At 35.8% G+C, this 72089-nt stretch overlaps 4 protein-coding genes across 12 annotated transcripts; 2 read left to right on the top strand and 2 right to left on the bottom strand.

Moving 5' to 3' along the window:
• The first annotated feature begins 6170 nt into the window (after window positions 1-6170).
• LOC114396280 (pyruvate dehydrogenase E1 component subunit alpha, mitochondrial-like) lies at window positions 6171-26308 on the top strand. The gene is made up of 8 exons (XM_028358177.1): window positions 6171-6984; window positions 7350-7429; window positions 9730-9807; window positions 9930-10025; window positions 10125-10196; window positions 24931-24984; window positions 25104-25169; window positions 25811-26308. Exons 1-8 carry the CDS (start codon window positions 6288-6290, stop codon window positions 25853-25855), a joined length of 1188 nt encoding a protein of 395 aa, XP_028213978.1. The 5' UTR covers window positions 6171-6287; the 3' UTR covers window positions 25856-26308.
• Window positions 26309-30698: 4390 nt separating this feature from the next.
• On the bottom strand, window positions 30699-31400 carry LOC114397040. The gene has a single exon (XM_028359174.1). The coding sequence runs from the start codon at window positions 31398-31400 to the stop codon at window positions 30699-30701; it is 702 nt and encodes a 233-aa protein (XP_028214975.1).
• A 19001-nt stretch (window positions 31401-50401) lies between these two features.
• LOC114396297 (protein WVD2-like 7) lies at window positions 50402-56065 on the top strand. Of its 9 annotated transcripts, none has more exons than XM_028358199.1 (10): window positions 50403-50886; window positions 50983-51083; window positions 51262-51345; window positions 51570-52235; window positions 52357-52782; window positions 52877-52941; window positions 54169-54265; window positions 54397-54468; window positions 54653-54739; window positions 55724-56065. In XM_028358199.1, exons 4-10 carry the CDS (start codon window positions 51570-51572, stop codon window positions 55751-55753), a joined length of 1443 nt encoding a protein of 480 aa, XP_028214000.1. In that variant the 5' UTR covers window positions 50403-50886; window positions 50983-51083; window positions 51262-51345; the 3' UTR covers window positions 55754-56065. The 9 variants fall into 9 exon arrangements, with proteins under 9 accessions (XP_028214007.1, XP_028214000.1, XP_028214004.1 ...); XM_028358203.1 differs by having other exon boundaries at window positions 50983-51042; XM_028358198.1 differs by having other exon boundaries at window positions 50403-50881.
• Window positions 56066-56596: 531 nt separating this feature from the next.
• On the bottom strand, window positions 56597-59367 carry LOC114396296 (formin-like protein 8). Its single transcript, XM_028358197.1, has 2 exons — window positions 58030-59367; window positions 56597-57927 (listed from the first exon to the last, which is right to left on the bottom strand). The coding sequence occupies exons 1-2, from the start codon at window positions 59154-59156 to the stop codon at window positions 56715-56717; spliced, it is 2340 nt and encodes a 779-aa protein (XP_028213998.1). The 5' UTR covers window positions 59157-59367; the 3' UTR covers window positions 56597-56714.
• Between the last annotated feature and the right edge of the window lie 12722 nt (window positions 59368-72089).

A 72089-nucleotide genomic window follows, 5' to 3' on the forward strand; every position in this document is an offset into this window, starting at 1 on the left:
TCAAAGGTTGGTAGAGTTATGGGTGGTTGTGTCTTACTTTGAAGTCATGAGCTTGGTACCATATGCCTTTTATTGCACCAAGAGTCCCACAGCTCGAAAAAACTTAGCCGCTTGCTAAAAGGTTATTACAAATAATGAAATCACAATTTTTAATTTCAATGACACACATTACAACATTAGAATGGATAATGGTTTTGTTTCATTTACATTTCAGATGGAGTGGAGGTAAATTAGAACATAAGGTGATGTAGCTCCATTGGAGCTTGTAAGCCTGGGATCTTCTTCATTAATGGTGTCATTTGCTTCTTGAATTTTAATGGCAGCGAAATGGAGAAGAAGAGTTAAGAGGAGACGCCACTTCAAGGAGAAGATGAGTCAAGAAGAAGCTCACCACCATAGGAAGCCATGGATAAGAGCTTGAAGGTAGGAGAAGATGAGTGGAGGGAGAAGGAGAGAAGGAGCACGAAATTTTGTGCCTCAAAAAAGGTCTGAACTTTGAAGTGTAATTCTCAAATGATCAAAGTTGAAAAAATGCACACACATGACCTCTTTTTATAGCCTAAGTGTCACACAAAATTGGAGGAAAATTTGAATTTCTATTCAAATTTCACTTGAATTTGAAATTGAATTTGTGGAGACAAATTTTGGAGCCTAAATTTCACTAATTATGATTAGTTAATTTTAGCTATGGTTCAGCCCACTAATCCAAGATCAAGTTCAAGATTCTCCACTAAGTGTGCTTAGGTGTCAGAGACTTGTAAAGCATGAAAGACATGCACAAAGTGTGACTATATGATGTGGCAATGGGGTGTAGCAAGCAAATGCTCACATCCCCCTCTAAAATTTAATTGGATTGAGCTTTTCCCAATTCAATTAAATTTATTTCCAACCACAAACATCAAATATTCACTTAATGCATGTGAAATTATAAAACTACCCCTAATACAAAAACTAGTCCAGGTGCCCTAAAATACAAGGGCTGAAAAATCCTACATTTTTAGGGTACCTTACCTATAGTATGGAGCCCTAAATACAAGGCCCAAAAATAATGAAACCTTAATCTAATATGTACAAGGATAAGCGGGCTCATACTTAGCCCATGGGTCCGAAATTTACCCTATGGCTCATGAGAACCTTAAGGCCTTCTCTTGCATCTCTGGTCCAATCTTTTTGGAGTCTTCTATCCAATGCCCTTACGGGGTAGGATTGTATCATAAGGGAACACCTCATGGTGTCTTGGTCGGGTATAGGTCTCGTATAAATAATATGGAGAGTCATAAGGTATATTACTGTCATCAACTGCACCATCTATATGTACATATTAACATTTACTAATGTTGCATTGTTAACATATATTTCAATTTTCTTGGGTCCCATATAGAGGGTTTGAATAGCACCTACCTAGACATGCATTTAGAGACACGAACATTTGCTCTACATGTACTGCAATTATTTGTTTTTCCATTATGGAATAACATCAAACAAACCGGGTCAAGCTACAATTTGGACTACATCAAGACATCCTTGTTGATCCCATGAATCTTAATCGACTTCACTAGATTGACATGCGAGGAAATCATTACAATAATTGGATGGAATATCATGTAGGGTGGATTAATATCTGGAAAAACAAACACAATGATATTTTAACTGGACAATGGGTTGAAGGGTCAGTGACACATACACCGAAGTATATGAAATGGTATATGCAAAACACTATTATGTTCTTGTCTGTTGCAGAACAACTAAATGATCCACGCACAACAAATATCCATAATGTTGCAAGGACAATCGTTGAAGAAACACATTTCCCAATTCCCCATCCTCAGTCAACATCATGTACTCCATCACTTGTTCATCAAACTTTTGGCTATACTCGTGAGTCATTCAATGTAACTAACTTGAATGGATGACCAATTTATTTGGTATTGATTTAAATACATCAAATTCCGTGGCATTATATTTAGTTTCTTTATAATAGTTCAATGCACCATATCCATTTGGAGAGTAAAGACAAAATTCTTCAGTTGTTGCAACCCACGGTAAAAACCCTAAGACAAAACAACAACATCATCATCATGAGGGAGAACTAATGATACAAGAGAGAAAAAATTTGCGATGTAATTGACGTCCACTACCTTGTGGGACTGGTCATCATCTTGGTCATTAAAGTATAAAATGTTGTAATAATGGGATCAACTATGTTTAAGTATCCTTTTGATGTAGTTTTCAAAATTATGTTAAAGTGGTCATGCCATGTTATGTTATGTTTAAGTCACCATGTTATATAATTTATTTCCAATATATTAAAAATATTTGTGACAGATTTATTTCATAATTTTTACGTCAAAGAATAAAAAAAATATCGTGTAACAATTTCATCAAGAAGGACCTCAAATTAATAGTAAAAAAAACTGTTTTCGACCCTTAAAACTATGTTTAAGTGGTTATGTTATGCAATTTATAAAATTTATTTTCAATACATTAAAAATATTAGTGCCAAATTTATTTTATAGTTTTCACGTCAAAGAATCCAAAAAAAAAATATTGTGTTACAATTTGATCAAGAAGGACCTCAAATTATTACTCAAACATCCAAAAAAACTATGTTTTTGACCTTTAAAATCTCATATTTATAATTTATGAACAATTCCAATAATTTTGAATTTAAAAATCATTTATTACCGGACTAACCCTTCTTGCATCTCGAGGTCATGTGTTGGTCAGGCTTGCATGCAAATTACCAACGCATGTGACTGCATAGTGAATGCCTGCTCACAACATACAAAAGCTTGTACGAACAATTCAAGTTGTTTTTTTTATTATTACTCACCACACTGACCCTTATTGCATCTCGAGGCCATGTGCTGGTCAGACTCACATGCCATTTACCAGTGCATGTGACTGCACAATGAAGATCTGCATGCAACCAACAAATTCTATAAATACCACTACAAGTTGAAGACATTCGTATAACTTTCAAATATTTATCTAAACCCCTACCACTATGTCTCACCCAACTGCATATGTTTGTGTTTACTATAGCGGCCAAATATGCAACACTAATGAGGGCACCACCTTCATTAGTAACAACTTAAAAACTTTCATGGTCAACAAGGCCCCTTTCACAATTGGTTGAACTTGTTCAACAAAAGATAAACATTGAACCACACCAACATCTCCATTTTTGATGCCCTATATTTGAGCCAGGACAACCACATATGTACACATGTTTTATTTTGGGACATGATCATGATGTTGGACATATGTTCAACATTTTTTACAATAACCTAACACTACTATTTGTGGAGTTATTTGCCACAATTTGTAACAACAATAGCCCACTAAACAACCAACATGACTGAACCTCCAATCTTGAGGACCTATTAGATGAATACGAGCGCAGTGTAGATTGTTGGGTCAAATACCATGATAGTGATAATGACTTCTCTTTCGGGTTGGAAAGGTGTAACATGTCTCCTTCCCACAAACCAATAATCAAATGAGGTTGGTAATTTGGGGATGATCTATGTGTTAGTTGTTACTGCTTTGAGGTTTTCCCGTAGTGTGTTATGTTGGTGTTCAATGCTTTAACATTATGCCATTGTGAGTTTGCATTGCCTACTTCATTCCATTGTTGTTGTTTGTAGCACTTATTTACGTAATGAAAAAAATTATTTGTTTTTATTTTATGTTAACAATGAAAATAACAAAAAATGATATCTCCCTAAAACACAGACACTTGAAATTGATAAATTTATGCGAATTAATCAAGTCTCTATTATTTATAGAAAACCAACATTGAATTGATAACTCACAATTAAATTTAAAGTCTGAAAGTAATAATGGACGTCTGGTACACCCTGTAGCAGACTAAAATGACATTCGAAATTGACAACACTTTGCAATTTACCCAAGTCTCTAAAAAAATAATAGATGTTTCACTGACAAAACTAACATTGAATTGACAACTCACAATTTAAATTTAAAGTATGAAAATAATAATGGACTGGTACACTAGTTAGTAGGGTAAAATCATAGTTGAAATTGACAATACTATGCACAATATTGATAAAAGCGAAATTAGGATAATGACATATCTCAATCAACATTGGATTCCAGACAAGCCTCTATCAAAAAGAGAATTCTAACCTTATGAGAATCCAATACACATCAACGGAGCAAATATTCAAACAACTATAAATAACACCAAACACTTCCACACAATATATCTTCACAAACAAAATTTAATCTTAATATTATGACATTCTTGGGAGAAACAAGCACTCAAACCATTGCTAACTCGAAATTAGCATTCATTTTTCCCAATGGATCAATCAAACACAACTAAACTAGTGTTTATTTTCAATGTCCTACTCCAATACCAATGTAAGTTCCTAATAAGTGTTCTTGCGAGACACTAAAGAATAGAATGTACAACACCCTTGGACTAACTAATGACCAATTTGTGCATGAAATCTACTATCGATAATCTTCCATAGATGCATGTCAACAACCTTTTTTTCATTTTCTGCAATTGAAAAATGATGATGATGTTTGCACAATATTAATGTGCAATGAGTAATACCCGTTTGTTGGTCCTATAGAATTATTATATACTATCAATAGAACACCCGATGGTATACTCAACTTACTTTGATCCACCATCACTCATACTTATGGTGCAATGTTGTATTACATCAACAAGTGGAAGATACCATGGTTTTTTTGGGTTAGTCTTTCACTGGAACAAACCCAATAAGATTTAAAATTCCTTTGGGATGCAGCATTAAAACACTTAAGGATGTCATCAAGCAAGTTGCACTTCTAAGGATTTCCCCTTATGGAATTCACGAATCATAAGTGGTTTCAACTGCGAGGTCATACAAAATATCCAAAAAAATTAATCAAATATGAAATAACAGAGTTAAAAAATGATGAAGACGTATTAAAGGTGTTGGCAGAATCCAACTACTAGAAATGTTGTTGTTCAATATAAATTTTAGCCATTTTTAGCAAACTAGTAGCCTAACTAGGGGTGGGTAAACGGGCCCAGGCCCATGGACTGGCCCGCGGGGCCTGCGGTCCGTGCGGGTAACAGATCAATTTTTTTAAACGGTCTATGGTTATGTCATATTTTTGGACCCGCCCTACTTAACCTGCGGACTATGCGGGTTTGGCTCGCGGGGTCCGTGGGTTGCTTGCATTAGGATTTTATTGCTTCAAATATGGAATCATTTGTTGTTGGAGATGTTTAAGTTTCATATTTTAGATTTATTGCTTGGATTTTCGTTTGTTAAGACATTATTTATTTTATTGATGTAATTGACTAATTGTTAAGATTTTATTTACATTTGAATTGAACTTAATTTGATTGTGTTGTATTTTTATTGAAATTGAAATTCTTTTAAAACTAGGCCTGCAAACTGGCCCGTTTGACCCGCAGAGTCCACGGGGTAGGGGCATACCAATTTATTTGGTCAGTGTAAGAATGCGGGGCAGGTTGGCCCGGTCCGCTGCCAATGCAGGCTTATGTAGGCGGACCTTACGCGGGGCGGGCTGACCCACTTACCCACCCCTAAGCCCAACCAGTCCCAATAACTGATCAACATGTTGCAATAACCAATGCAAATGTTGCGCATGATGAACAACTCGCTAGAATGATTCAAATGGAAGAAGACATGTTCGCTGTAGAACACCTTTCATACTATGATTAGTTTCATCATTTTTGTGTTTCAATTGTTACTGTTAGTATGTTTCGCTTTTATTTTCGTTTTATCATATTCTGTTTTTTATGTTTGTCTCTCTAATTATTAGTATTTTTTTGTTATTTGAGTATTTTAATTTTTTCATATAATATAGTTGAGATATGATAATTATATATTCATTGTGTTTTTAATCAATTTATTTTTTTAATCACTTTGCCTTTTTTAATTTATCTTAAGACTATTAATTAATTATTATCATTTTATTTAATTATACCATTTTTAAATTTAATAAAATAATATTGAAAAAAAACAAAGGTAGAAAGTCCAACCTGAAAAAAAAAGACTTTTCACATGACAGTACAATTTAGACATTAAGCTGTGTACATTGAGAATTTGGAAAGAAATATTGTACATAAGGAAAAAAAAAACCACACCTAACCCTCCAACCTCAAACAAAACACCTTTTTTTTTTTTTTTTCCTCTTCTTTGTTTCATTCCCATTCCTTCTCTCTAAATTAAACAAATTCGATTTTTTTTTTTCCTTTCATTTCTAACCTAATTTTCGTTTCGATCCAAAAAATGGCTCTATCGCGCGTGGCTCAATCGTCGCCATCACAGTCGAATCTTTTGAAACCCCTCTCGTCGTACTTATCCCTACGACGCCGTTCGGTGTCGACCTCGTCGGAGCCCCTCACCGTGGAGACCTCGGTGCCCTTCACCTCCCACAACTGCGACGCGCCTCCACGCGCCGTGGAGACGTCCTCGGCGGAGCTCTTCTCGTTCTTCCGTGACATGGCGCTGATGCGGCGGATGGAGATCGCGGCGGACTCGCTCTACAAGGCCAAGCTCATACGCGGCTTCTGCCACCTCTACGATGGCCAGGAGGCCGTCGCCGTCGGCATGGAGGCCGCCATCACGCGCAAGGATTGTATCATCACCGCCTACCGCGACCACTGCACCTTCCTCGCCCGCGGTGGAACCCTAATCGAGGTCTTCGCTGAGCTCATGGGCCGCCGCGACGGCTGCTCCAAGGGGAAAGGAGGATCCATGCACTTTTACCGCAAAGAAGGTGGCTTCTACGGTGGCCATGGAATTGTTGGGGCGCAGGTTCCGCTGGGGTGTGGCTTGGCTTTTGCTCAGAAGTATTGTAAGGATGAGAATGTTACGTTTTCTATGTACGGCGATGGTGCTGCCAATCAGGGGCAGTTGTTCGAGGCGCTTAACATTTCTGCGCTTTGGGATCTCCCCTCCATTTTGGTCTGCGAGAATAATCACTGTGAGTGTCAAATGTGAGGTGGTTTTAGACTTTGTTTGGATAAACTTTTCCACTAAGGCAAATGCTAATTAGTACCCTTAGCATTGAGTTAAGGAATTAAAAGGAGAATTTTTTTTATTGGGATGGATGCGTAAAATTGCCTTGTCTGGTTTACACTTACAATAAATACTTTCTCTTTTTAGTTCATTAACCGATGATGACACTGGTTAGCAAGATCCCTTATGCATGAGTTAATTTTAACTTGAGTGAAGCTTAATTTATTTTTGTTATTTTTTTCTCTCTTCCAAGTGCTTATTGGAAAAATGATCCAAACAAGGCTTTTGTTGATTTGGGTTTCGATTAATTTGGTTTGGTTTGTGGGACAGATGGAATGGGGACAGCTGAGTGGAGAGCTGCTAAGAGTCCTAGTTATTACAAGCGTGGGGATTATGTTCCTGGATTGAAGGTTAGAGAGATTGATGGCTGTTGTGTTATAAATATTCAATTCCACACTGTTCACACATCATAGTGCAGCTTGATTGGTGTTGATTTACCCTGTTTGGTCTATGATCTGTTCGTGTCATGTTTGGAGAGGGCTCTGCTGTTTATTTATTTATTTTTTCCTGTGTTGTGTTCTTTCTTCAACCTTCACTATTCATTTATTTTCCTTTTTTTTTTCTTCTGTACTTTTCAATTCCTAACTTTGTCTTTGTTCACATAGTTGAGTGTCTGTTTAGGCAACAACTCTTGTTATTGAGTTGTTGATTGCGAGTTAGATTGATGGTGATTGTTTTAGGATAGAAGGGTAAGATGTGGTGGGAAGAATAAAGGGGAGCCAAAGTAGTTAGAAACAATTAGGGCAGGGCAGTTAACTAGTTAGAGGAGGTTCAGTTAGAAAAATAAGAGGACATAAGGGTAGAAATGAGATGTTCTAAACATTGTATTTCACTTATTTTCTCTTCTTGTTTAATTTCAATTAAACAATCTTTTTCTCTCCATTGGATTCCTAACATTTTGGTCCAACTTGCTGGATGCACTCATTGGGGAGATGGAGACCTGTGCTGAGGCATTGGACAATTATGTGGAACTTTTGAAGAAAACCAACAATCACCAGAAATCATGGGTCCAGCTGTGTTCATTGTATTTCTGTGTATTTGAGATAGTATGTTGACGGAATTGATGAAAATAAGTGTATGTTGGGTTGAAGAATGAAGAAGTAGGGCATCAATCTTGAAGAAAATGCAGAAATACAACAGTTAGCTCTTGTCTTCTCTATTAAACAAGCAAGATGGAGGTATATGAATGCTGGAGAATTAGAATCTGCTAGAGATGGGATCTGCCCTTGGCTGATGATGGTGAAATTGCCAATTTTGATGGATGTGATTGTTTGGGATGTATTGCTATTTTTGAGATTTGTTTTAGTTGTATCAGACGAAACTGGCAGCAGAGAAGTAAAGTTATACCTAGCCTTCATCAGTATCTATACTACTGTCTATTGGTTTTGCTTCTTGAGGAAGACATTAGATTTGTCTTGGGAGTGGTGGATTGGAAGAAGAATTTTTTGGTATTATGTTCAAGGATTAGATAGTGGTTGGCCTTATTTTGGGCTTTTCTTCTCCTTAAAGGAGAAGCTTTGGCCAAACATATTTGGAGAAAAACTATTGAAAAATTAAGCAGCTTAATTTTGATAAAAAAAAGAAGTGAGAATAAGTAGTTTTTAGAAAAAAAAAGCTAACTGAAGTAGCTTATAAAAGTAAGCTGCATACCTCCATTGTTGTCTCTCTCATGCTGTTCTCATCGATCCAAGACGAAGAAATGGAACTTTTAATTTAGGCTAAAACTGCCAAACAACTTCTACATTATTTTTAAAGCTCTTATTTTTAGCTAAGCTGTAAGTCTAACTATAGTTAGTAGTTAGACTGTTGTTAGTTAGCTTAATAGTTAGGACAGCTGTGTGACAACTGTCACTAACTAACTCAGGTTAGTTGACAGTTACATAACTGTTGCTGCTATACAAACTGAAGTTTAATAAGCTTTTAGTTGGGTTGAATTTCCTCAATAACAAACTCTTACAATTTCTCTTTTCTCTCTAAATCTGTTAGTGCCTTTTAAGTACCACCGAGCGCATAAATCAACTGGCATGGGGTAGTTCTAGCTTAACGAGAGGTCTCAAATTCGAGTTTTGGGTATGCAGCTGCATTAAATACCCAAAGGGAGAGCTTTGCTGCCCATAGTGGTCCTCTCAGCTCGTACAAGATTGCTTCCAGTGGAAATTACATGTGGTCTATACACAAAAAAGCACCTTCTAAGTCAACAGAAAGCTGGGCTAAACAACTGTAGGCTACTCTGAAATATTAAACAGGTTCTGTAGAGGAATATCTCCAAGAACTTGAGTCTTTGGTGGCTCAAGTTTTAGGGTTCCTTGAGGCACGATTTCTGCACTTATTGTGAGGTTTAGGAATGGAAGTAGAATGCTGAGCTTGGATGCACGATCCCATTGATATCTTGAAGTCCATCATTGCCAATTGGAATTTTACAAACACTCTCAATACCTTCTCAGATATAGGAAGATATATTGATTGGCTTTATTTTGGTCTCCCTAGATGTAAAGGGTGTGTTGCTGTTTTGGTAGTTGTGGATAGGTTGTCAATGACCTCTTTGCATTGCTGAAACACCTATATACAGCTAAGAAAGCTTAAATTTTTTCTTTCCTGCATTGCTGTTTTGATTGTTGTTTTTGGAAGTAAATATTTATACTTTGTGCAGGTAGATGGCATGGATGCTCTTGCTGTGAAACAAGCTTGTAAATTTGCAAAGGAGTTTGCTTTAAAGAATGGTCCCATTGTAAGTAAATTTACTTCTTTTTTGTACTTATATTTCTTAAATTTGTGTTTAGATTTTAGGAATGATTCTTTTATTCTCTGTTATATTACAATTGATTTCTCTATCTTAATTATTTTGTCCAGATTCTCGAGATGGACACATACAGATACCATGGCCACTCCATGTCTGATCCTGGCAGCACATACCGTACACGTGATGAGATTTCTGGTGTAAGACAGGTATATTACTATAATCATAATTAAATGTCCTATTTGTTTAATTAATATTGAGGAGTTTACTCTATCTCTTTTATTTTCTCCTGTCCAATCTGATTATAGGAGCGTGATCCAATTGAGAGAGTAAGAAAGCTACTATTGACTCACGAGATTGCTACTGAAAAGGAGCTAAAGGTGATTGAATGAAGTTTGAATTCATGCTCTGTACTTCAATTGCAAAATGTGATATATCTGTTTGTTTTGTATTAAATACTCTTGCTGTCATTTTTATATCTGTGATCAAATTTTTTCCTGGCATCTTAGTATTTCAAGTTCATCTAGTAATGAGTAAATTTTATGTTTAAATAAATTCCAATTGTTATTTTCATGAAACTACAGATATTTTTTCATAATATTTTTGGCTATATTAAAATAGTTGTCATGGAATTCGAGTCCCCACATAGGTTACCTACCATGTGAGTTGGTAGACTATAATTATGATAGTTACTGTCTACTTGAGCTTTATACTGACTGTAATTACTTATGCTATGTGCTGGATGATATGATCTGTTTGTCTATCATGAATGATGTGTCATGATTTTCTTTAAATTTTTGCCAAGTGTCACAAATTTTCTGCCTATTTGGAAAAGCTAGTTTATCACGCAAGTGTCTTGATATATATTAATGTTAGACAAGGAGTAGTATTATTACTATTAGGAATGCTGGGGAGTAAGACCCATAAGGTAGTCTGGATGCTGAATGGAATATTCACTATGTGCATAAATGCATAACATAATTCTATTAATGAAAATCATGGAAAGCAGGGAAAGGGAAAGAGGGAAGGCATTCAGTGATTGAGTGTTAGAGCCAAGTAGTTTAAATTCCCAATTAAAGCAATGGGACGTAGAGTGGTAGAACTGTCATGGCCCTAAGATTTGGCATTTTGGCAATTATCTACTAGAAGGGGTAGGAAGGGAAATGCTCAAAACAAGGAGGGTGAGGTGTCACAGTTTGTTAGCTTTGTGAAAGGGGTCTGTCGTGTGTAAGATCCGTAATACAGCATAGAGGCAGGTATTTGAGTTAGTCTTTCATTTTGTTATTTTCTTTTGGCTGTAAGCTGGGTAAAGTTGCTTTGCATTCTTCGATGGAGCCAGGCCCTGTGATTGGGGGCAGGTGGGGGAATACTCCTTGTCCTTGCAATATCTTCCGTTTTAGTAAATAATACACCTATCATTACCTTTTCAATCCTCTCTCCTTGACATTGAGCAGGGGTTTGGGACCTTTAGGCAATGGAGAATAAAACCCCTCAATCAGACTGGAATATAATGAGATATTTTTGGAAGAAATGCTTGAGTGTTTTCTCAACATTCAGCTTCTTATATATATATATATATATATATATATATATATATATATCAAACTTAGCTTACAAAGGAATGTTTTACAGAAAACTCAGAACAGAGCAGACACAAAGTCAAAAAGAAGAATAGTAGCCTAGTTCAATAGGGATATAATAACCTATTTTCTAACATTCCCCCTCAAGCTGGAGCATATAAATCATATGCACCAAGCTTGGAGCATAAAAACTGAATCTTATGTCCCCTCAATGACTTAGTCAAAATATCTGCAATTTGATCATTAGAGCTATTTTTTTCAGTACTATTTTCCTTAGTCAACAACTTCTCTCGAACAAAGTGGCAGTCAATTTCTATGTGTTTGGTTCTTTCATGGAATACCGGATTAGAAACAATATGAAGTGCTACCTGATTATCACAATATAGTTGCATTTGCTAAACTTCACAAAATTTAAGTTCTTGGAGTTGTTTGACCCACATCAGTTCACAAGTGGCTGAAGCCATAGCCCTATATTCAGCTTCTGCACTACACCAAGCAAAAACATTTTGTTTCTTGCTCTTCCAAGGAATCAGATTTCCTCCTATGAATACACAATATCCAGTTGTAGAGTGCCTGTCTATAGGAGAGCCTGCCCAGTCAACATCACAATACCTAGTAACATGGGTATTTCTCTTGTCTTCATACAACAATCGCTGTCCTGGAGCCCTTTCAATGTACCTAAGAATGTGAATTACAACATTCCAATGATGAGTGTGAGGAGCCTGCATAAATTGACTAACTACCCCAATTGCAAAAGAGATGTCAGGTCTAGTGATTGTAAGATAAATGAGTTTCCCAACTTGTCTCCTATACCCGCTCAGGATCAATGAAGGGTTCACCCTGTTCTGCAATCAACTTTTGATTTGGGTCCATGGGGCTGTCAACAAGCCTACACTCAATCATGCCTGTTTCTTTCAAGATATCCAAAAAATACTTTCTTTGAGAAATAACAATGTCTTCGTTTGATTGTGCCACCTCAATACCAAGAAAGTATTTTAGACACCCAAGGTCTTTGGTCTGAAAGTGTCTGAATAGGTGCTTTTTCAGTTGACAAATTGTAGCAACATCATTCCCTGTAATAACTATGTCATCAACATAGACAATTAGATAAATACACTTTCCTGGAGAAGTGTGACAATAGAAAATTGAACGATCTGCTTCACTGGGCTTCAATCCAAAAGCCTGTGCAATTTGACTAAAATTCCCAAACCAAGCTCGTGGAGATTGTTTGAGGCCATTGAGAGATTGACGCAATTTACAAACTAACCCACATTCCCCTGGGCAACAAACTCAGGGGGTTGCTCCATGTATATCTCTTCTTCTTGGTCACCATGCAAGAAAACATTTTTAATATCCAATTGATTTATGGAGGGGCCAATGGTGACTGACAGCCATAACAAGGAATAGGCGGACCGTGGTGAGTTTGGCCATAGGAGAAAAGGTATCACCATAATCAAGACCATATATCCGTGTGTACCCTTTTGCCACCAATCGAGCCTTAAGGTAATCAATTTCACCATTAAGCCCTACCTTAATAGCATACACCCATCTGCAATGAACTGTCTTCTTCCCATGTGGTAGGGTAACTTGTTCCCATGTGCCACTGCTTTCAAGAGCTGACATTTCAAGAATCATGGCTTATCGCCATCTAGGGTGATCAAGTGCTTCATGGATATTTTTAGGAATGGTGAGATGCGATATGGATGAAACAAAGGAGAAGTAAGAAGATAACCGGTGATTACTCAAACAATTATGAATAGGATGGGAATTTTTGGTAGATCGAATACCTTTAGTCGGAGTTATTGGCCACCCAAAGTTGTTATTAGTTAGAACTGTTGTATGGATAGCTGAAGGTGATGAACATGAAGCAGAGGACTCTCCATGTGGCATAGGACTAGATCTCTTTGTGTCTCATATTGATGAGTAGTGTGGGGTGATGAAGAAGGGCTGGTTGGAGAGGTGGCTTCACTTGTGTCCATAATAGGGATTTCTTGAATTGGAGACAATAGTGGATCAAGTGATGGGACAGGTAAAACTTGTTGGACAAAATTGAAATCTTGCATTGAAGAGAAAAAGGGAATTTCTTCAAAGGTGACATCTACAGACATGTAGTACCGTCTAGTGTCGTCTAGTGTCTGGTGAGTAGCAATGGTACCCCTTTTGTAGATGGGAGTAGCCAAGAAAACACATTTAATTGCCCTTGCAGATAGATTGTCTTGATCTGGAGAAACATCATGAACAAAATAAGTACAACCAAAAATACGAGGAGAGACGTGAAATAAGGGTTCATTTGGAAAGAGAATTGAGTAAGGAATTTATTCTCAAGAGATAAAGATGACATTCTATTAATTAAAAAACAGGCAGTAAGGATGGCATCACCCCAATGATGAACAGGAACATTTGCACCAAGCAATAAGGTACATGCAGTTTCAACTAACTGTCTATTTTTTCTATCTGCTATACCATTTTGCTGTGGTGTGTGAGGACATGTGGACTGATGTAAAATGCCTTGTGTGGTTAAAAACAAAGAGAGATTAGAGGAGAAATATTCTTTTGCATTATCATTCCTAAGAATCTTATTTACTTTTCAAACTGGGTCTTGATTTCATTAAAGAAAGACATGAATATAGGTAAAAGTTCATATTGGTCTTTCATAAAATAAACCAAAGTACATCTAGAGTATTCATTAATAAAGGTGACAAAATATCTGAAACCAAAAGATGTGACATGGCTTGGACCCCAAATATTAGAGTGAATAGTGGAAAAAACTGAGTTACATCTTGTTTCAGTTCTCTTTGGAAAAAAGGACCTAACATGTTTTCCTAATTGACATGATTGGCACTCTAAGACCTGAAGCTTGTTGAGATTAGGAACCATTTTCTTCAACTTTGACAAATGTGGATGACCCAAGCGATTATGCAAAAGTTTAGGAGACGGAGATGCAAAACAAGACACATATAGGCTGGTTTCAAGATAGTAGAGACCTCTAGATTCATGTCCTACGCCAATCAACCGACTCGTACCACGTTTCTGTATAACAAAGGAATCAGCATCAAATGTTACGAAACAATTTAATGATTTTGTCAGTTGACTAAGAGAAACTAAGTTGAAAGGACAATTAGGAACAAAAAGAACTGGAGACTTTGCCAACTCTTTTAGAAGCGACTTTGGTGCCATTTGCTAGGGTGATCAGATAAGGAAATTTTGGAGGAGACATAGAGCTGAATAGAGTCATTACCGAAAATATGATCAGAAGCACCTGAATCAATTACCCATGGACCTTGACTATCCACAAACTGAGAAATGCAAGTTGTTGAAGTACTCAAGCTTGAAAGATGATTGAGCTTGACTATTGGACTTCTATCGAAGGCATTCTTTATACTCCTCTTCATAAAACTTAGGATCAAGTGTTTCTGATTTGGTGACATTTGCTGTTTTATCAGGCCAGCCAATTATGTAGTAGCATTTGTCTTGGGTGTGGCCCCACTTCTTACAATGTGAGCATCGAAGGTCTGAGTTTGTGTTTCTACCACCACCACCACGACGTCCTCCACAATTCCCACGATCCCCTCTTCCTCTAGTAGACACCATTGCTAAAGATTCAAAATGCTTAAGTGAGTTTCCAATCTTCCTTGGGGTGGGAACACGAAGAAGACGTGTCATGAGACTATCCATTGAAGGAACTTCTTGACCAGTCAGAATTTGATCACGAATATGATCAAAATTTGAATTCATGTCACGTAAGGCCAGCACAATGTACAGATTGTCATGCTTCCTTTTCATTTCCTCCATTGAGTCAACATCTAAGAGCATATTTAGTTCTTCAACTGTAGATTGAATTTGAGCAACAAATGAGGTCATATCATGATTTGTTTGCTTATAAGATGCCAACTTGGCAGCTGCATCATACAATCTCTGAATGCCATTGGCATAGATCTTTTGGGCTTTTTCCAAAAGGAGCAACAGGTTTTGAAGGACCTCGAGGTTCCTAAGATATTTGGCTCCACAGACTGCCACAACAAGGCACAAAGCTGGAAGTCAAGCCTTTTCCATTGTTCCTGATTTTCTGCTGGTACTTCAGTGAACTCTTTCTCCAAGTGGTATTGATGCCCTTGGCCAAGGAATCGGAGTTCCACAGATGCAGACCAGAACAAATAATTTTTACTACCACTCAGCTTCTCTGAGGTTGTGACAGGTGTCCCAGAGAAAGAAACTGTGGGACCAACAGAAGAAGTTGTAGAGGCCATCTTATAACAAGGAGGTATGCAAACCAAGATGTTGAACTCACTTCAGTGAACTCTTTCTCCAAGTGGTCGTGATGCCCTTGGCCAAGGAATCGGAGTTCCACAAATGCAGACCAAGACAAATAATTTTTACTACCACTCAGCTTTTTGAGGTTATGACAGGTGTCCTAGAGAAAGAAGCTGTGGGACCAACAGAAGTTGTAGAAGGGGTTGTAGAGGCCATCTTATAACAAGGAGGAGCAGTGCAAACCAAGACATCAAACTCGCACAAACAGAACCTTCACAAAAGGTTCCAACTTGAGAACCCAACACTACTGATGAGAGATAATGAAGATCCAGGACCAAATCTAGGTCTAGGGAGGTCCGCAAGTTGTTCTATACTGTTGCGGCAAGTTTTCGACCTGCAGAGGGCGGTGCGTGGACTTCATGTGCCAAACAAAGGGCTCTGGACAAGCGGTGCGTGGAGGGCTTTTTGACTACGCGACTTCCAGGGTTAGGTCATGCTCACTGAGGTGCACCAAACCCCTGGGTTTGTTGGATATTTTGCCAGGGGGTGGTGGCGGTGTATGGTGGCAGCGGACGGTGGCGTCAGTGATAATCAAGTAGAGTGGGATCGTTGCTGCTCTAATACCAATTTGAATATAATGAGATATTTTTGGATGAAATGCTTGAGTGTTTTCTCAACACTCAGCTTCTCTTATATATATCAAACTTAGCTTACAAAGGAAGCTTTTACAGAAAACTCAGAACAGAACAAGTACAAAATGTCAAAAAGAAGAACAGTAGCCTAGTACAATAGGGATATAATAACCTATTTTCTAACATTGTGCTTCTGTTTTAGAGGAATTAAAGAGGTCTGCCTCTGCTGTAAGATGTTAATCTGAGTTTTCTTAAAGAAATCAAAGTTCTTATCACATTAATTTTGATGGAACTTTAGAATTTAGTGCTGTTAGATTATGTTATATTTTTCTTGTTAGATTATATTATATTTTCTGATGTATTAGTGAATAGTGATAGTAATAAAGCTGTTTTAGTTTATCTACTCTTACATAGTACACATAGGCTTCTCCCCTATGCAATCTTGCTTTTCTCTGTGTAATTAGACCTATTACTTCTCTCTTACTCAAAGATCTTTGATCTATATATATGACAATCTTTTGATTGAGTGGGGTAACCAACACACTCAGACATTTTCACTCAACCAAGTTCTTAAAAAATGCAGACCATTAACTTTTACATGGTATCCGAGTGGATCGATCCAGCTCTCTGGTTCTGGTCACCTTCATGGTTGTCCTTCAAGTTCGTCTTAGTTGTCAACGTCCAGTTTTTCAGGCGAGTTCAGGATTAGGTTGTGCTTTGTCACACGCAACCCAAGCAAAGCAGTTTTGAGCCCAAATCGGAAACCAGGTGCTCTGACATGCTGTCTTGTTTGGTGCGTGCAGTCCACACACCTGCCGCCACAGAAAGGGTTGCCGGAGTCTCCTGGAGCCATTCCTAGCCTTAGGGTTTGGGCTGTCCTCTTTGCCCACTGGTGAGGAGTGGGTTCTCCTTTTTCTTTTCTGGTCATCTCCTTCCTTTTTTTTTGTCAGATCTACTTCTTTCTGGTGAGATTCAGCAACACCCACTACCACCACTGCACTCGTCGCACTCCAGCGTGTCTGACCCACTAGTCAGCCACCATTGTCGAAGCCATCGCTGGGGTGGTTGTTTTTTGACTTTTCTAGCTGTTTTTCACATGCCCAACTCATTTCCGCTGTTCATTTATGCTAGTTCCATCTTGAAATCATTGTTGGCACTGTTTTGAGCCCTTCATTTATAAAAAAATGGTTGGTTCATCCAAGTCAAGCTTGCTGCTTCTGTTTGATCAAGATATCTGCTTCAGCCCCTATTCTGTCTATTTCTAGGACATCTATTGGACTTTTGAAGATAGATTGGCAGAGGATGCTACTGTTCAAGTTTTCTTTTACTTTGTTTAGTCAATGAAGTGCTCTCAAGTTTTTAAGTTTTCTTTTACTTTGCAGACAGATTTGAGTTTGTTCAGTTTGGGTTTGAAGTTTCCTCCAAGCTTGCTAGCTGTTTGAGATTATTTCTCCTCATCTATCTCTAGTAACCCTTTGTTGTGCAGCGCCATTGTCAATCACTCTTGTCCATCTGTTCATCTGCTCTGCATATTTCCACTGCTTTCTATTGATATCTCCTCCATTCATTAGGAGGGTTTTAGGTGTTTATATATATTTTTTTTAAATTTCACCAGGATACTGTTCATCCATTGTATTTCTCTCTTGGGTCTCAAGTTTTAATATATAAAAAAAAGTCATCTGTTGATCCTGTTCATGTTCTGCTTTTGTCCGCGGTGGTTAAGCATTGATGTCAAGCTTCTGCCATGGATGGTTAAACATTGGTGTGTTGCTTCTGCCTTTATGGTGGTTAAGCATTCAAATATTTTGTTTTGCTTTTGTCTTGAGTGGTTATGTACCATGTTTAGCTTCTAGTCTTGATGTTTAAGCTTTGTTGCTTCTGCAATTCTGCCTAAATGGTGGTTAAACACTTGTTATTGGTTTGCTTCTGTCATGAGTGGTTAAGCATCATGTGTAGCTTCTGCTATTGATGGTTAGGCTTTGTTGCTTTTGCCTATATGGTGGTTAAGCATTGTCATTGGTCAACTTTTGCCTTTTAGGTGGTTAAGCATGTTTGCTTCTGTCCATGGATGGTTAAGCATTGTGTTAAGCTTCTGCCATGGATGGTTAAGCATTTGTCATTGTTTTGCTTCTGCCTTTTTGGTGGTTAAACGTGTTTGCTTATGTTAAGTGGTTAAGCCTTGTGTTATGGCTTTTGCTCAATAGTCAAGCATATTCCAATTGTCTTTGAATGTTTTTAGTCATTGTATTTCACTCTCCGACATATTTTGTTGTCTCTCTGTCTACATGTATTGTTCATCCCAAGTTGGAAGTGCTGAGTCTACCTTCCAAATTGCGGGGGATGTTAGAGATATGTCCTAGTTGCTTTGACCTTGTTTTTGTCACTTTTTTATTTTTTTTATTTTATTGTAACAACCTAAAAGCATAGTAGGCTTTAGCTTGAGGGGGAGTGTGTTGGTTGTGTCTCCCAATCAGTACCAGTCTTTTTGAAGTCCAACCCCGTTGTGTTGTTATCTGAGTTTGAGGATCCCTTCTTGTTTTGGTCTAGGGGGCTCCATTGTCCAATTCAAAGAGCCTCACCATACGAAGATCCCTAGGAACATCGTCTTTTCGGATCCTCCACATGCCAACCTACTAACAATCATGGTTTTTTCCCCCACCCTGATCTCCAATCAAAATTGGGTTATTCTTCATGGTTCACAATTAAATCTCCATGACCCTTCGAACTTTAGAGTCTCTTCCAACAACAATGTTAATACATGCTTGTTCCACAAGGTCTTTTCTCGCATACTTGTCTGAATCTAGGATATTATAGTTAGGGCTCGTGAATCAGCACATGAGGGGATGCACGCGAGAGTCACCCATCATCACCTTGCACATTCTCTACTTGCAAATGAGACTGACATTTTCTTCAAAGCACTCTCCCAAGCCATGAGCATAACAGTCACACGTGACGTGGTGGATGAGTTCCAAAAGCTGTGTGTGAAATGCCGTTGTCAGGTTATTGATGAGGTTTCCATTAGTGATGAGCTCAAAGAGGTTCATGATAGAGTGCAGGAGCAAAATCGCCCACATAGCAGCACTTACGATCTATTAGAGAAACTGAGATAAAGAGAATGGAGTTCTGTATTTTATGAACTCAAATGCAGAAAGAGTACAGTTTAGGTATTTATAGAAGCTGTTAACAGAAGTTAACAGCTGTCACTAACTGTAAAGAGTTAGCTGTAATCTAACTACCTATAGCAGAATGTGAATTCTCACAGTATACAATATTATACTCTAATACCACCCCCCTCAAACTCAAGGGGAAGGTTTTTCAGAAGAAAAACTCTTCACATTGAGTTTGCCTCTAAGAAACTCAAATCTGGCAGGAGAGAGAGGCTTGGTCAGCACCTCCGCCCATTGATCCAGATCTGGAATGTGGTATATCAGAAGCTGCTTAGACAGAAGTTTCTCCTGCACAAAAAAGACATCAATCTCCATGTGTTTGGTGCGACTATGGAAGACTGGATTGTGAGCAATGGCTACAGCACTCTGATTATCACAGAGCAGGACAGGTGTAGAGAAGGAAAGCTAAAGTTCTTGTAACTAAGCCTGAACCCAAGTCAACTCTGCTGAAGTCTGAGCTACGCTGCGATACTCAGCTTCAGTACTGGATCTAGCTGTAACTTACTGTTTCCTTGACCACCAAGAGCCTGATGTGGACCTTCTATCATTGATATCAGAAGCCCAATCAGCATCACACATAGCTGTTAGTGTCAAAGATTGTCCAGCAGTAGCAGGTCTCATATGAAGACAATGAAATAGAGTGCCTTTAAGGTACCTTAGGATCCTTTTTACAGTCACCCAGTGAGAGTCCAAAGGCTTAGCCACGAACTGGCAAACCTTGTTCACAACAAAACTTATTTCAGGTCTAGTTAATGTAGCATATTGTAAAGCTCCAACTACAGACCTATACAAAGTAGGATCCTGAAATAGATCATTACCACTCTTTGAAAGTTTGCAGGTAGTACTCTGAGTCATGATGAGAGAATTGTCAGGTAGATATTTGATCTCAATGCCCAAGAAATAGTCTAGAAGACCTAGTTGTTTGAGGGAAAAGCTTGAGTTGAGCTGATTAGTTAGCTGCTGAATGAGAGGGAGAGCTGCCAGTAATTATTGTATCATCCGCATACACTAGAAGAAAAACAGTATGCATTTGGTGCTTGTAAGTAAAGAGAGAGGGATCACATTTGCTGGCAGTAAAACCAAATTGAAGGAGAGTGGATTTAAGTCTGTCAAACCACTGCCTTGGTGCTTGCTTTAAGCCATAGAGGGCTTTGTTCAGCTTGCAAACAAGAGATTTGTCTGAATTTTCAAAACCTGGTGGTTGGCTCATGTACATTCCAACAATCCATTTAGGAAAGCATTATTCACATATAGTTGAAACATGTCCCAGTTGTTAGTAAGTGCAAGAGCAATTTTTTTTTTTGCACTGCAAAAATATGATTGTATTAATAAAACTTCAGTACTAGATGTACTGAAGAGGTAAGTAATTACAAAGGCAGAATCTGCCAAACCCAGCTACAAAAAGAATCACATAAGATAACAACCCTATCCTCACACACCCCTAGGACATTTCTGCCTTCAGCCTAATAATAAGCCTTATAGTTATGGGTAAGGTTGCGTACAACATCCCTCCCCCATACCTTCGCATAGCGAAGAGCCTCTGGGCAATGGGGTACGAAGTTTTTTTATAGTTATGGGCTTAACCACAGGGGAAAAGGTTTCATGAAAATCAAACCCATGAACTTGATGAAAACCTTTGGCAACCAGTTGTGCCTTGCACTTATTTATAGATCTGCATTCTCCTTGACTCGAAAAACCCATTTACACCCCACTGCTTTTCTGTCAGGAGGTAAAGACACTAAGTCCCAGGTATGATTATTCGTTAGTGCAGTGTATTCTTGTTGCCTTGCAGAGTACCAATTAGGATCAGCTAAGGCTTGTTTAACACATTTACACATTTAGGTTCACCAGTGAGCCAGAAATAAACAAGGGTGAAGTCTAGGATTGTGAATTCCAGACTTGGATCTGGTTTGCATGGGGTGATTATTAACAGTTCTAGGAGGAGACTCTGTACTTTTGGAGGACTCAGATGTAGACTCAGAATTGGAGTTAGAATTCTCACTAGAAACAGAATTTTCAGGACCAAAGTTATAGGGCTGACTAGGAGCAGAATTCTGAGTGTTTGAATACCCCATAAAGAGACACTCTTGAGATCTAAAATCCAATTTGTGAGTGGTATAAGGCCTCAAGAAAGGGAAACAAGCACAACCAAATGTTCTCAAGAAGCTGTAATCTGGGGATTTATTGAACAAAACAGTGTAAGGAACAACAAAATTTAAAGTAGTAGGTAACCTATTAATTAGGTAAACTGCAGTTGTGAAAACAAAGTCCCAAAAGGATAGGGGTAGAGAAGCATGGTGAAGGAAAGTAAGACCAATTTCAACAATGTGTCTATGCTTCCTCTCCACCACACCATTTTGATGGTGTGTGGGGGGACAAATGAGTCTGAGTTATGCCATGAGTGGCCAAAAAGGAAGTGAAGGATCTATACTCCCCACCCCAATCCAATTGAATGCTTTTGATTTTAGCACTTAATTGAAGTTCAACCACTGATTTGAAATGTTGAAAAACAGAAAGAGTTTCAGATTTATACTTTAAAGGATAAATCCATGTGAACCTAGGATAAGCATCAATAAAAGAAACATAGTAAACATAACCAGAATGAGAGGTAATGAGATGCACCCCACAGATCAGTGTAAATTAGTTCTAAGGGGCAGTGTAAACAGATTCTGAAATAGAGGAGGGTAAACGATGTGATTTTCCCACACAACAAGAAGAACAGAAATCAGAAACACCTTTATTGAATGGAACAATTTTACAATGATCAAGTTAAGTACATGAGAATTGGGATGGCCTAGCCTAGTATGCCACATAGTGCTAGCACTAGGGGCTAAGGGTACATCTGAAACTGTATGTACATCAGGAATGGGTTTAGATGCTGAACTAGTAGAATTAGAATTGAACATGGGACTTGAACTAGAGGAATGAACAGCAGAATCTGAAGTTGATTCAGCTGAGGAAGACACCAACACTGAAGGATCTTGAAGCTTTAAATTTGGGAATGAATAGAGACCATCAGCACCAACAACACCTTGAAGAAGAATCTCATTGGTCCCCTGAGATTTAACAAGACAAGAATGGGGATGAAACTCAAAGAATATAGAGTTATCCTTTGCAAACTGACTCACACTTAACAAGTTTTTGGTAATGGAAGGAACATGAAGTAAATTGTTAAGCTTAAATGAAATATTAGAGTTAATAGGAGACAAGAATAGGAAAGAACCAGAACCCTTAAATGTGCAAACCTTGGCCGTTACCAATGTAATCTGATCCTGACCATCAAAATGACTTAGTTGATGAATATTCTGAGGTTCACCAGTGCCATGATAAGATGCACCAGAATCTAGAATCCATGTGGAATTAGCAGCACGTTGAAAAGAAGTATTAGCTAGCATAGCACCAGGAATAGCTGAACTAGCATTAGCACTTTGCTTAGAGGACTTTAAGTTAGGATTAACCCAGGTGTTAGTGGTTCTGTTGTTAGATTGAGGCGAATTGAATTGCACTGGTTGCTGTGTGGTAGGATCATACAGAACCAGTGACTCATGAGGTTGATAATTGTCAGATCTGTAATAGCAAATGTTAGCAGTGTGACCATACTTCAAGCAGATCTAACACTGAAAATTGGCGAAGTGACCTCCACGATCTTTGTCGGATCCGCCTCCACGACGACCACCGCTGACGCCACCAGGATCGGCGTAACCACCGCGACTGCCACTGCCGCGAGCATAACCAGCATTTGAACCACTGTGATAACCAGAAGAATTGGTGGTAGTGTAATTAACAGAGGGAAGTGATTGTTTACAAAAATGATTGTTGTGAGACTCATGCGCAAGAAGAGCCTTGACTTCAGAGATCGGAGGAGTCTGAAATTTACCTTCAATCACAGCAATCACCTGCGCATAATCTTGAGGTAGACTAGCCAGAATTGCATCAACATACTCTTCATGCTGCACTGGATTACCAACACCAGCAAGTTCGTTGGCAATGTTCTTAAGCTGAGACGAGAACTCACGCATCGTCTTGCCATTGAGAGAGGTAGATCAAAGATCAGTGCGCAATTGTCGAGCACGTACCTTCGTCTGCAGCTGAAAGTACTCATGAACATTGTTCCACACTTGATACGAATGAGTCGAACCAAGAACATGAGAAAGAACAGATTTTGACAGAGTTGACTGAAGCCAAGTTAACAGCATTTGATCCTGAACCTTTCAGGCTTCATACGCTGGATTAACATTTTCAGCACTTCGATCTTCATCGTTGCGAAACCGAGGAGGAATCATTGGATTTACCACAATCTGCTGCTTTCAGTGAAGAAAATTGGGATCATCAAGCTTCTCGGTAATGGAGTTAGGAAAGGATTGAGGCGCAGAAGTGATGGATGGGATTGGAACTTGCCATGGGAGAAGAAAGCTAGGGTTCAAAAAACAATTAGGATTCTCCACAAGAATACGTGGCTCTGGATACCATATTAGAGAAACTGAGATAGAGAGAATTTCAGAGAGTGGAGTTCTGTATTTTATTAACTCAAATGCACAGAGAGTACTGTTTAGGTATTTATAGAAGCTGTTAACAGAAGTTAACAGCTGTCATTAACTATAAACAGTTAGCTGTAATCAAACTACCTATAATAGAATGTGAATTCTCACATTATACAATATTATGATCTAATCCTCAGCCTTCTATGAGTGGATGAGATAGTGAAAGTGCTTGAGAAATCCGAGGAGGTAAAATTGGAATTTGTGAACCTTTGCATAGCAACCTTTCAGCATCTGAAGACCTACAGAAGAGACCTTGGGTCATAGAGATTTTATTGCGAACCATGAAGAAGAACCCAATTTTGATTGGAGAACAGGGTGGGAAAAAACCGCTATTGTTAGAAGGTTGGTGCGAAGGATCCAGGAAGCCAATGTTCCTAGGGATCTTTGTCTGGTGAGGCTCTTTGACTAAGTTTGTTGGTTGTAGTTTCCAATCAGTACTAGTCTTTTTGAAGCCCAGCCCCTTTGTGTTGTTATCTGAGTTTGATGACCCCTCCTAGTTTTGGTTTGAGGAAGTTCATCATGGCTCAGCATCTGTGTCAGTCATTAAGTCCTCTACGTTGAAGTTGTTTTCATTTTATGATGCTTCAATTCATATGTTCCAAGCTTGGAGCATACAATCTATGTGCTCCCAGCTTGAGGGGAAGTTTCAGATTATGTTATATTTTCTTGTTAGATTATATTATATTTTCTGATGTATTAGTGACAGCAATAAAGCTGTTTTAGTTTATCTACTCTGACATATATGTAATCTTGCTTTTCTCTCGTATAATCAGACCTCTTACTTCTCTTGTACTCAAAGACCTTTGGTCTATATATATGAAATTTTTTTGGCCGAGTGGGGTAACCAACACACTCAGACATATTTTCACTCAATTAAGTTCTTCAAAAATGTAGACCGTTAACTTTTACAAGTGCTAAAATATTATGCTCTTTCTTCTTTCAGGACATTGAAAAGGAAATAAGAAAAGAAGTAGATGAAGCCATTGCCAAAGCTAAGGTGAAAATCTTGATTTTTTATTCTTCTCATACTAATTTTGGTATCCCACATATTTCCATCTCCTGCAGTTGTCCTATGTGATTTACAATCTCAGTTTTGTGTTCTTTTCTGATTTCCAGGAAAGTCAAATGCCAGAGCCATCTGATTTATTTACCAATGTATATGTAAAAGGCTTCGGTGTCGAGGTAGTGATATTTTCATCTTTACTCATTATTTTATATATCTTTCTTCAATTGTTTATTATCAAATGTTACATGAATTTCGGTATAAGCAAATCAACCGATACATGAAAGATTCTGTAGTATTTTACTTAAATTGGGGAGAATATTACTCCTTTCATTTGGAAATAATTGTCATTTAAGGCTTTGCACAAGGATTCAGAAAGTCATGAAATATTCTGAATTTCAAGGAACAGAAGCTCACCTGATTGTGTTACCATTCATTTTCTCTTTCCACTTAATGGAGATACCAAAAGATGAGGATAAAGTTGAAAAGAAAAATAATTGATACTTCGTTTGTTTCTTAAAGTCACAAATAATTTGAAACCAATTAAAACCTCAAATGAAAATTATTTTGAAACTGAGAGTACTTTAGACAAGAGTTTAGATATTTGAAATCATGAAGGGAAGACTTTAATTTAGAATGATGGTTGAATTAATTTCTACGCTGTTTTAGTGTCAAAGTGAACAACCCAAACATACCCAGTTTTTAAAATTACATGAAAATTAAATGCAGATCCTGTTACATTCACGTAAATAACAATTATTAGTGTTACTTGGTGGATGATGTGTTTTATTCATCTGATTGGTGATCTTCTGAATTTCAGGCTTGTGGCGCGGATAGGAAAGAACTTAGGGCTACTTTGCCCTGATGGAAAACTTTTCCTTTTCCTTAGTTCCTTAGTTTTGGACAAATCAAAATAATGAAGAATAAAAGGTTCAGAAGATCATCTCTGCATATTTGTTGAGCTTTCCCCTAATTGTATATGAAATTGATTCTTCAATAGCAATGAGGCAGAAATTAATGGTTTGCCATTAATTTTGGAGGATCTAACACTCATATTACCTCAATTGATTTTGCAAGCAACTAGTCTCCTGCAAATTTGGAGGATTTCGTTATGCAAAACCTCCATGGTTGGCAAAATTTTGCCATTATTTTAATTTTAGGTATTCACCAGATTGTGTTCAAATGAAATCTTTTTTTTTTTGGCTATTAACAATTCATGTTTCTTTGGACAGTTAAAAATATGATGCCTGTACATTGCACAGATTGAATTGTTGATACAGGTTGGATTATGTTATTTTATTTTTCTGCTCTTTACTTACGTTTATGTCTCGCTATATATAGGGAAATAAATTCTGTTGATTTTATTTTAATGCTTTTTATGTATTTTTATTCAACCTCCTGAAATGTTTTTAACTTACAGATTTCACGATTATAGTGAAATTTTAATGTGAATTGTATATGGTGAATCAGTTGTAATATTACAATAATCAAGTCATATTCCATTAGATGATGTGGGTTATATGGATCATATGATGTCATTTAACATGGTTAAAAATTAAAGTTTAAGAAATATTATTAAGTCTAAGATCCTCCTTGATAACTCCTCCAATATTCTTTTTGGTTTCCCTTTCCTCCTTTTTTATGGGTTAAAAATCATGCCGTCTACTGATTTTTTGTCATCTTTCCCTCAATGGATGCTATATCAATTTTTTCTTGTATGGCATCATTTGTATTCTGTCATTTCTTGTATGATCACACATCTATTTTAACATTATAATTTTTGTTAATCCCACTTTTCTTTTATGTTGTCTCTTTAAAGTTTAACATTCATTACCGTATAGTCGGACCTATAGTGATAAAAATTGTTTATCTAATGTCTTTCTTCATTTAAGTTATCTTGTTTGTATCCTATGTGTGATATCCTCATTAATTTCTCTATCATGTGTGATTGATCTCAAATATATAAACTTAGAAATATGTGGTATGATATATTCTCCCAATTTTACTTTCAGGCCAAAATCATTTGTCTATTGTTAAAATTGTAATTCATATACTTCATCTTCCTCCTACTTGAGCAAAAACCCTTTGTTTTCAAAGTTTGCTTCTAGAGTTCAAGCTTACTATGAATTACTTACCTTGATTCCTCAATTAAGATTATTTCATTTGCAAAAAGTATGTAATTTCGGATAATCTTTTGTATATCCTTGATAAGCATGCCTAAGAATAGATTTAAAATGGACTTAAAGTTCAGTCTTGATGTAATCCTATCTTGCTAGGAAAATCTTGAGTTTTGCCTCTTGGAGTAATCCCTTCATACATATCTTGTATAGCTCGGATATAAGCCATGCACACATCTTTTTTCTCCAAAGTCTTCCATAACACTTCTCTTGGAACAAAGTCATAAGCTTTTTTTTTTCATGTCAATAAAAACATATGCAAGTCTCTTTTCTTTTGTACTTTTCCATTAACTTTCATAAAATATAAATGGGTTATGTTGTAGACCTCTTTAGCATAAAACCAAATTGATTCTCGATAATCCCTGTTTTTACTCTTATCAATGCTCAATCATCTTTTCTCATAACTTCATAGGGTGACTCATAAGGTTTATGCCTTTGTAGTTAGCATAATTTTGTATATTTCCTTTGTTCTTAAAAAAGAGAGAAGAGTGGATGTGGAAGATGGATAAAGATGCAAGCCATGATTAAAAGTACCTTGCATGTAGTGCACAATGCGCTTGAGAGCGTGCATGTGTTCTTTCCTCGGGTCATGCATGAATAAACACCCATGTTGTACAACATAAGCAATATCGGGTCTCATGAAGGTGAGACATTGAAGAGCCCCTGCAAGACTTTGATAATGAGATGTGTTGACATATGGTGTGCTGGAATTAGCACTGAGCTTTGGTTTCGTGTCAATCAGAGTAGGAGATGGCTTACAAGATGACATGTCGGCCCGTTCAATGATCTTAGTTGCATACTTTCGATGAGATAAGAATAGACCACCTGCATGACAAGTTATAACTATACCCAAGAAATAACTCAACGACCCTAGGTCCTTCATAGCAAATTCCGAGCTAAGAAGGGATATGATAGACTTTCGAGTAGCATCAAAGGAAGCTATCAAGATAATATCATCCACATACAAAAGAATGTAAGTCATAATTGTACCTTGTCGGTAAATGAAGAGGGAATGATCAAAAGTACTATGAGAAAACCTAAGAGTAGAAACATAATCAGCAAATTTCTTGTACCAAGCCCGAGGGGCCTGTTTGAGGCCTTATAGAGATTTTTTCAACAAGCATACATGATTAGGATGATTTGAATCCCTAAAACCCATGGGTTGATACATGTACACAGTCTCTTTGAGTTCTCTATGCAAGAAAGCATTCTTAACGTCAAGTTGGTGAACATACCATGTTTTAAAGATAACTAAACTGAGAACATTGCGAATAGTTGTCGGTTTGGTTATCGGGCTAAAAGTCTCACCGCAATCCACGCCAACCTGTTGTGTTTTGTCGTCCCCTACAAGACGGGTCTTATGCCTTTCAAAAACACCATAAGGTTTTACTTTTTGAGTAAAAATCCACATAGATCGAATCACATTAACATCAGGTGGACGGGGCACCAACTCCTATGTCTTATTTTTAGTAAGAGCATTAAGTTCATAATCCATAGCCATTTTCCAATTTGGGTCACAAAGGACAGACACGAGATTATGTGGTAGGGGGGATTTAGTGACACTATTGTTAAGATTTAAATGTCGTTTGGGTTTGAAAATCCCATGCTGACTACGTGTCACGGGTTTGAAAGCCAAAAAAAGAGTGGGCTAATATGGAGGTGAAGGTGCAAGCGTTGGGTTGGGTGAGGGTTGCTATTGTGGCGATTGTGGGCTAGGTGTGGGTGGGCTGGATAGAGGTGTAGGCTGGGCAGCAAGTTGCGAGTTGGGCAAGACCTACTGAGCCGGTTGGTTTGGGCCTGATGAAGAGGTCAAATGGTGGACTACATACGGGGAGGGTCCGTCGTCCATAAAATCATAAGTGTGAGGTTGTGGAGTGTGCAACTTAGCAAAGGGGAATTAGGTTTCATAAAAAAATGACATGGCGACTTAGTATGCTTTTACGAGAGGACAAATCATAGCACTTGTACCAACGATGATTAGATGGGTACCCCAAAAAGACACGAGCTGGAACGGGCTTGAAGTTTGTTTATGGTAGTAGAGGGAAAAAGTGGATAGCATAAACACCCAAACACCTGAAGATGAGAGTAGGATGGGTTCTTTTGATAAAGAACCTTGAGAGGTGATTGATAGGCTAATTTTTTATTTGAAAGAATGTTGAGAAAATATGTTGTCATTTGCAAAGCATGATGCCAAAAGAAAGGTGGTAAAGACACATGAGCTAGTAGAGTACGAATAATGTTGTTAATGGTATGGATTTTTCTCTTGGCTTTCCCATTTTGTGATGATGTATGTGGACAAGAGAGGCGAAAAGCTATCCCATTTACTTTACAAAATTCCCAAAAAGGTCCATTATCAAACTCCTTACCATTATCACATTAAATGTTTTTTACTTCCTGTTCAAATTGAGGGTGGATGAAAGCTCGAAAAGATAGAAATATGGAAAAAAACTTGAGACTTCTTAAACAATGGAAAGGTCCATAAAAAATTAGAGTAATCATCCAACAACAAAACATAATAGTGGTGGCCCGAAGAGCTTAAAATGAGGGATGCCCAAATACCACTATGGATAATATCAAAAGGCATAATAGTGCAAGAATGAGAAGAAACAAATGGTAACTTAACATGTTTTTCAAGAGAACAAGAGTGACAAAAATGAGAACTACGAGTTTGATTACAGTAAATTTATTTAGCCTAAGGGAGTCAAAAATAGGTGCTCTAGGATGACCCAAACGAGCATGCCATAACGATGGTGCTAAACTGGAAAAAGTAGATGGTGAAGTGGCTTGATTGGCGGTGATAGGATAAAGGTCTCCCCGACTCTCACATCTCATGAGACGTATCCCCATTTGGAAATTCTTCGTAGAAAAACCAAAAGGGTCAAATTCAACATAAATTGAGTTATTAGATGTAAACTTTTGAACCGACACTAAGTTTTTAATAAGTTAAGGGGCATAAAGGATATTTTTCAAGGCGAAGGGTGGATTCGGGGAGACAAATTGGTGTGACCATAACCATGAATTGGAATTGAATGACCATTACTGACAATTATACCACGATTATTGTTCAAATTAAAATAGGATGATAGATTACCTTGCTCGGATGTCATGTGGGAGACAAAATTAGTTTCCATGTATCAATTAGCATTCAAAGGATTAAGCCTGAGAGTGTGCACCACTGCTTCGATGTTTGTCAGAGTGGGTGGAGCTGTTACCACCGTGTAGTCCTATGGTGGTTTTGTCCTAAGGATGTTTGTTTGGCGCTATTGGGCTTGCTGAAAATTGGGTCTGAGCCAATGTGAGGAAAGGGATGGGCCATTGGAGGAGGGGTATGAGCAATGTGGAAGAGCCTAAGGCATCTATGGCCACTGCTATTGCCCGGTAGGCCACTACTGGTGCTCCGGTTGTTGCTGGCCAAACTACTACTGACAGCCATTATTGCGGTCGCCACTGCAGCCACCATTACTGCTGCTCTTGACGCCACCACGATTGCCACCATTGTTTTTGCCACTGTTGTTGCAGTTTTGAGCCTTTTTACTGATGAGAATTTTTGGAGAGAGAGTGATTGACCCTTTTTACCACCATGGTGACACCCCTGTTGGTTGCAACCTTCTTCGCAAGACCAACTTCTTCTAAGGTGAGCATAGAGCAGGCTTGATAGAATAGTGGAAAAGGATCTCTTTGGCGAATGAGTATGGCAACCCCATTGTAAGCCTCAGTAAGGCCGACCACCATTTGAAGAACACAACAATTGTTTGACATTGATTCATCTACGCTCTTTAGTTGATCGGACAATTGCTTGAGTCGTTGACAATACGCAGAGGCATTTAGGAAATCCTTTATGTTGGTACGATAGAATTCTTGCTCAAGAGTTACAGCCCAAGAATTCTTATTGTCTTTGAATATATCAGACAATCTATTCCAAGCCTCCATTGTCGTCGCATCAGGTTCAAGAATAGTATGTAGCAGGTCATGTGAGATTTTTGCATAGATCCATTGAAGGATCGCAACATCAAGGGTCGACCATAGTTCCTTTTCTTCATTGGTTTTAGGCACCTTCTCCTTGTCTTTTTTCGATGGGACGATGTGGTGGAGGACCTTGTAAGAATGTGCGTGAACCTTGAACAATTTCACCCACGTCGCATATTGGACGTTTTCTATCTTCATGGTGATGGAGATATGGTTCTTAATGTTGGCGATAGCAAGAGTTGGGTGGAATTTGTTGGAGTCGGTCATGGTGGCTAACGTGAGAAGAGAGATGACGACTAGAAGGAGAAGAAGAGAAGTTAGGGCACGACAAAAGTAAGAGAGGATCACACCCTAGACTGCTGATACCGTGAAAGGATATAATTTTGTGTTCATTCCATTAGCAAAATTATGGTTATATACCACAGTTACAAGAGAGATCCTAGTCTATAATAAGGAAACTAGATACAAAAATATATTGGTATATATTCTAATAATAGGGAAATTGAAAAAAGACAATAATAGTGTTGTAGAACAAAGGTGGAGCGGTGAAAAGGTGTTGCAGATCATCAATAAGACAAATGTGAAGGGACATTAAAAAAGTGGGAGGGTTAACATGAAACCAAAAACAAGAATAAAAAAACTATTTTTGTTATTTTTAAAATAAGGTGAAAACAATTTTAAATTAAGTAAAAAAATAAACTCAATCCCATTTTACATGAACACGTCTTGTTTTCAAAATTGTATTCAAACCCAAAAATAGGAAACTCATAATCACCCCTTGAACAGGGCCATAATGTGCCAAATAAATATTGTTCTCGCATAAACTTCCAAACTTCATTAGGGATACCATCTAGGCCAACAACTTTATCATTTTTCATCCAAACGACTTCTTTAACCTTTCCAATATGAATTCTATGGTAATAAACCAAATTCTTTCCTCCACTTGTGTTTCTGGCCCCTCAATATTAGTACCCAACCTTGTTCGTCATTGAAAAACTTGTGAAAATAATTCTCCCATCTTTTGAAAAACCTTTTACGGTTATACAAGGATTAAAATTGTTGACATTTTATGTTTCTTAAAAGAGAAAAAAAGTGGAAATTTTGCAATTTATTTAATTTACCAAACTTGCTATTTTCTTAGCCTATTTATCTTTCATGCAAGAGTAAAATGTTGTAGGAAGTGGTTTATCCAACCTTTTACATAGAAAATAAGTTTAACAAAGTGATAATGTTCATCCTATACCACCCTTCATGTTATTATAGGTGGTAAATTGTGCTAGAAGATGCCTATTAAACCCTTAAACAACCATTCTAATATCTTATTCCAAGAATAACACTATATATTAAAGACTAAATGACTTATTTATCTTTTTTGTTGGTTCAATTTAGTTCTTTCTCTTTTAAAATGTTTAATTTGATTTTTTATCTTTTTTTTCGTTTAGTCCTTTATCTTTTAAAAAAATTGATCCTTTATCTTACTTTTTTGGGTCAGTTTGATCCTTATTTTATTTTTTTTGTTCAGTTTAGTCCTTCAATCTATTTAAGATTAATATTGTCAATCATTTAAATATGAACTTTTTTGGTTCATTTTTCTCCTTTTCCCTCCACTTCACTTTCAACAAAAGAAGTTCATTCTTAAATAATTAATGATGTCAATCTTAAATGGATGGAAGGACTAAACTAAACAAAAAAAAAGATAAATGACCAAAATAAACTTTTTAAAAGATAAAGAAGTAAACTGAACAAAAAAAATAAATGATCAAATTAATTTTTTTTTTAAATTAAAGGAGCAAATTGAACCAAAAAAAAGTAAAATTAAGGACCAAATAGGTCATTTGGCCCATACTGCTAGAAAGTCATATTTTCCAATACAATCTTGAACATGGTATGCTCTTAATTATTAATAACATCTTAGTAATACTAAAATTATCCTTTTTGAAAATATAACATGAACACAATCATAATGTACAAACTCCCATAGATAAAAAAATAATGTACAAACTCCAATTTTCTTTCACTTCAAATCCTACCAATTAATTAAGCCTAATTATCTATTTGGTCTCTTAATTATAATTAAAAATTTAATTGGGTCTTTTATTATTAGAAAGTTTGATTAAGTTCTTCAATTGTTTAAAATACTTCAATTGGATCCCTCAATTATTTAAAAGTTTAATTAGGTCTTTTAATTATTTAAAACACTACAATAAGTTCTTTTTGTATAATGAAATATACAAATTTTGAATGAAAATTTTATTAATTAAGGGACCCAATTGAACAACTTTACCGAAACAAAACTAACATAAAATAGCAATTTGGTCCATCAAGAGAAACAATAACCATACTGGTGGTGAATCTCAAATCCGGACCAGTGGGGCAATTTATTTAGAAAAAGTAATTTAATAATATAAAAGTGTGAGAAAAAAGGTAATGGGTTCAAACATAAAAATAGGAGGTGTAAATATAAAATTTTAAAATAAATACTTATAATTTTATTAAAATAAAGAGGTATATTTGTCTATCCTCACATGAAAATAGTTGAGAAAATTCAAACATATACATTAAAATGCAGTTGTTCGCCCTCAAATACATATAGGTCCACCTCTTAACCATACATTGAGTAACCAATTCAATCACATTTTATTCCATCCAGTTCTTCTACAATGGCCTATTTCACAATCAGGAAAAAAAAACACTGTAAACAAAGACCCTTGTTACTTGCACGCACACTTTGTTGTTTCTTACTTCACCTCTGTGTAAGTAACAAAGAAGGACAAGTTGTGGTTAAATGCATGGCAAAATGTGTGTAAGGAGACAAAATCATTTTCTCCTAAGCGTTGATGGTAAAGGAAACTGAGCCACCCTAAGTTTATCGTGTAAAAAACATCATCCCTCTTGCATTTCTTGAGCATCATTTCGAACTCATGTCCCCTCTTGTTGTAGACGTTCACTTCAACCCCCCCTCTCTAACATCTTTCTCTTCCTCGAGGAACTCCAAGAAGATATCTTCGAACTTAGGCACGCTAACAAGAACATGTTCAACTTGTCATTGGTGAGTTGTGTCCTTTATGGCATGCTTTGTTGGAAGCCCACGTTCAAAGCACGCTCCACGTACTTCCTTTTTTTTATATATTTTATTATTTTAGAAAATTTAGTTATTTCTGAATCTGGTCCATTTTCCGTCCACATTCAACCCATATCCTTGCAAATATATTTGCAACCACCTTCAGTAACAAATCACGTACCCATCCTTTATCTCACGTTATGATAACTTCCTATCTCACGTTCTGATAACAAGTTGAGCTCTGTGATGGATAAACTCTATAAATAGGATGAGGTGCTCTTAGTTTTGTATCACCAAACTCACTTCTCTATTAAAAAAAATACACCATCTATTCAGAGTGAGCAAGGGTCTCGAAGAACAAAACTGTCTTTCAGGTTCGTGTGTGCGCCGCTTCGTGTTCAATTTGCAATGGCTGGAGGTATGCTCGTAATATTTTTAATTTCCGCTGTTTGATCTGAATATGCCATTTAAATTGATTTGCATGTTTAGATTAGTATATGTATATTTTTACATTTGGTATCAGAGCCTATTTGTACCTCTATCTTGCTTATTGGGTCGTTCCTATTATGCGGAGTTTATTTTCTGAGTATATAGGTGTTATGTTTTAAACCTCCTTAATTCAAAATAACATCAAAATTAGGAATGATATGAGTTTTCTAATTTTTCTATGATTTAAAACGTATTTTTGTGTGTCTAAAATGCATATGATGATGTGGGTTTTTCGAAATCGAGGTAATAATAACTTTTTTTTATGACCCCCGCTAGAGGTTGAAGACGGAGTTTTGCGGGTTTTGTTTACTGTCTTGGAATTGTTAATCTACATTTTAAACTAACAATATTAAACAAAGCGTGACTTGATCTAGTGGTAGATGTGGTTTATATTACCTCTTTGTTGTGCAGTTCATGTGTATTTATAACTTCTGAAGGATAAATCATTTATGCGCAAATTGTTTAAAATTGTGTATCTCTAAGTTATGCTGAACATGCAATATTATATTAAATACTAGTATGCATTGGATTTAATCCTTTAAAGTTTATTACATGTTGAATGAATATACGTGCAATGTTATTTTGAATTGGTATCATGTAATTTTTATGATTCAATATTGAGCACATTTGCATTATTAAGTATGTTTATGCAAGGATTATTTTTGAATGTTAATTGATTAATATCTTCGTACCCCATTGCCCAGAGGCTCTTCGCTATGCGAAGGTATGGGGGAGGGATGTTGTACGCAGCCTTACCCTTGCATATGCAAAGAGGCTGTTTCCGGATTCGAACCCATGACCAACAGGTCACCAAGGCACAACTTTACCGTTGCACCAGGGCTCGCCCTCCGTAATTTTAATTGATTAATATAATTTTATTAAATTAGAGAATAGTCACAACATCTTTAATTGAGTAAAATGATATGTTAAATTTATAATTACATTAGAAATATTAATTGTGATTAATCATATATAATGTGATGAAATCTACCCACAGGAATTTTGTTGTATTTGTATGATTAATTAGGATAAAATATTAAATTATATTTCTTAATTTACCCACAGGAATTAAAGAAAAGGACATGATTTAATAGTTTTATCATAAAGTTGCATGATGAATCTGATTGAGTAGGACTTTAGCCCACAAGCAAGTTTTGTGTCACTAGATTCATATATTGAGACATGATTTGCATTGGTAAAACATGACATTTGTTTAGTCTCAAATTTTCTTAATGAGCATGTGTGTTTGTTTGTAGTTTCACAATCTATGAATATTTCTTGTGACCTTCCCATTTTGAAAGGTGATAATTATAAGGTTTGAAAGGAAAGAGTTCTCCTTCATTTGGGCTGGATGGATATTGACTATGCTATAAGGAAGGATGAGCCACCGGCTATTACTGAAACTAGCGAATCCGATGCTGTTGATCTTTATGAAAAGTGGGAGAGATCTAATCGTTTCTCCGTTATGTTCATAAAAATCAACATATCCGCTAGTATCCGGGGTTCAATTGACCAGCATGATAAGGTCAGAGATCTGTTAAAAGCCATTGATGAACAATTTATGACCTTTGAGAAGTCGCTTGCTAGCACACTCATTATGCAATTCTCTTCCATTAAGCTTACTGGAACGAGGGGTGTGCGTGAACATATCATGCACTTAAGGGACATAGTGTCTCAGTTGAAAAACCTGAAAGTTACCATGTATGAATCCTTCCTAGTATATTTCATTTTGTGCACCCTACCTCAACAGTATACACCCTTTAAAATCTCCTACAACACACATAAGGATAAATGGTCTATTAATGAATTGATGACCATGTGTGTTCAAGAAGAGGAGAGATTGATAATGAAAGAGGGTGAGAAGGTAAATTTAACTACTTCTACTTCTGGAAAGGATAGGAAGAAGTCTGTTGGCACCAATAATGGAAGGATTTCGACTCAACCAACAATTAAAAAGGAGTCAAAGTGTTTCTTCTGTAAAAAGAAAGGACACATGAAGAAGGACTGCTCCAAATTTAAAAGTTGGTCTGAGAAGAAAGGTACACCATTGACTTTCGTTTGTTATGAATCTAATATGATTAATGTGAATCATAATACATGGTGGATTGACTCTGGTTCTACAATCCATGTTTCTAATACCTTGCAGGGTATGGAAAGCCTAAGGAAGCCAGTGGGAAGTGAGTAGTGCATCTACTCAGGGAGTAGGATGAGCTCGCATGTAGAGGCCATTGGAACGTGTGTCTTAGTTTTAAGTAGTGGCTTTAAATTACATTTGGAGAAAGTTTTTTTATGTTCCTAGTTTCTGTAAAAACTTAATTTCTGTTTCTAAACTTGCACCTTTGGGATTTTATTTTAATTTTACAGACTTTGGTTTTAATTTACTAAATAAATCTGAAATTATTGGTTGTGGTCAATTGGTTGATGGTCTTTATTCGATTGAATATAAAAATGACGCTACTTCTATGCACGTTTTTGTTGGGTTAAAACGATGTATTGTGAATGAAGAATCCTCTATGTTGTGGCACCGAAGATTAGGACATATCTCTATTGAGAGAATCAAGCGATTAGTAAATGAAAGAGTACTTAGTACTTTGGATTTCGCTGGTTTTGAGACTTGTGTAGATTGCATTAAGGGTAAGCAAACTAACAAGTCTAAAAAAGGTGCAAGGAGGAGTTCTAATTTATTAGAAATCATACATATAGACATATGTTGCCCAGACATGGATGCAAATAGTCCGAAATACTTCATAACCTTTATAGATGATTATTCACGATATATGTATCTCTACTTACTTCATTCTAAGAATGAAGCTTTAGATGCCTTTAAAGTTTTTAAGGCTGAAGTTGAGAAATAATGTGGAAAACAAATTAAGATCGTGAGATCAAATAAAGGTGGGGAGTACTATGGTAGATACACAGAGGATGGACAAGCACCAGGTTCATTTGCGAAATTTCTTCAAGAACATGGGATTGTTGCCCAATACACTATGCCTGGTTCTCCAGATCAGAATGGTGTGGCAGAACGAAGAAATCAAACCTTATTAGACATGGTGAGAAGCATGAGGAGTAATGTAAAGCTTCCTCAATTTTTGTGGATTGATACTCTTAAGACGGCTGCATATATATTAAACCGAGTTCCAACCAAGGCTGTCTCAAAGACACCTTTTGAGTTATTTAAGGGTTGGAAACCAAGTTTGCGACATATACGCGTTTGGGGATGCCCGTCTGAAGTAATAATTTATAATCCCCAAGAGAAGAAACTAGACCCTAAGACTATTACTGGGTATTTCATTGGATATGCTGAAAGGTCTAAAGGGTATAGGTTCTATTGTCCATCCCATAACACTAGGATTGTGGAATCAAGGAATGCAAAGTTTCTTGAAAATGACTTGATCAGTGGGAGTGATCAATTTCAGAACATTTCTTCTGAAAGGGATCACTATGAAGCTGAACCTTCTGGGACAAGTAATAGGTTGGTAGTCATTCCCACCCCTTAAGTTAAAATGGGTGTTAGACAACCAGTGATTGAAGTTCCACAAGCTGTTGAAGTGATTATGTAGATCAAGTTGTTTGTGAGGAACAACATGATGACATTGAACAAACTGGTGAAGAACCAGTTGAACAAGTTCCTCAACAAGATGACCAAACAACATTAAGAAGATCTACTAGAATAAAAAAGACAGCAATTCCTAGTGATTATGTAGTGTACCTATAAGAATCAGACTACAACATTGGAGCCGAAAATGATCTTGAGACATTTTCACAAGCCATGAGTTCTAAGGAATCAAATTTATGGCATAATGCTATGAGGGATGAGATGGATTCTATGGCATCTAACCAAGTTTGGGATCTCGTTGAGTTGCCTGTTGGTGTAAAAGCCATCAGATGTAGATGGGTCTTCAAAACAAAGAAAGACTCAGAAGGCAACATTGAGAGACATAAGGCAAGACTTGTTGCTAAAGGATTCACTCAAAGAGAAGGAATCGATTATAGAGAGACCTTTTCCCCTGTATCTAAGAAAGACTCTCTTCGAGTAATTTTTGCATTAGTAGCTCATTTTGATCTTGAGCTGCATCAAATGGATGTGAAAATGGCGTTCCTGAATGGTGATCTAGAAGAAGAGGTTTACATGAAACAACCTGAGGGATTCTTATCTAGTGTTGGTGAACACTTAGTCTGCAAGCTTAATAAGTCCATCTATGGATTGAAACAAGCCTCCCGCCAATGGTATTTAAAATTTCATGAGGTCATTTCTTCATTTAGCTTTGAAGAGAATGTCATGGATCACTGTATATACCAGAAGATCAGTGGGAGTAAGATTTTTTTCCTTGTATTATACGTAGATGATATTCTGCTTGCGACTAATGATAAGGGTATGCTATATGAGGTGAAACAATTTCTCTCAAAGAACTTTGATATGAAGGATATGGGAGAGGCATCTTATGTCATAGGCATAAAGATCCATAAAGAAAGATCTCAAGGCATTTTAGGCTTGTCTCAAGAAACCTATATCAACAAAGTTTTAGAGAGATTTAATATGAAAGATTGTTCACCAAGTGTAGCTCCCATCGTGAAGGGTGACAAACTTGCTTTGAGTCAATGCCCCAAAAATGATTTTGAGCGTGAACACATGAAAAATATTTCATATGCTTCAGCAGTTGGAAGCCTTATGTATGCTCAGGTTTGCACTAGACCTGATATTGCATTCGTTGTTGGAGTCTTGGGAAGATATCAAAGTAATCCGGGTATTGACCACTGGAAAGCTACAAAGAAAGTGATGAGATATCTTCAAGGAACAAAGAATTACATGCTCATGTACAGACAAACTGATTGTCTGGAAGTGATTGGCTACTCCGACTCAGACTTTGCCGGTTGCGTTGATTCACGAAGATCAACATCTGGATATATTTTTATGTTGGTCGGTGGAGCTGTATCTTGGAGAAATGCCAAGCAAACCTTAACTGCTACTTCCACTATGGAGGCAGAGTTCGTTTCTTGTTTTGAGGCTGCCTTGCATGGTGTATGGTTGAAGAGTTTCATATCTGGCCTTAGAGTTGTGGACTCTATTGCTAGGCCATTAAAGTTGTATTGTGACAACTTTGCTGTGGTGTTTATGGCTAAAAATAACAAAAGTGGAAGTCGAAGTAAGCACATCGACATCAAGTACTTAGTCATAATAGAACGTGTTAAAGAAAAGAAAGTGGTCATTGAACACGTCAACACTGAGTTGATGATTGTTGATCCTTTAACTAAAGGCATGCCACCAAAGAATTTTAAGGATCATGTAGTACGAATGGGACTTGGTTCCGTGATGTAATTTCATTGTACGTACATTTGTTATTTTCAATGAAACTCTTATTCAGTTAGATATTTTCTCATATGGTTTTGTGCACATATTTATTTATTTCGAGAAAAATCATTCGGTTTAGATATAGAATAAACATATGGTTTATTCATTAAGTTGAGAGCTAGTGTTGAGAGACTTGATATATTGTGGTACATGGAAGATACTACTCATCATCAGAGGACCTATCGCCATGACTCATATATTATGTTTCTTGTTATGATTGATGTTGAGTTAAATGGACCAAGTGGGAGAATGTTGGAAGCCCACGTTCAAAGCACGCTCCACATACTTCCTTTTTTATATATTTTATTATTTTAGAAAATTTAGTTATTTCTGAATCTGGTCCATTTTCCATCCACATTCAACCCATATCTTTGCAAATATATTTGCAACCACCTTCAGTAACAAATCACGTACCCATTCTTTATCTCACGTTCTGATAACAAGTTGAGCTTTGTGATGGACAGACTCTATAAATAGGATGAGGTGCTCTCAGTTTTGTATCACCAAACTCACTTCTCTATTCAAAAAATACATCATTTATTCAGAGTGAGCAAGGGTCTGGAAGAACAAAACTGTCTTTCAGGTTCGTGTGTGCGCCGCTTCATGTTCAATTTGCAATGGCTGGAGGTACGCTTGTAATATTTTTAATTTCCGCTGTTTGATCTGAATATGTCATTTAAATTGATTTGCATGTTTAGATCAGTATATGTATATTTTTACATGCTTAACTCGTAATCTTTCACGATTCCCGCATTTAGCATAAATTTTAGTTGTTGCTCCTCCTTAGCTATAATTTCTCTTTTTGATGAGGGCTCTGCCATAATAACTCTTTTGAACTTATAAGAGGTTTTATTATTAATGTCATGGTAAATTCATAGTATATATATACTACACATGTGCACCTTTCCCTCGTGTCACTTGTGACTTATGAATAACCAGATACACTTTCCTAGGATTAGAAAATATTTAATTAGAACCATGCATATGTTTAAAAAATGAGCAACACAATGAAAAAAAGGAAAAAATTATAAAAGACATGAATAATATTTACAAAGGATTATGATAGAATCCATGACAATTAAGTTATACTCCTAGCTTTTAATTAATTCATGTATGCATTAAAACATTAAAAGATATACAACATATTGAAAGATTACAAACAATACATGCATGCATAGGGTGAACATTAGTTGAAATATTAAATATAACTAAATATAGGTTGCCAAGTTGTTAGTATTTGAAGGTTCAGGAATAATTTTTGATTTGAAAATGCTTGGTTTCTAGAGGAGGACTCTCCACTTGTAGTCGAAGCTAGTTGGTCTAGTGATCCTAGTATATTTGATGTCAAAGTTGGACAATGTGCAGGTGATCTTGAACGATGGGACAAAAAGGTAAAATCTAGGTTCAAAGAGTATATTACCAGAGAAAAAAAAGGAGCTCGAGCTCCTTAGAAGCAGAATGGAAGACCACTCTATGGTGAAGTTTAATGCTGCTAAAGATAAGCTTACAACTCTGTTGGTCTAGGAGGAAACTTACTGGAGGTAGAGGTTATGGAGCAAGATGAGATCACTGTGTGGTTGCAGATTATTTTGTGAACCTTTTTCAGGGCCAAGCAACTAATTATGAGCCTATTATTAGTTGTGTTCAGGAGTGTATTTCGGAGGAGAAAAATCTAAACATAACAGATCCACTCTCGGAGGAGGAACTTAAAGAAGCTTTATTTGCTATGGATATGGACAAATCCCTAGGTGCTTATGGGTTAAATTCGATGTTCTATCAGATTTTAGAATATTTGTGCGAAGGATGTTTTCCTAGCATGCTCTTAGTGGCTGGATACTGGTGAGTTCTGATGCAATCCTACCCCCCAAGGGTATTGGATAGAAGACTACAAGAGGATTGGGCTAGAACTACTAAAGAATGCCCTAGGGTTCTCATGAACCTTAGGGTAGATTTTTGAGCCCATGGGTCAAGGTTGGATCCACTTTTTTTTGTAAATATTAGAATGGGTTTTTCCTTTTTTTGGGCCTTGTATTTTGGTCATTCTAGTAGTATAGGATTTTAGCCTTGTATTTCAGGGCATTTTGAGTAGTCTTTGTAGTAAGGACTTTTTTTTTGTATTTTCATGTATTTTGTCAAGGAGGTGAGCTTAGTTTTTAGATGGGTGTGTGTAGCTAAGCTCTAGCTTCTCAAGGAAGCTTCTCAAAGAAGCTTCTCAAGGAAGTTTTCTTAAAAAAGCTTTTCAAGGAAGCTACCTAGTCTATAAATAGAAGCATGTGTAACACTTGTTGTAACTTTGATGAATGAGAGTCTTATGAGACACAACTCAAAGTTCAACTTCTCTCCCTTTTTCTTCCTTCAATTTCGTGCTCCCCCCTCTCTCTTTCTCTCCCTCTTTCTTTTCCTCCATTGAAGCATCCTCTCCAAGCTTCTTATCCAAGGCTCATCTTGGTGGTGAAGCTCCTTCTTCCATGGCTTATTCCCTAGTGGATGGCGCCTCCTCTCACCTCTTCTCCTTTGTCTTCCGCTGCATCTCCATGGTGAAAAGTCACCATTAAAGGACCTCATTGAAGCTCAAGATCCAGCCTCCATAGAAGCCCCACAAGCAAGCTTCCATCAAGTTCCCTTCCAAAGTTAATGATACAAACATAGCCTTTATTGCGAAATGTAACAAACCTTCTTCAATGAAGGATTTAAGGCCAATATCTCTCCGTAAGGTAGTTTATAAAATCCCCTCTAAAACATTGACAAACAGGCTAAGGGGAGTTATTTCTAAATGTGTCGATCAAGAGTAGTCAACCTGTGTGGAGGGTAGGTCAATCCTAGATAATGTCCTTATAACTACAAAGATCATTCATTACCATAAAAGCAAGTCTAAAGGAGGTAGAGGTGAAGTTGCCCTCAAGATTAATATTAGCAAAGCTTACAATATTATGAATTGGAGATTCCTAGAGGTAATCATGTGCAAGAAAAGCTTTTGACATCAATGGATTAAGTGGATCATGCTCTGTGTCAAAATTGTTTCATATTCAGTTTTGGTTAATCATGAGAAAGTGAGGCCTATCTAGGAGAACCCCTTTCACTTTTTTTGTTTATTCTCTGTGAGCATGACCTTACTTCTCTAATTAAGAGAGTTGGATGAAGAAGAGAGCTTCATGGTGTGCATATTTGTAGAGGAGCACCCTTAATAACTCACATTTTGTTCTTTAATAAGATTTCTATGGTTGGGAGGGAAATCCTTCTCAAAGTAGTAGCTCAAACGATTCCTTCATACACTAAGTGTTTATCCGTTTCCACCATCTCTGTGTGAGGAATAACAACACATGCTCAATTCCTATTGGTGGGTTCGATGAGGAATGAAAGTAAGGGCATAAATTGGATGGTTTGGGAGAGGATGATGGTCAAGAAAGTAGCTGGCAGGTTGGCTTCAAGTACCTCAATGCCTCAAACTTAGCAATGCTCGAAAAACAAGGTTGGATTTTTCTAACAGAACCAAACACACTTGCCTCTCACATTTTCAAATCTAAATATTTCCCACAAGTGGAACTTATGGATGTAGTGGTAAGAAACAACTCGTCCTTTGTATGGCACAATATTTGGTCTTCTCAGGTATTAAGGAAGGAGTTTGATGGAGGATTGGAGAGGGTTCATGAATTAATATATGGACATAATCTTGGCTGAGATGTAGGGATAATCCAAGCCTTGTGACTGAACCAATTTCTGAGCTTGTTGATGTGAAAGTGCAGAATTTGATGCTTCCTAGTGTTAAGATGTGGAATCAAGAACTTATCAGAGATCTCCTTGAGTAGGAGGATGTGGAATTTGTTCTTAATACTCACTCCACTGTATGATGCTATTGAGATAGATGCTAGTAGATTTGGACTACTGAGAGCAGTGGTTACTACTTAGTTAAATTGGCCTACCGACCTACCATATCATAATGGAAATAATAGTAGATTGTTCTGATATGGAGGTGCTTGGCTTTTGATCATTGATTTGGAATCTTAAAATATTGCCTAGAGTCAAGGTTTTCTTATGGAGACTTGGTAGGAACAATCTTCCAAATCGAATGAGGCTAAAGGAAAATTAATGGGTCTGTCCAACATCGTGTGTTAAAGGTTTACAAGGTATGGAAAAATTATGGCACATTTCCTTTATTTGTGAATCAAGTGAACAAGTCTAGAGGGATATTGGCTTATGGAGTCACATTGCAGATCTACCCCTCCGCTTTGATAGCTTCCAGAGGCTTTCATTCATGTGCTTGAGTATCCAGATTCCCATCATCATGGCTTGTTTGGGATGATGCTCTGGAGTTTGTGGAGAAGCCGCAACCAATGCCTTTAGGAAGGTCAGACATCAATGTCAGAGGCACCACATTACAAGCCAAACACGCACTAGCTGACTCAAAAGTAGCTAGAACTTTGTCAAGCAACTCAGATTCTATGTCTGAAAATAGTCATGTGCCTCGTTGAGGAAAATTGAGCTTGGGTTATTCAAGTGCAATATTGATGTAGCTTGGGATTTGGTGAATTCGTTCCTTTAATTCTCTTCATAATTCTTGTTTTGTGATATCTGAAATAAGGTGTTTTAGATCCTTATAGAGGGGTTCTATAAGGGAGTTTTACTTTCTTTTCTTGAAGGGTTCAAGTTAGATACATGTGTTTTATATTTCTTTCATGTGCAGTGTGCTTGTATACGTTGAAATTCATAGTGGAAGGTTTGAGTCAAGTTGTCAGATCAATTTGGATGTAGGTCCGAGCAACTGAACTAGTATAAATTAGATTGTGCCATTGATATTTCTTACCCTTTATCTTTTATTTTAGTAGTTTAGAATATGTGATTGAATCTTTGTTCAATTGATCTTGATTTCTAAATCTGTAAAGGTTTTTCAATTGTTTTTTGATCTATTACTTTGATTGATTGACTCTTAAAATTGATCCCAAAGATTAAAAATGAATATAAAAATTTACAAAAACAAAATTCACAAAACTCAAACTTATATGAACCAAAAGCATATTTAAACCAAATATTTATAAAAAATAAACTATTTAAATAAGGCCTTAGCACCTTTAAACTTGGAGGGATTTTCTTCCTGTATCTAGCATTTTTCCAATGCACCCTAAGAAGAAAAAAATCAAAAGCATCCTTACTTATAACCACATACGGATTGACAATGTAACACTCTCTATTCAGACATACATATAAATAAGAAAAACATATAAAAATGCGGAATTAACTAAAATGATTTTATTCAATTAATATAAAGGAACTCATGTGAGTTAAAAGGTTACATTCGCTTTAATATTACCAAATAAAACTTATTAAAAACATATCCGATTTAGAATAAGGCTGTCAAAGTTTACAAAAGAAATTTTGTTGAATTAGTGAGGTAAAATAAAATAAAATAGCATCATACAATTAAAATCAAAACTCATCCCCAATGTCATATCCTATTAGAACATTGTGTTCTAGCGTCATCTAACACGAGGTTCTTTAAAGTCATCCACCTAGTTATCTGCTTCCACGAACACAAGGTTTGAAATCATCACAGGATCCAAACACAAATAGCACACAGGGAGTGAGTTATCACATTACACATGAACCACACACTTGAGTCAAGACGTAATAACACTCATCAATTTCATAATAAACAATTAGCAAGCGTTATGCAATAATTATATTAAGACTCAAGCCTATATGCAATATGGTACCATGTCAGTGAAAAATCACATTGGGGCGCTTAGGAGTACATAAGAAGACACACCACACAATGGGTATGTCAGGTCTCTCTCACCAAGTAAAATCATAAGGTGAACAGTCAGAGTCCCTTTGTTTTGCGAGAATGTTCCAACCATATGAGATCAACATAGTCTTAAAGGAACACTCAAACCGAGTGTCTTCACCCCCAATGCCTACACTCCGAAGAATCTGTTAAGGTCTCACCTTCCTGATTCAGGTTCAACCCCTAAAATAATTTTTGCACCCAGACACTGCTTATGAATTATACAATACCCACGATCCCACACTCGTGTTTTAAACAAGTTTAACATATTGCGCTACAATTTAACACTTTAGGTTCCTAACTAGGAGTCCTACATTTTCCTTTTAACACTATGCATAAATATTTTTCTCAAGGTAAACACCAGTCGAGTTATTGAATAATTCACATCTCACAATACAAGTATTGTCATATCAAGTGTTAATCACACGCTTATTCATAACCAAATCTCATGTTCATAATTTAACATCTCATAATGTCACAATCCACCATCAAATGTTTATGTGTATCTCACAAATTAACACTTGTTCAACTTTGCACTTATACTCAATCTCAATAACATTATTATGATCTCAATGCAACATGTTATTTCACAATTCATCACATATTCAATTTATCACTTACACACATTTCAATCACAATTTCATGATCACAATATAAAAATCTTGCAATTATAATCATACTTGAAGAATTATAATACAATAAACCCCAATTTGATCTCCTAAAGTTCCCTACACATGTTCATTGTAACCCCAATTGCGATAAAGTCATCCCTTACCTCTATGCGGGCTTACGTGTGTAGTCCGACAGTGATAATGGTGTCTCTAGCAATTCCCTAAGATTTCTCAAGCTTTTCTTCTATTTGCTCTATTAGGGTTTTCAAGTATTAGAGAGAAGGGAAAGAGATTATAGCCTCCATTTTATTGTCAACATGCAAGACTAATTTCTCTCTTCAAAAACATTATTTCACAAATTCCAACGGTGAGAATATGTGAAAATGGGTTCCAAAGGTGGTGTTCAAATTTCACGACGATCCTATGATTGACGAGTCTGAGATTATAGTTTTACTAGGACAAATTTTGGATGTTTGCAAGAAAAGAAAAAGCTCAATGCAAGGGACATTTTTTCCACCACAGACATTATCCTGAAAATCCCAATGGTGGGTGTGTGCGAAAATAAGTTCCAAACCAAGCGTTCAAATTTCACAATAATCCAGCAGTTAAAAAGTTCGGGATTGTCGTTTTACTAAGACAGGTTTGAGTGTATACGAAGATAAGAGAGAGTTTTGAAAAAAAAAATGGATTTGAGAGGAATAAAGAGCACAGAGACATGTCGTAAATGTAATTAGTAACCTATTATGATCTTTTATTTATTCTATTTTTCTTTATTTATTTATTTTATAAAAATGATCTCTATTTTATTTCATATGAATAAATAAAATATTCTTTTTATTTTTCTTTAAATCATTATTTTAATTAATAAAGTTATTTCTCCTTATTTATTTAATTATAAAAACCATATCATTTTTCTAAAACTCTATTTATTTTTAAATGAAAATCCTTTTTAATTTATTTCACAAAAAATGGGATGTTACAGACAATTCGTATGTTTCATAATTATATTAAAAGTATATTTTATGAAATAATTTAAAACTAATGGCACATGCATGTCTCGAACTTGTAACTTTCACATCATTAACACGAAACTTTATATTATATATGTAAAAAAATATATTATTAGATTAAAATTAATTGTTACAAAATTTATTATGTAAACTTATATGCATAATAAATATACATTAGAAATTTTAGTGTTATATATAGCGACGTTAATTATTTTTTAACATAATTGATTTATTAACTCAGTTGATTAGAGCGTCGTGCTAATAACCTGATAATCACATGTTCTAATAAGGGTTCCTTATCTTAAGGGATACAATAAAATATAGTTGATTAAGTTTTTATTTCCTTAGTTTTTTTAGTCTCAATTATTTTTGACAAATTTTAGTCCTCTTGTTAATTTTCCATAAGCATTTTTAATCCCTTATTTATTTTATATTTGGGACTAATTTTGAGCAATAAAAGTTAATGGACTAAAAAATGAACAATTTTTTTTAAAGGAACTAAAAATATTGACAGAAAATTAATGAAAAATTAAAAATTGAGACTTTTTTTAGAAACTAGAAATTAAAATATGAAAAATTTAAAGAATAAAAACTTAACTAATACAATAAACAATAATGGTTATTCTCATTTTAGATACCTTTTAGATTACAAGCCTAACGATAGGTACTTTATGCTAGTATATGGTATATGATGAAGCATAGTAGTGGATGAGGCTCAAAATGGGTTCTCATTTTAGATAACCTTTTAGATTACCAACTAAATGATAGGTATTTTTTATGCTAGAATGTGTATGGTATAGGATGAAGCATAATACTGGAAGAGGCTAAAAATGGGTTCTCATTTTGGATACCTCTTGAGGTAACAAGCCAAATAATAGATATTTATATAGTTGTGTGTGTATGTTATGGATTTCGGCAGTGGGAGCCAAGTTTAGTAGGGAGAGAGAGAGAGAGAGAGTAGGTGATTGGTTGATGGTGATGATATTAATAAAACTTGACATCTGTAAGTGGGACTATTGATTGAGTAGCTTAAGAGCATAGGATGCTGGGGAGACAAAGCAAGTGCCGAAGGGAAAATGTAATCAAGTGAGAGTGAGCCAAAATGGTGGATGGTAGCTATGTCCGGTTCAACTGAAAAGGACTTGTGACTCAAGTCAAGTTCAGCGTAACAAACTTCATTACATTATTGGGCTCGGGCCCATTTATGCAATGGCACTCTCAAGCGACCGCTGTTGTTTGAGGTGGTGGGATGATAGGACGCCGTTCTATTTGAACTAGGTCAATTCAATTGCAAATTGGTTTAATATACCATTAGGTATCTGAATTATTTAGAAATTTTTAATTAGGTCTTCAAACCAAAAAAATTATTTTATATTTATGAATTTTATAATTGAGTCCTGGAATTAATAAAATTATCACAAATTATTATTATTTTTTGACAATTTCGGTCAGACATAAATTAATTTTAGATTCAACTAATTTTTTATAAGATTAAAATTTCTTTTTGGTAATCACAGTAAACAACCTTTGAATTTTCAGTGAGATTCCGAGGTATTTTCACATGTTTTGATATTTTGGATTAGCTATAATATTAATTCTCAATTCAAAATTTAGTCACATTTAAATTGATATTTTTTGACAATTTCAAGCCGTCATAGATTAACTAGGATTCAATTAATTGTTGGCTTAAATGTAATTTTAGTTTTTTTTTTTTTTTGAAAATCCATAATTTTAGTTCTCTTATTTTAAAATAAGACATTTAGTCATTATATTTTTTAAAATCCATCATTTTAGTCATCCTATTTTAAAATAAAGACATTAGATTATAAATTCAAAATGTCCCCTTAGTCTTTTAGCTTTGTAAAATCTACAATTGTGATCCTTCTATCAAATTCGAAAAACATTGATTAAAATGAAATTAACCTGATATGACCCAAATTTAATAAAGTGACACTAAATTATTTGTTTAATTTATGTCATAGTCAACTTTCATATTTTAACCGTCGACACTTTCAGATAGAAGGATCAAATTTTACAAAAGTAAGAGACTAAATGTCTTTATTTTAAAATAAGGAGATTAAAATGGTAGATTTTAAAAAATAGGGAAACTAAATTTCTCTATTTCAAAATAAGGAATCAAAATTGTGAATTTTGAAAAATAAGAGTACCAAAATTGCATTTAAGTCTTCATTTTTTTAATAAGATTAAAATTTCTTTTAAGTATCATAATTAGGGCCTTTGACTCTCCAGTTGGATCCTAAGATATTTCCACAAGTTTCGGTCCATTAGGTTGATTATAAGATTAATTCTCTATTTAGGACTTAGTCATACTTAGAACTCCTTGCTCCTACCTAAGAGTGTATTTTGTAGGAAGCAAATTCAAATTTTCTCCTGAGTGTGTGTTTCCAACTAAGTCACTCATTGGGTATAAAATTAAAATTCAATTACAATATTTTTATTTTAAAAACTTGACTAGATATTGAGTTTAATGACTTTGCTATAGAAATGGTCAAAACTAATTTTACATTATCATTTAATAATAAATTATCATTTATTTAAGATAGTTATTTTAAAAAGTAAATAAATTTATTATACATAATAAATTATGATTGAATGAGTGTTAATTTTATCAGAACTATTTTAGATTGTTGATGCATAATTTTTTTTTCTTAAAAAAATTCAACAGTCTCCTAAAAAAAATCAACAAGTTGTTGAATCTAGTCATTTATTTCCTTTTCTCAAAAAATTTCAACAAGTTTCCTAAAAACAAAATCAACGAGTTCTTGAATCTAGTTATGTATTAAACCTTACAAATACGTCCCATGCATTTTATAGGTGAACCAAACCGATAGTATTGTGGTCCACACGTAGCCAAGTGAGGTTGATAATTAATGCAGCTACTAGAGACCCGTCCCATGACACATGTATGATGTATTATGTACCCTTCACACCCTCCCTAGAACACTGTGTACCTTTGTTCACGTGGGCCTTACTTCCTTGCCTTCCATTTCATGTCATGCATTGCTTATTGGTTGATCTAATCTCAATCTCATCATCATCACCGCCGTCTTGGCTCTCTCTATCATTCTCTCTCTCTGAACCCTTCAGTGAGACACAACACACAAGCCATAGTCCATTGGTAATGGTTAATTAGTTAGTGAGTGAAAAATGAAGTTTGGTTTGGACTTTGTTGGAGTTTGGACACCACTTTGGTTTTTGTTTGGTGGAAGCTTCATAACTTATGCCAGCTAATCTCATTCGCCCCATTAAATTATTCTTTTGCTGAAAAGTCGTTTCTGTTTTCTTTTTGTGCTTTTCCTTCTTCCTAATTATTTTAAGAAACTCTGTCTCTGTCTGCTTCAATCCACTTTGGCCCTCACTGGAAAAGTAGTAGTAGTGGTACTTAAACGCCATTAAAAGTTATGTGATCTTTGGAAGTATGATACAGGTGGTGTGAGTGTGATCTATCTATCTTGTATCTACAACCCCTGGACTTTTGATTACTCTTGTTTTCTTGCTTTGTTTTTGATGATTGGGCTTATCATATAGGACTTAGGAGTTTGGACAAAGTACAAAAAGCAGATAAAATGATGCCCTTACTGTGGAAAGGTGAGTGAGGTGGGAACTGAAGTTAAAAAGAGAATCTGAAAGTGAGTGCTCTCTCACTCTCACACCACATGCACATGTCCCTCTTATGCCTTTACTCATCATTTGCTGCAATTTTTCTAAGTCTTTTTTTTTGTCCCATTGTGGCCATTTTTTCCCCCACTTGCCATTTCCATTGAGATCCACAGAATGATTATTTTCCTCACTGCTGCTGCTTTTCAGGACATGCCTCTGTCTTTGGGGGTTATATAGGGTTTTTGGCTGAGTAGCAATTTGTTGTTGTTGCAACCAATTTTTGAAGAAAAGGTAAACCCATTTGTCCTTTAGGTTGTTTGAGACTAAAGATTGATTCTTTTTATTTATTATTGTTTTTCTTTCAAATTTATCTGATTTGTTGATTCCCCAATTTATATTTGTTAAAATTTGTGCTTTTGGTGTTATTGTGAATTGTCTTTATGTTGGTTCCTTGTATCTATGCAGAGTTTTTGTTTGTGTTTTGTTTATGCCTTTTCTTTCTGCTGTGTAAGCAGATGGGGGAGACAGCAGCTTCCAATCCTGCTTTGCAAGTGTCTGTTTCATTTGGTAGATTTGAGAATGATTCCTTGTCTTGGGAGAAATGGTCTGCTTTCTCACCAAACAAGTACTTGGAAGAAGTTGAGAAGTGCGCCACTCCTGGATCAGTTGCTCAAAAGAAAGCTTACTTTGAAGCTCATTACAAGAATGTTGCGGCTCGGAAAGCCGAATTGCTGGCTCAAGCGAAGCAGACGGAGAAAGATTCTCCTAGATCACAACATCAAAATGGGGAAGATCTGAATTGTAACACTTGTTGGACTGATGCAGAATGTGATGATACTCAAGGTTCTAGGGAAGGGGTTAAGGTTAAGCAAGAAACCAATTCAATTGGTGAGATTGTTAGGACCGATGAGAGTAATTTGGAGGAGGATGTTGCAGTTTCAAGAGATTATCAAGGTTCATCTGTTGAAGGAGAGAAAGAGAATGAAGAACTAGAAAGCAGATCAGGTAGTTCCCAGATAGAGAAACTTGAAGAAGTTGTCTGCATTGAACAAGGGGAAAGTAAAGAAGAAAGTCGTAATGTTGAAGCTGAAGATGTTAAGGAAATTCCACACAATGTAAACAAAGAGCCTGCACAGGCTTCAGAAATTGAAGCAAAATATGTGGCATTGGATCATCCAAAGGTATCTAATTCATGTATTCAACAAATTTTGATCACTGGAAAATTTGAGTGGTTAAATAATAATTAACACCCCATAAAATTTGGCTATTTGGTTACCCATTATTCTATTTTTCACCTTATAGTTTGGACAGGTTACCCCTGTGAACAGAGAAAGCAATGCGACAAAGACGAAGAAAAAATCGATGCTATCCACATCTAAGCCTAAGGCATCCCAATTTTCCACCCCTAGAAGTTCAAATCCTACAACAACTCCCACCAAAACATTGGCATCTGCCTCTTCAACTAAAAGGGGAAATTCTCCATCAATATCTTGGAGGAAAATTACTTCCACAGCAGAGAACAGAAAAGTTCCAAATAAATCTTTGCACATGTCCCATAGTTTGGCTCCTAGCCAACCAGATCCTGCTCCACATACTACAATGAGGAAATCTTTGATTATGGAGAAAATGGGGGATAAGGACATAGTCAAACGAGCATTCAAGACTTTTCAGAACAATTTCAATCAGCGAAAAACTTCTGCTGAAAACAAATCTTTGGTAAAAGAAAAGGTGTTTGGAAAAGAATTGTTTATTGTTGATAAATGTTATATGTTCCAGTAGAAAATCACTTTCATTTGAGAATATTTGCCTATATCTTGAGCAGGTTCCTTCAGAGGTGACAGAGACAAGGAATCCAACATCCATAGCTTTGCGAAAGGAAAATGGACAGTAAGTTTTTGAATCTGAATTATTAATTCGTTTCTTAATTGCATCTATTTCATTTCCTCCATGTATTTTATGTAACTTTGTTTTTAATCCTTTTTCATATTCATAATTAATCTCAACTTGATTTTGAATATGGGCTCATGCTTAAAATAATCATCTGATTAGAGACCAAATTTTTGTTGGTTTACTGTGGGAGAATGTTAGTCAAGGAAACGATAGATAGATGCGAATAAATGAGGAAGCATAAACAGTTAATAATTACACGGATTGTATAACTGAAATAAGTCATGGTTTTACATTATTAAATTTAGTTATAGCTTGATTTGTCCAGTAATATGTGGATTACAGTTTAGCCATATATGACAGTACTGTGAAAACAGCCCTGGTTTTGTATTAAACTGGAACTTAAGTTATCCTACAACTATAAAATTGAGTTATTAACTTATGCCCCATCATTTTAACACCAATTACAGAAACATGCTATTTTCCAAGTTGCAATGCACTTTTACCAAAGGCTTTCTTCCCCCCTAATAGATAAAAGGGAAGCCTGGTGCTATAAAGCACCCACTATGTGTGGGGTCTGTAGAAGTTGAACCCACTATGTGAGTGTATATTATGCAGCCTTAACTTGCATTTGCTGGAGGCTGATTCTATGACTCGAACATGTGACGTTCAGGTCTCAAGGCAATAATTCCAACCATTATGCCACGGCTCCCCTTCCCCCATTTTCCATATCATAATTTATGATGTTGAAGTAAAGTATGTTTTTTATTTTTGGGTCTAAAGGAGGGTCCACGAAGATGGGCCCAGGGGAATTCTGCTGGAGGCCCCACAAGGAAGGGGGTGTGGACTGCATTGCTTGATTTGAACCTATGCACTCTTCTTGCATGTCATGTGACTCACTCAACTGAGCTATGTCAACCGGACTATTTAAGTAAAAACTTTGAGTCTTTGATAATATAGTAAAAATATGGAACAAATTTAAACCGTGGTTGGAGAATTTTTTTAGTAGGGAAGGGAGAGAATTGGTTTCTGCGATTGAGGGAACATGAAAATCATCATCCATACTCGTTCAAAAAAAAAAAACCCATACTCATTCAAGAAGAACATTGATTGTCACCCACCCTCCTTCCTTCCTTATCAGAACCTATACCATAAATTATATTTTGATGAATGTATAAGGAGTTCAATTGCCTGTAAGCTGATGCTGTTGATGTTATTATTAAATAGGTCACCTAAGGTTGACAGTATGGATAGAAAAAGTGCAAATGCTGTTCGAACTGCTTTTGGCCTAAAAAGTGACGTTAGAGCAGAGAAAGGAAAAGAGGTGTGTCCTGACTCTTGATGCATGTCTATACAATCCAGCACCTGATATCAAGGGTTCTCATGAGATTTTGAAACTACTGTTTTAGTTTTACTTTGCAAAATATGCTATTTCATGTTTTGTATTTTAATCAGTTTCCGAGAAAAATAGAAGAGAAACTTAACGCAAAAGAGGTAGAAAGAATGCATCTTCAATTGAAATCGAAGGTACTCTTTCCTTCTCTTGCCATCGCTTAAGTGTGTCTGCATATATTTTATAAGCATTGGATATAATTGTTTAAAGATAGCCAACTGATAATTCTATAGCATGGGTTATTATAAGTTATGAGCTCTTTGATGTTATTTAATATACATAAGTGGCATATCTTAACATTGTTTTCTTTTGACACAGGAGGAAAAGATAAAACATAATACCAAAGCCACACCCTTGGCAGCTTTCCACCGGTGTCAGAAAGCATCAAAAAGCCATCCGGAAAAGGTATGCTACTGTGCACTGTAAATTTTATCATTACCAGGTTAAAAGGTAGGGTGAAGACTAACTAGCAAATTTTTTCATATATGAATAGTAGTTAGTTAAACTTTATCTGGCAATTTTTTCTTTATGCTTAATACTTAAATTTTAATTGAATTCAGTCAAAACTTGTGTTCTACTACTTAATAGTCTGGTGATTGTAGGAAAGTAAGGGAGCAATAGTGTAATCTGGCTGTCTTATTTTGCTCTAAAAAGCAAACAAATTTTCTGCCAAATGAGAATAGTGATTCAGTAGTTGGTGGTTGGTCACTCAAGAGATAATGATGGAAGTTCATATGGTCCACATTCCACATTTTAATATCATTTCAAGGACTACACCTGTAGAATATTAAAGTTTTGTTTGGTAATATATTTTACCTTTCTATCAAGTTGTCTAATAATGCCATTATATTTTCTTAAATTCAGAACAACAAAAATTGTCTTTTCCCCCCTTGGTGGGGTCAGCTACTTAAATTAAACTATACCACTGTGTTACAAATAGAAAATCTAAAATCTAAAGGAGCATCTAAGAGGCACTGGAGATATTTTTCCATTCAGATTTAGATGAATAAATCATTTAGACTACAGATTATTTTCCATTCTAAAACTGTATTTATTATGTTCCATTACATGAGCTGTGGAACATAATACTACCTATGCTGCTTTGAGGATTTTTTGCAGTTATTCCTCTGGAGCCCCTTGAATTAAAATAATTAAGAGAGCTTCAAAATATCAATACAGTGCTATTTCAATATCAATAATTATATACAAATATACCTACCAGATGAAAAAAAAAAATTAGCATAATGAGTGGAAAGTAAGCCTTGACAAAGGAAGCATTTTCTCTAATTCAAATTGTAGTTCACCAACCATGTTGTGTTAAATCTTTTTATCCTCTTTGGGAGAAGTCTGTGTTATATTAACTGTATTTTGTCTTATCTACTCATGCAGGGGGATGCTAAGATTGATAAATGGAGGTAGCTTAAAATCAAGAGAAAGTGAGGTTCAATACGTCAGTGGGTGTGTAAGATCTATTTGTTCAGACTTCAGAGGAAATGTTTATGGCTACAACTCAAGTCACATTATGATATTTTAGTTTAGACTTTAGTCTGCAACAGGGTAAAAATTATCTAGTAATATAGGACTATAGGAGTATATGAACAATGTGAGAAGGAAGAGGAAGGAGTAAAGCATCAGTTACTGATAATAAAATTTCTTGTGAGAAATAATATTGTACAAGTATAATATGTCTAATATGAGAAATGCATGCATTTCTAATAATTGGTTGCATCATGTACATTCTATGAAATCTTTGTATTTATTTTGGGTGGGATCACGCGAGATACTACTCTTGGGACCCAAGAGGGAACAGAAAATGGGGATACCCGATACGTACACAAGCAATAACTCTTGCACTTCACAATTCTGCACATTAGTTCCATCTGAGTTTAGTTTCAGGTGTTTTTTTTTTTTCTTGATTGATTTTATGGGTAAACTTAAAAGGGAAAATCTACTGCGTGGACTTATGAGTGTGCAGGTGTGTAGTATTGCTGGATGTACTAAAATGCAATAATGCATTAGAATTTATTTTATGAATATATAGACGATGTGTGGGTGGTTATGCCAAATTTACTGTTTCGTATAGAGTTGTTGACAGAAAATCTGATTTGGTGAGGTTGGTAGCAATCTGATTCGATTTCATGGTGCAAAAAGTAAAATAACAGTTTATGACATGATTTTCGTTGGCTCATGAAGTCAACTTTTGTTTTGCACTAGACTTGTTCTATTGTGACCTGTGATCTATGTGAAGTCAACTTTGGAATCTTATCTGAAAATTTTTAAATAAAATCTCATTTATCCAAAAATACAAATTACAAGAGTATATACAGCAGGAAATGGTAGAAGAATACGACCAAGTTCTAGTTGATGCTAGTGATGCTGACTACCCAAAAATTGCCTTGGGAGGTTTCCTCTTCTGATGCTCACGTGCAATCTCAGTGCAAGTTTGATCAACCATTCCCAGGAAATCCTTCACTATGACAAACAATTGAAGATTGTCTTCTGCAGTCTCTTTTGAGGCTCCTCCTTGATAGTATTGTGTTGTTTTCTTGATGAGCTGAAACACACTTGTTTGCTTGTCCCTCACTAATTTCAACTCATCCTCTGCATTTCCCAGAAAATGATCCATTTCTTTCACAAAATTTCCTCCATTTCCACACAAGGAAGCAAGTTCTCGAATTTCAACTAACCGGGTTGAGAGGGCCGAGATTGAACCAACTAAATTGTTATAATCTATTTGTGCTGCTTTCTTAACATTGGATAACTCAGAATTGATCCCTCCTACAATTGGCAATCCTAATGTTACATATTCCCTTTCTATCAGTTCATTTGAAGCAATGTTGTTCTCATAGTTTCCATTGCTGTTGCTGTTGCTCCTACTGCTGCTACTGCTCAGGCTGCCATTGCGGTTAAGAGAAACCCGTTTTCCCTCCAAACGGACTACCTCTTCAACCACAAAGTGAAGTAATGTCGTTCTTCCATTGGTGGTCTTGACATCAGAGAGCTTCCTTAGAGAAGCCAAATTGAAAAAAGCTTGAGCATTACCTCTTGCAGTTCCTGCATTCATTCGATTTCCTGCCTTAAGCACTGCTTCAAGAAGCTTCACAAAGAGTCCTTTGCTTTTAAGCTCGTTACACCCCAGTTCAATGGTCTGCAGAGATTCCTTGATTTCTTGAATCTCTGAGTCATAGTTCAACCTGAATAGCATGGCATTCAAGCGCTTGAAAGCCGAGGGAACAGCTTTAAGGATGCTATAGAGGAATGATTCAGCTGCTGCAAGTCTTGCTGGGTCTCCTTTGTATTGAAGGATAAGAGATTGCTCTTCTTCTGTTGGGGAAACTCTAGCAAGCTTTTCAAGGGTATCTGCATTGAGGCCCTTACCATCAATGAGTGTATCAAGAATTTCGCCTTGTGAGACTGCAAGAGATTTCAAAACAATAGCAATGTTCTGTGATTTTCTAGGGTCAAGAAGAAATGTTTTTGCTGAAGAAGCTGAGCCATCCTTGCTGGGAATGGCTGAGTGACTCTTTCCTTTGGGAGATCTTCGGTTGGTTGCGACATAACCAAAGAGAGCTTCCATAAGATCTTGATCAACCCTGAAACATTGTATTCAAAAGCTTGGGATGATCAGTAAAATCTAAACTTGAATGATCAAAACATATACATTTATTTTACAAAATTTAACGCATGAGGATTACCTGAAAGAGCCACGATCGACTTTGTCCCAAACTATGGAGTGATCAGCATTATTACTATTCACCTTATCCCAATGCAAAGGCTTCAGCTTCACTTGATCATTGCTGGTTTCTGGCATGCCTTTCCCTGAAGAGTTTCTTTGCTTAATAGCTGTCATTTCAATTGGAGCAGGTGGTGGTTTTGATGATGCTGGAGGAGGAGGAGGTGGTGCTGGACTCCTTCTAGCTGAGATTGGGAGAGGGGGAGGCGACGGTGCAGGAGTATTCGTTTTCGGAATTGCTGCAAAAGAAGCAGAGGATGATGGAGTTGAGGGTGAAATTGGAGGGGGTGGAGTTGATGGTTGAGTTGGAGAATCTGGTTTCTGAACATCCTTGATAACAATCCCAGCTGATGCAGGAAGACTTGAAGGAGTAGGAGATGGAAGCGGCGAAAATCTATATGGCTCATCCTCTTCTGGAGATACATTCAAGTGAGAAGTTGAAGATTTTCCTCTAAGCAGAGGAACCACTTGGATGGACTTGGATTTCTTCACTTGATTTTCATCATGACCATGTTCTGCTTTTTCTTTGTTTCTAGGACTACTCACAACCTCCTTATGTAGAAGATCCTTGTTAGAGTTCTTCCCTTCAAGCTTTCTCCAATAAATCACATCCAAACCATCCTCATCAACGATCAACCCCCTCACATTCCCATCAATTCTCTCAAACACATTTCCCTGAGGCACAACTCGGGTATCTCCATCAGCAGTTGCAGTGTTACTTCTTGTCTCCTCTCTCCTTCTCCTTCTCTTCCTCAAGCACCTTTGAACCAAAAAGAAAATTAAACCACAAACAACTATGGTGCTGGCCGCAGTTGCAGCCACCGCGGTCGCTATGTTATGGTTCAATGAACCGCGGCTAGGTGCTACGTTAGCGGTTGGAAGTGGCGGTGGTTGTTGTGGCTGTGGTGGTGGCGGCAAAGGTTGTTGTGTTGCTGAAGTTCCATTAGGATAGAAAGTTTCAATGTTTTGAGGAGGAGAATTGCTGGTTTGGCAATGACAATATGGTGTTATTGACAAACTGTGCAAAAGTAAAACAAAAACAAGGCTCATAAAAGGCCATGATTGAAGCATCATCGTGTTCAAAGCCATGAGAAAAGTAGAACAAACGAGGATTCTAAAAACAAATATGCTCTTCTGCTTTTTCTGTTCATTGAAAAGTGGTAACTGCAAGTTCTTTTGTTGTTCTTCTTTGTCTTAAGCTACTTAGTTTTGTTTGTTGGCTGCAGTTTCAAAACAGTGGAAGAAGCGGTTAATTCTTGGGTTGGCCTTCCGGGAATTGCAGTTGAGGGTTGATTTGGTACTTTCATTGGAAGAGTCGTTGTTGGTGTTGGTGTTGTGAGTCATAATAAATGGGACATGCAATGCAGCTGGGTCGATAGGGAAAGGTTTTACTTTGTCAAACTTGAAGTCAACAACAGCAACTTACACGTATGAAGTCGTGCTATCATTGATTCAATGCGTTTTGTTTTAGCCAAGAATTTGTCGTACGGTCTTCACCACTTTGACTTGGTTGTGATGTGTAGCTTAAGAACTAACAACTCCTATTAAACTATAGATTATGGGGGGCAGGGGGGTTTAAAATAGGCAGAAGGGAACCAATTCCATTATGGGACTTTTTGGAACAAAAAAATTGGTTGTGATTTAATAGTTCCTCGTGGAGCCATGGAGAGTATTAAATGTTTGAGAATTGAGTAAAGTGGCTCACCAAATTGGCTTTTAGTTGGGACAATGCAATGACCTTAACAAAAAGGCATTTTCCTCCCATTTCTTTTTTTGCTTTTGATTAAAAATTTGCCTTTGGCTTCTGTTCTTTTCCTTGCTTAGACGGTCATGAAGATTATTATATCGGCCATATTTGCTTGTTAATTTTATGTACTTTACAAGGTCTCACTCGCTTTCTTAGTTTGCACTCCAAGGTCAAATTTATACCCCACGAGTAGTTTTGTTAGTTTATTTCATTGCTTGTAATTTTCTAGAATGGAGAAGTAACATTTTGCATTAAAATGTCTTTAACCTAACTAACAAAATGAATATATATAATTTTCTAGAATGAAGAAGTACCGTTTTGCACTAAAATCTCGTTAACCTAACTAACAACCCTAGTCTTGTCATGATATATACTTTTTAAAAAAATTCTCCGAGTATAGTACATACATATATCACTTCACAGGCCAATATATTGTTAGTATGAGTAGAATTAAATTCAGATTTCTTAATCAAGATATTCGGTTCGAGACTTCCAAAGGAAAACGTGATTAGAATAAAAAAATTTAGTTATTAAAAATAATTAGTAAGATTTTTCAGTAAAGATTAATCATTGATTAATTTGATAATATTTTACATCTATAACATGCATGTGACAAAAAATTATATGACTTTGTAATTGATTTCATTTCTTCACTTAATACATTAAATTTTTTCATGAAGATTGATTTCTTTATAATATTAAAATTTAGGATAAAATATGTTTGAGATCCTAAAAAAATTTGAAAAGTATTAATTTGGTCTTCATAAAATTTTTATCATTAATTTGGTCCTTATAAAAATTAAGCAAACTTTTGTTAGTCTTTGGTGATAATCCTGTTAAATGTAATTTGACGTCCTGACTAATAAGATTACATGTGTAATTTAACAATTAAAATAACAACCATATAGACATAGAAAGATCTTTGATGTCATGTTCACCAATTCAAATAATCTTTGATAGAATACATAATTAAAAAAAATATGAAAAATATAAAGATAAAAATGTTTCTATTCTACAAAAAATGAAATCTAAAAAGAAAGAGACATAATCATAATATTTGAATTTATTGTGGGGTTGAAAAAAAAATTAAAATAGTCTACTAAAGGCAAGACAAGAATGGAAGACAACACAAATGTAAAATGAGACATGTTGAAATGTTCATCACATATGTTGAGTTATTTGTTTATGGTCATACATTGTACTAGTACTTTCTGAATCTTTAACTAGATAATATCAATACCAAAATACTGGAAACTATGCCATAATTTCAACTACAAAAGTAATACCTTTTGAATGACTACCATCAAGTTGAACTCCAATAAAATAGTGTACCTCTCCCTGTTGAACAAAGAAAAAGAGAAACAAGTTAACCTTTGTTTCTGTTAGAAGCTTTGGTAAATGAGATAAGATTAACTACAAAAAAAGAAGTTATTATCATAAACTGCACCTTCTTATCACGCATAGGCTGCAAATGAAACAAGTTCAAGAACTTTTTACGAACACCTGTTAGACAAGTGACCTCAGATATCTTAAGAAAGGGGGGTTGAATTAAGATATCACAATCTTTTCTTAATTAAAAAAAATTCTATTTTGATCTTAACCTAAAACCCAAAATTCCTTTTAAAATGAACTCCTAAATAATTATGCAAATAAATCTTACTGAATCGAAACAATAAGCAATAAGCAATAAACAATAAAAGAGTTTAAGGGAAGAAAGATTGCAAACTCAAATTTATACTGGTTCGACCACACCTTTGTGCCTACGTCCAGTCCCCAAGCAACCCGCTTGAGAGTTTCACTATCTTGCAAAAGCCTTTTACAAGTTTTGAACCACACAAGGACAACCCTTCCTTTGTGTTCATATTTCTTTAAAACAAGAGACCCTCGGTCTCTTAATCCCTTTTTCAGAAATAAGATGAAGAGAATAAGAAATCTCTCTTGAAAGAGATAGATTGAACAATTGAGCACTCAAATAATTCCTTATTGAATTGCAAGTGTATTGGCCAAGGAATTTTTAAGAGGATAAGATGATTTTGCTTTTTGAGAGGATAAGACTTTTTTGTTCTGAAAAATTCTAAGCAAATTCGTGTTCTAAGTCACATATAAATAGACCTTTGATGACCATTCAAAAACCATTTGAACAGATGTGACTCTTGGAAATTATTTTCTGAAAATCTCCTCTGGTAATCGATTACAAGACTTGTGTAATCGATTACAGGCTTTAAAATTTGAATTAAAATGTTCAATAACTGCTGGTAATCGATTACCATCTGTGTGTAATCGATTACACAGTGTAAAATTTGAATTCAAATTTCTAATAGTTGTTATAAAACATTTTGGCCACTGGTAATCGATTACATCCTCTGGTAATCGATTACCAGAGAATAAATATCATGAAAAACACTTTTTAGCTTAAATCCATTGGCCAAACCTCTTGTTGTTTCAATTTGGAATTCCCTCCCTAAATCACTAGAGGTCTTCTTGATGATGTATCTTGAAACTCTTGGATTTTTGTCTTGAGAAGCGCATGTTCATATGGAATCATCAAAACATCAAAGTCAAAGTCTTTGCTTCTACAACACCTTCCATCTAGCATTAGTAAACTATTCATGTAATAATTTTAGAGTTTAGTTTCCTCAACTTTTCGGTATTTTGTTTTATATGTATTCTGTATGCAACAATTGCATTCTTTTATATATAATTTTTTTATTGAACCTTCATGAAAGCATCCATACTCCATTTAATGAAGCCTGAGGTAAAGTTGGAAGCACCTATTTATAATATTCAATTTTTGTTTTTTGATATTTATTTTCATGGTAAGTATATAATATTTAAATCACACCTGCAATTTCTTCCCAAGAATTCTTCACGACTATACTTTGTAAGCTCCAAGAAGATATCAGATGCAAAAATCGGGAAAACCAAATAAAAACTTAATCATGTTAAGCTCATCTCTAGTACACGAATCCCATATAAAAACTCACCATTTTTTGTTGCATTGGAGCATTAAATGGTATGAAAAAAGATCAGCTTACAATGGGGTTGTTCGGCAGGCTTGGATCAGTAATGACAAAGTTCTTTTCAATACGTTCAAGTGTGGTAGCAAGATCAAGACCCTTTCTCTTTTCCTTTCTTCTGTACTTTGCCATCAAAACATTCAGGCCTCTCATCATCCTCATCATTACTCTCAGAGTTGTTCTCTACAACTGCTTCATCATTGAAGCTTCCAAAGTTAAAGTTGTTGGAATTTTAGGCCAAATAATATTTTGTACCTGTGATGATAAATGTGTGACAATTATAAGGTGTTTTCATGTGAATAATAGTCGGTCCAAAAAAAGGCTATTATTTGATAGAATTTATTGTCAATATTTGATAATTGTGTTGAGAGTACCAATTACAAATTAATTTCTCTATCCAAAGACTAGGAATTAATGTTGTGTTAGGTATCTTGTGATAAGTCTGTTCTGTAAAATATTTGCATGCTCTATTATATATATTTTTATATAACTAAATTATATGTAAAAGTTGTGTGATTTTAAGACCTCCCATTTATTATATCATATTAAATTATCTTGTATTTTTTGGTTAAATTGATTGAAATAACATGTTGCTAAAGTAACCTCTATTGCGCAACTTGATTTGATTGAATTTACATAGATGCTACATGGAATTATTCATGCAAATTGTGTTCGGCCCAAAGGAAGACATAATTTGAAAGAATAATTACATGTTTGCGATGGTAAACATGTCGCGATTATAAAGTATGATTTTCCATGTGAATAATGAGATGTTCAAAGACAATCATTATTTGATCGGAGTAATCATCATATAAGTTTTCCATGTGAGAAATGGAGTGTCCAAAGACAACCTTTATTTGACAAGACTTATCACCAATGTTTGATCAATGCGTTGAGAGTACCACTTGCATTTAGTCTTTTTCAATCCAAAGATTGAGGATTGATGGTGCGCTAGGTATCTTGTTTGGGTCTTGAAATTTACCATAAAGATTATTTTTGCATTGTATGTTTATTTTCTCTTCTTTAATTGTTATTGTTGCTACTACTATGATTTAAAATACTCATATTATTTGAATCCCAAAGATACATGGATACAATTTAGAGTTTGGAAGGAGTCAGTTGAGAGTTGAGGATATTACATAAATGTTTTTAGAGAAGAAACAAGAGAACAAGATAAGGAATTTCTTTTTTGCTTTTGTAGGATGAGACATATAAAAAAAGGAAGTCCCTTTTCGATTATTTAGTGTGTGAAAAATGGTAAACTTCTTATTTTTGTTTGTTTTAAAGTTAATTTAGTTTTGTACCGAAAGATGTTAGTGGGTAGATTTTGGTTCTACTACTTACATAAACATGTCTATACGATGTTACCTATGGAGTCATCCGCCAAGTGATGATGAAAGATTCATCTATGCGGACGATGACATAATATTGCAGTTGAAGCTTAAGAACTTTTATGTTCCTTTAAAAGACTCAATTTCATTTGAATTTGATTGAGACATATATTGAGTTTTTTATTAAACCAAATTTTATTTCTAATTTGGACAAATTCAGTTATTCTTGTTCAATTATAAATAATAAAGTTAGTCTCTCTTATGATTCAAATGTTGCAAGTTATGAGTTCTTTTATGGATATTTGAGTGTTTCTATCGTAAACAATTTTGGGTGGTACGAAACTTAAAATTTAATGAGAATTTCGTTACTTTATAACATAAGAGCTTAAGTCATATTTCTTAATAGAGAATTTGGACGCTTGTGTTATAGGAAATTTTGGATCATTTATATTGGTTAGACCTTATAGTCTATATTGAGTATATAAAGGGAAAATAAACAAACAAAAAGGAATTCAAGTGCTAAAATAACTAAGGATGTCTTAGAACTAATACATACATATATTTGCGTTCTATTCCTTATGGATTCATGGAAAGAACAAATGTATTTTATTATGTTCATAGATGATTCCTCTTTATTTAAATTATGAGAAGTTTTGGTCTCTAGACATTTAGTCTTTCAAAGTTAAAGTTGAACTTCAACTAAGAAAAAGAAAGAAAATTAAGGTTGTCAAATCTGATCGTGAGGAATACTATGGTAGATATGACATAAGGTACAACGTTTGGAGTCCCCCATGTGTTTTTCTTTAATAATTGTAAAAATATTTTACAACATGTAATGTTAGGGAAACCTAGCATGAACAAAGTTGCAGAATGAAACTAGACTTGTACAGATATGGTAAGAAGTTTAATTCTTCTCTACCAAAGTTGCTTTGGGGAAAAGACATTAAAGAATGTAATTTATATCCTTTTAGGATACCAATTAAAGTAGTCATTACCCTATAGGTGTGAGCCAGGGAAATCCCAACATAAGGCATTTGCACATTTGGGGATGTCCAGTCGAAGCAATGGCTTATAGGATGCATGAAGGTAAGTTGGACTTAAAGATAATTAGTTACAATTCTTTTTTGTTACATTTAAAGCTATTGCATGTATAAGTTTTACAATCCCACTTTAAGATCATGTATGAGACGGGGATGCAAGACTCCTCGAGGAAATTGAGTTTGGAGGGGAAGAAAACATAAAGAGTTTTCTTTAAAGAATAACCTATTATTGATAATAGATAAGCCTTTGTACTTACCATTGTTCAAGAAATGGATATGGTAATTAAATAATGATGTTACTCCTAACATTATTAAAAAGACAAGACAATACTAAGATTCCCTTTCAAGCACCACCTAAAGTTCAAACTCAATAACCTCAAGAAGTGTTATTTAGAAGATCCACTAGAGAAAGGAAAAATATAATTTGATATGATTATGTCATATTTTATTAAGAACATGAATATGACATTAGGTTGACTGAAAAGGTCTAATGGACTTTAGTCAAGTCATGTTGTGCTTTAACTCTCAAGTGGATTGATGTCATAAGTGATGTAATAAAACCGATGGTTGAACATGACATTTGAGATATCGTCAACTTGCTTGAAAGTGTGAAACCCATAAGTTATAGATAAATATCTATAGTCGAAAGGGATTCAATGGGTAATATTGAGATACATAAAGTTTGTATAATTGCCAAAAGTTTTACAAGAATGAAGACATTGATCACAAAGAGATTTTCTAATTGAAGGCAATAATGACACTATAGATCATTTTGATAATTGTTTTGCATAGATGGATGTAAAGATTACATTTCTAAATGGAAACATTGATGAAACAATTTATACGGTGCAACCAGAAAACCTTGTTTAAGATGATTTAAAGTCTATGGTATGCAAACTAAAGAAATCTATTTACGCTTTTAAACAAGTCTCTCATCTATGGTATTACAAAATTCATCAAGATTACTTCTTATGCTGTTGAAGTAAATTTGGTTGATGATTGCATATACTAAAAGTTTAGAGGGAGTAAATTCATTATTTTGGTATTATATGTTGATGACATCCTACTAGCATCATACAGTTTATTATTGCAAAACAGTTATATTGAAATTTATCATGTATTCTTAAGTTTATTTTTTATTGTCCTGAAATAACTTTTAGTGGGAATCCTAAGGTGATATATGAGTAATCTTGATATGCAACACTAGAAAGTAGTAAAGCGCATAATGTGCTAATTGAAGAGAAATAGAAACTGCATGTTTTTATATCAAAAGTCTAGAAGTTTAATGATCATTGGGTATTCTGACTTCAATTTTTATGAAATATTTTAATAGCAATCACTTCACATAAGGATCCTCATTTAGCCATATTGGTGGAGTTAATATTTTTTGCTATGAGATATCATACTAGAATTTATGATTGCTAAATTATTGCAACTAGCTTGCCTGTTATTGCCAACATTAAGAAGCCATCGGGTGTTTGTTGGGACAATATCTTAGCGGTGTTATTAAGGATTCAACCAAGTAAAAGTTTGTTGATATAAAGTATTTGGTCGTTAAATAAAGAATTCAAAAAATACATATTTGTATAGAACATATAAGGACTCATTCCATGCTAGTTGATCCACTTACTAAAGGTCTAATAGTTAAAGTTTTTTCATGAGCATACTGCTCATATGGGTGTAATTCCTGATAGTATCTTAATTTAGTGGTAGTCTTACTTATGTTCTATATCTTATGGTTTACAAACATTTTGTGGTTTGGATTTTATGCAGAAATAAATTAGAAGTTTATCATTTCATTATAATCTTGTTTTGTTTGCAATATTTATGTTTTGTTTGGATTTATCTCTATAAAGAATAAAGTTTGGACCAATTGGAAATAGGCATGACTGAGATCACATTGCATGTAATTTCCATTTTGCTTATCCATATTGACCTATGTCATTGAGTATATTGATGTGGTGGTCATTGGGGTCTAATTACATTTGTTGTAGTGACGAAAGTCATAGTGATTCCATTATTGATACATGAGATGGACCAGGTTGTTAAGGTGGAACTCTAATGGTAAATAGCGTACAGATGTGCGCTTAAGGATTTTAATATAATTGTTACAATATGTAGCCCATGTGGGAGATTGTTGGAATTTTCTATTCTAATAATTAATGTGGGCTAATGTTATAAGACAATTATATTAGATATTTATCATTAGTGGGTTTTATTTTATGTGATCAAATTAAGTGAACCCGTTAGACAACTAAATCAAATGATATGAACGTAAATGGGCAGATGTTAGTGTTAGCCCATTATGGGATAATAGGAACCCTATTAGGTTAACACACTATAAGAAGACTATGTTCCCTAATATACTGAGTCGTCGCACATAGTTTCGCTTCTTTCCATCGGAAAAGTTACGAATGTCCTATTGAGGATTAAAGAGGCTCCAGTTGAGGAAAAACCATGAAGCCATTGGTTACTTTGTTAGTCGGTTATCCGTTGTCTCTACAACATTCCGTAACAGATCCTAAGAAAAGTACATAGATCAGAAATCACCTACGGATACAAATTTTGTTGAGTTTGTTTGATCAATCATTATGGATCCAGATATTCCTAAAACTCTTCTTGATAATCTAATGTAATGTGTTCCTGGTGATTATTGGTATTTTATAAGGATCCCCTAAAATTCCAACAAAACATACTTTTCCAAACTTAATGAGTCCACAAACTTACCATTCATAACCAATAATTAGGCCAACACGATCAGTCCGACAACTATTTTGAGTACTTTTTGGCTTATGGTTATATGCAGTGCTTGAAGTCAGAAGCTTTGCAAGTAACCATGCACTTGCCATGGAAAACAACAACGCAAATCGCTCATACATAAGTCTTTTGGTGCTAACAAAATGATTAAGATACTGCAGGAGAATAGTTGATAATAAACACATTATGGACCAAAATTTAAGAATAAAAATAGTGAATTTAAAATTTAGTTGTATCATATTATAACTGCACCTTTCGTAATTTCTTTATATTACTATAACATAAATATTGATCTTAACCAACATTATTCCAAGTGCCTTCATAATATATATTATTATCACATATTCTATAGGACACAAGCGAGATTAACCAATTGCCTATGACATGAAAACCATAACAATCAGTGTTGGAAGCCCTACTTCAACACATTTTGCCAACTACAAAATAGAGGGAAAGTTAGTAATATCAATAGTGATGTTGATGTATGCTCTTTTCTACCGAACTTGAACCCTGTCCCTTACTACCATTGTCATAAGACAATTACCAATTACCATAGGGACCAAGGCTGTTGGCAAAGCAAATTCGTAATATAAATTGATGGTGTTCAATTTATTTTCTGTTTTCCTTTTTAGTTAATTTGATCTCATCAATAATTCACATCACTTTGCAAAACTATAAAAAATGAAGATAAGATTCCAAATATGAATTATTAGAAATTAAAGTCAAGCTAACGAGAAAGTAGAGAAAAATAAGTGCAAAAAGGAGAGTGAGTTAATAAGTAAGGGACCTCTTGAACAATGAACTTTTCATGCAAGATGAGTGTCAGAGCAAAGCTTGCCCCAACAAGGAAATAATGGCGAAAAGTGTCGAGTTCCCTATCATAACTTCTCCTGACCATGGGATGAAAATGCATGCACCAAACAATGGCTAAGGAGCTTGCAATGAACAGCACCTTCATGAAGGTCTTGTAAAATGGATATGAAGTCCATGAATAGATCCAAATAGCGTGCCACGAACACAATCATGTACAGCTCTTGAGTCTTGCGAGAAATCTGTAAAAAAATAACAGTTCTAATCAATCGGTGAAATGATGGAAATCAAACATAGGGAATTTTGTTTGGCGAAGGAATGTGAGTGATTGAGTGACACTCGAGAATGAACATTTGGAAAATAGAATTAAAAAATAGCCCCAATTTTGGGGGAACAGTGAGAGAGACGGAGAGAGAATAAAGAGTGAAAAGACCTAAACATGATTTGATGGCATAGATTTTGAGGAGGAGGACAAGAATGCTGAAAATATGGGTCATGTCACTGGAGAGCTTGAAGATGTTCATGGTTTTTGCCCTAGCGAGACTGATGCAATTTTATTCCCCAAGGGCATTGGATAAAAGACTCCAAGAAGATTGGCCAGAGATGCAAGAGAAGACCCTAGATTCTCATGAGCCTTAGGGTAGATTCGGGCCCATGGTCTAAGTATGAGCCCACTTATCTTTGTACATATTAGATTAAGGTTTTATTATTTTTGGGCCTTGTATTTAGAGCTTCATAGTGTAGGGAGGGTACCCTAGTAATGAAGGACTTTTTAGCCCTTGTATTTTAGGGCACATAGACTAGTTTTTGTATTAGGGGTAGTTTTGTAATTTCACATGCATTAAGTGCACTATTTGATGTGTGTGTTGGGAGATAAATTTAATTGAATTGGGAGAAGCCCAATCCAATTAAATTTTGGACCATCTTAAGGGGGAGGTGAGCATTTGCTTGCTACACCCCATTGCCACATCATATAGTCACACTTTGTGCATGCCCTTCATGCTTTACATGCCTCATGACACCTAAGCATACTTAGTGGAAAATTTTGAACTTGATCTTGGATTAGTGGGTTGAACCATAGCTAAAATTCACTAATCATAATTAGTGAAATTTTGGCTCTAAATTTGACTCCACAAATTCAAATTCAAGTGAATTTTGAATAGAAATTCAAATTTTCCTTCAATTTTGTGTGACACTTAGACTATAAATAGAGACCTTGTGTGTGCATTTTTTCAACTTTGATCATTTGAGAATAACACTTCATTGTTAAGACCTCATTTGAGGCATAAGATTTTGTGCTCATTCTCTCATTCTCCCTCCACTCATCTTCTCCTACCTTTAAGCTATTATCCATGGCTTCCTATGGTGGTGAGCTTGTTCTTGACTACCATTGATCTTCAAGAAGCAAAGGGCCTCATTGATGAAGAAGATCCAAGGCCTACAAGTTCCACATGAAGTTACTTCAAAGACACACAAAGACAAAGTTCAAAAGTAGAAAGAGGGGAAGGGAATGGAGAAACGTAATGGAAAAGCAAATGGAAAGATATGGTTAAAATCATAGAGAAGCCAAACAACATATTAACCATGTTAACTAGCTTCATAAAACTATGCATTTGTTGCTCTCTCAGAACCTTTCCTCTGAGAAACTCATCCTCGCTCATGACCTAATGCAAATGACTATGAAGAGACTCAAGAAATAGTTATACCATATCTTATCTATGAACCGCACACACCCTTATAAGATTCTTTAACGGAGAGAGAATACTCTGCGACCATGTCTTCAGTTACTTAGACTCCATCAAAGAATCATGCTTTGCTAAGATTTCAAGAGGTGGTGCCTCTGTCCTTTTCGGATTCCCTGAACTCGTTGTCAAAACAAAGAAATCTTTGTCGGAGAATTCGTTCCACATGCTCAATATGTATGTTGTGGTCGGAGATCAAGTCTATCTTTTCTGAACTGGCACTTCTCTCTCCTCAAAACTTAGATCCAAATTCCTCCAAGAACCGTGCCACCATCCTCCGCCGCAACTCACACAAGTCAAAATCCTCACCGCCCATTGCCGTTAGTTACACTGTGAACAGGCAGTTTCTATCGGCGAAGTCCTCGCTGCCATGAGAGTGTTGCAAGACAACAGATCTGAGGGTTGAGGATGACAATGACGATGATGAGTCCTCCTCCTCCGACAGTGGCTTCTAGAGCACTCCCTTTGTGTGGAGCCTTTGGAGGTGGGGTCACTATTGCTCCTCCAAACCGACGACGTCTTCCCAGCAGATAGAGAGAGAAGATAAGAGAGAGAGAGAGAGATGGATGAAGCGTCTTTTCCATACACTACAGGAAAGAAGAAAAAGAATGAAAAAAATGATATCACATGTAGTAAAAAGCTGGCAAAATGTGAATAGACAATGATGGTTCAAGTGCAAAACTGTCGTTGAATGCAATAAATAAAGACAGTTTCTACACAATAAATAAAGCCCATTGTCATTCTAAGACATTTTTATAAAACCGTCCTGGAATGGTAGTTTCCAAGAATGTTTTTGTAAAACCGTCTTCATTGAAACATCACATATTTATGAAATTGCCACCGCCTTATATACGACGATGGGTTTTTTGGGAACCATCTTTGAAGGTGCGTCGTAAAAAACTATTTTTTTAGTAATGTGTGTTGCTTCGAAATTTCAGTTTCACCAAACAGATTTGATGCAGATTTTTGTCAAACATAATTGATAAAAAAAAAAAGTTTACAGAAGCCACAATTGGTTCAACATAAACATAAACATGTGCACACACAACTTTCACACTTTAGACGAAAGAGAAAGAGAAGTACCTGACGGAGACGCGATGCTTCGACGAGATGTGACAATGATGAAAGATGTCGATGGTGGACTTTGTGTCTTTCCTTCCAAATTGTAATCCACCGTTGATGTTCCTCTACTCAATTTGTGTCACTATGTCCTCTCATGTCAGTATGATGGACTTTGTCAAGATTATGTGGTGGATTTGGTATGACTTGACAAAGTCCAAACTGGAGCATGACCCTGTTAGTTTAATGTCATACTACCACTGGAAAACAAATTAAAGCCACATAAGAACTCCATATTTTGGAATCCTTGTTTGTATTTTTTGGCAGAAATGACTCAAAACCTCTCTAAGGAATCCAATGGAGCTTGCAAAAATAATTTGCATTAGTAATTTTAAAAATAATATAATTGACGTTTGAATAAATTAAAAAAAAATGGTTCAACCTCCTCGTTACGCATCTTGTTGAATCTTGACCTATAACCTATCACATCACCGCGTGGGATTCCAAAAAACTGTAGCC

Source organism: Glycine soja, chromosome 18 (assembly GCF_004193775.1).
Source record: "Glycine soja cultivar W05 chromosome 18, ASM419377v2, whole genome shotgun sequence".
Taxonomy (NCBI): Eukaryota; Viridiplantae; Streptophyta; class Magnoliopsida; order Fabales; family Fabaceae; genus Glycine; species Glycine soja.

Excerpts from the sequence above, each read along its gene's own strand:
- LOC114396280 (XM_028358177.1), top strand. The coding sequence starts at position 6,288 with ATGGCTCTATCGCGCGTGGCTCAATCGTCGCCATCACAGTCGAATCTT. Across the intron at positions 6,985-7,349 it reads GGTCTGCGAGAATAATCACT|ATGGAATGGGGACAGCTGAG; the intron begins GTGAGTGTCAAA and ends TTTGTGGGACAG. Across the intron at positions 9,808-9,929 it reads CTTTAAAGAATGGTCCCATT|ATTCTCGAGATGGACACATA; the intron begins GTAAGTAAATTT and ends TATTTTGTCCAG.
- LOC114397040 (XM_028359174.1), bottom strand. The coding sequence starts at position 31,400 with ATGACCGACTCCAACAAATTCCACCCAACTCTTGCTATCGCCAACATT.
- LOC114396297 (XM_028358201.1), top strand. The coding sequence starts at position 51,570 with ATGGGGGAGACAGCAGCTTCCAATCCTGCTTTGCAAGTGTCTGTTTCA. Across the intron at positions 52,942-54,168 it reads TTGCGAAAGGAAAATGGACA|GTCACCTAAGGTTGACAGTA; the intron begins GTAAGTTTTTGA and ends ATTATTAAATAG. Across the intron at positions 54,266-54,396 it reads GAGCAGAGAAAGGAAAAGAG|TTTCCGAGAAAAATAGAAGA; the intron begins GTGTGTCCTGAC and ends TATTTTAATCAG.
- LOC114396296 (XM_028358197.1), bottom strand. The coding sequence starts at position 59,156 with ATGGCTTTGAACACGATGATGCTTCAATCATGGCCTTTTATGAGCCTT. Across the intron at positions 57,928-58,029 it reads GTCGATCGTGGCTCTTTCAG|GGTTGATCAAGATCTTATGG; the intron begins GTAATCCTCATG and ends ACAATGTTTCAG.